The sequence below is a fragment of the Triticum aestivum genome, chromosome 4A (genome assembly GCF_018294505.1).
Source record: "Triticum aestivum cultivar Chinese Spring chromosome 4A, IWGSC CS RefSeq v2.1, whole genome shotgun sequence".
In the NCBI taxonomy this organism is placed as follows: domain Eukaryota; kingdom Viridiplantae; phylum Streptophyta; class Magnoliopsida; order Poales; family Poaceae; genus Triticum; species Triticum aestivum.
In genome coordinates, this window is record NC_057803.1 from 733,691,642 (window position 1) to 733,763,730 (window position 72,089).

The 72,089-nt window shown below is 42.8% G+C and overlaps 2 protein-coding genes across 2 annotated transcripts; both read right to left on the reverse strand.

Annotated features, from left to right (window-relative positions):
• Positions 1–10,974: 10,974 nt before the first annotated feature.
• On the reverse strand, positions 10,975–15,251 carry LOC123088430 (eyes absent homolog). Its single transcript, XM_044510641.1, has 6 exons — positions 14,968–15,251; positions 13,969–14,221; positions 13,592–13,759; positions 12,504–12,597; positions 11,731–11,886; positions 10,975–11,608 (listed from the first exon to the last, which is right to left on the reverse strand). The coding sequence occupies exons 2-6, from the start codon at positions 14,212–14,214 to the stop codon at positions 11,358–11,360; spliced, it is 915 nt and encodes a 304-aa protein (XP_044366576.1). The 5' UTR covers positions 14,215–14,221; positions 14,968–15,251; the 3' UTR covers positions 10,975–11,357.
• A 4,496-nt stretch (positions 15,252–19,747) lies between these two features.
• Positions 19,748–24,201, reverse strand: LOC123088429 (ent-kaurenoic acid oxidase 1). Its single transcript, XM_044510640.1, has 7 exons — positions 23,868–24,201; positions 21,096–21,840; positions 20,915–21,004; positions 20,675–20,753; positions 20,436–20,542; positions 20,223–20,344; positions 19,748–20,078 (listed from the first exon to the last, which is right to left on the reverse strand). Exons 1-7 carry the CDS (start codon positions 24,104–24,106, stop codon positions 19,976–19,978), a joined length of 1,485 nt encoding a protein of 494 aa, XP_044366575.1. The 5' UTR covers positions 24,107–24,201; the 3' UTR covers positions 19,748–19,975.
• Between the last annotated feature and the right edge of the window lie 47,888 nt (positions 24,202–72,089).

A 72,089-nucleotide genomic window follows, 5' to 3' on the forward strand; every position in this document is an offset into this window, starting at 1 on the left:
GGTAACTGGGACAGCAAGTACAGGTCATCTTCAATAGAGGTGTCATGCATGGTACGTGTCTGCAACCAGCTGGCAAAACTCCTGGTTTGTTCACGTGTAATCCAGTCATCAGACCGCTCCGGGTGTTTGGAGCATAGCAAATTCTTGTGTTCATCCATATACGGAGCCACCAAGGCGGAATTCTGTAGAACTGTGTAGTGTGCTTCAGTGAGAGAATGTCCGTCCATACATATTATTTGTTCCCCTCCTAGCGTGCCTTTTCCATCCAGTCTGCCCTTATGCCGCGATTCAGGAACACCAATCGGCTTAAGGTCAGGAATAAAGTCAATACAAAACTCAATGACCTCCTCATTTTGATGGCCCTTGGAGATGCTTCCTTCTGGCCTAGCACGGTTATGAACATATTTCTTTAAGACTCCCATGAACCTCTCAAAGGGGAACATATTGTGTAGAAATACAGGACCCAAAACGTTAATCTCTTCACATAGGTGAACTAGGACGTGCGTCATAATGTTGAAGAAGGATGGTGGGAACACCAACTCGAAACTGACAAGACATTGCACCAAATCATTCTGTAACCTTGGTATGATTTCTGGATCGATTACCTTCTGAGAGATTGCATCGAGAAATGCACATAGCTTCACAATGGCTAATCGAACGTTTTCTGGTAGAAGCCCCCTCAATGCAACCGGAAGCAGTTGCGTCATAATCACGTGGCAGTCATGAAACTTTAGGTTCTGGAACTTTTTCTCTGCCATGTTTATTATTCCCTTTATATTCGACGAGAAGCCATACGGTACCTTAATACTGAGCAGGCATTCAAAGAAGATTTCCTTCTCTTCTTTGGTAAGAGCGTAGCTTGCATGACCCTGATGTATGCCGTCTTCTCCGTGCATACGTTGCTGGTCCTCCCGTGCCTCAGGTGTACCTTTTGTCTTCCCATACACGCCCAAGAAGCCAAGCAGGGTCACACAAAGATTCTTCGTCACGTGCATCACGTCGATTGCGGAGCGGACCTCTAGGTCTTTCCAATATGGCAGGTCCCAAAATATAGATTTCTTCTTCCACATGGGTGCACGTCCGTCAGCGTCCTTCGGAACAGGTTGTCCACCAGGACCCTTTCCAAATATCACCTTCAAATCCTTGACCATATCATGTACATCAGCACCAGTACGGTGGTGAGGCTTCGTCCGGTGATCCGCCTCACCTTTGAAATGCTTGCCTTTCTTTCTTACGGGATGCCTGCTCGGAAGAAATCGACGATGTCCCAAGTACACATTCTTCTTACAACTATTCAAATATATACTGTCGGTATCATCCAAACAGTGCGTGCATCCGCGGTATCCCTTGTTTGTCTGTCTTGAAAGGTTACTGAGAGCAGGCCAATCATTGATGGTCACGAACAGCAACGCCTGTAGGTCAAATTCTTCCCCCATGTGATCATCCCACGCATGTACACCTGTTCTATTCCACAGTTGTAAGAGTTCTTCAACTAATGGCCTTAGGTACACATCAATGTCGTTGCCGGGTTGCCTAGGGCCTTGGATGAGCACTGGCATCATAATGAACTTCTGCTTCATGCACAACCAAGGAGGAAGGTTATACAAACATAGAGTCACAGGCCAGGTGCTGTGGTTGCTGCTCTGCTTCCCAAAAGGATTAATGACATCTGCGCTTAGACCAAACCATACGCTCCTTGCGTCATCTGCAAACTCCTTCCCGTACTTTCTTTCGATTTTTCTCCACTGCGACCCATCAGCGGGTACTCTCAACTTTCCATCTTTCTTACGGTCTTCTCTGTGCCATCGCATCGCCTTGGCATGCTCTTTGTTTTGAAACAAACGTTTCAACCGTGGTATTATAGGAGAATACCACATCACCTTGGCAGGAATCTTCTTCCTGGGGCACTCGCCCTCGACATCACCAGGGTCATCGCGGCTGATCTTATAGCGCAATGCACCACATACCGGGCAAGCGTTCAAATCCTCGTACTCACCACGGTAGAGGATGCAATCATTAGGGCATGCATGTATCTTCTGCACCTCTAACCCTAGAGGGCAGACAGCCTTCTTTGCTTCGTACATACTCTCGGGCAATTCGTTGTCCTTTGAAAGCATATCCTTTATCATTACCAGCAACTTTCCAAATCCCTTGTCAGATACACCATTCTCTGCCTTCCATTGCAGCAATTCCAGTGTGGTGCCTAGCTTTTTCTTGTCACCTACGCAATTTGGGTACAACAATTTTTTGTGATCCTCTAACATGCGCTGCAACTTCTTCTTCTCCAAATCACTTGCGCAGTTTCTCTTTGCATCGGCAATGGCCCGACCTAGATCATCAACGGGCTCATTTGATGCCTCTTCTTCAGCTTCTTCCCGCATTGCCGGCTCAGCTTCTTCCCACATTACCGACTCAGCTTCTTCCCCCATTGTTGTATCATCGTATTCAGGGAACCCATGGCCAGGATAGCTGTCGTCGTCCTCTTCTTCTTCATTGTCTTCCATCATAATCCCTCTTTATCCGTGCTTGGTCCAAACATTATAGTGGGGCATGAAACCGGACTCAAACAGGTGGACGTGAATGGTTCTTAACGTAGAGTAATTGCGACCATTCTTACAGCCAGCACATGGACAAGGCATAAAACCATCCGCCCGCTTGTTTGCCTCAGCCGCAAGCAGAAAAGTATGCACGCCCTCAACGAACTGGGGAGAGCATCGGTCATCGTACATCCATTGCCGGCTCATCTTCATTACACAACACCGAATTGACCAAATTAATACAAGTTCATACATAAAGTTCATACAACACTTAAATGCAACAAACAAATAACTCTCTAGCTAAAGCATTTAAATGCAACAACAAATACGATCAAGATCGCAACTGTGGTAACAATTGATCCAACAGCATAATGATACCAAGCCTCACTATCGATGGCATATTTTCTAATCTTTCTAATCTTCAAGCGCATTTTCTCCATCTTGATCTTGTGATCATCGACGACATCGGCAACATGCAACTCCAATTCCATCTTCTCCCCCTCAATTCTTTTCAATTTTTCTTTCAAGTACTCATTTTCTCTTTCAACTAAATTTAACCTCTCGACAATAGGGTCGGTTGGAATTTCCGGTTCACATACCTCCTAGATAGAAATATATATGTCAACTTGATGGGCATAATTTGTCATAAACACGAAATGCAACAAATAGTTTTAAAAGAGAATATACCACATCCGAATCATAACAAGGACGAGGGCCGACGGGGACGGATATCAAAACCATGGCACTATGTATAACAAACAACGCACGGATAAGATAATTATACGAGTAACTATATATCCAAATCACACAAACATCAATTTTTTATATAAAATTTCATGAACAAGAGGCTCACCACAAGGTGGTGCCGGCAACGGGACGGTGCGGGCGATCGACGGTGGTTACGACGGAGATTTAGAAGGCACTAAGTAAAACACACCTACATATGCAAACTAAGTGTTATTTTGACCTCAGATTGCATATAGATCAAATACTACCACATATGATTCCTCCCAAATTACTAAAACCCACAATTAATCACTATATAAACCAATGCAAGAGCTAATCTAGCAATGAGAGATGAAAGGACAAAGTTGCTAACCTTGGTGATCATTTGAATGGATGGGGGCCTGCAAATCTTGACAAATTTGGGCCAAATTTTGTGATGAACTCGAGAGGAAGAAGGGAAGAACAGAGGAGAGGGAGAGGGGAAAGGGGGAAGAACAGAGTGCGGGTGGACGAAGGGTTTATATAGGACGACCTTTAGTACCGGTTCGTGCCACGAACCGGTACTAAAGGTGCTGGAAGGGCCCCACTCTGACAACATCCTGCCACCACTTTCTTTAGTACCGGTTCGTGGCACGAACCGGTGCTAAAGGTTCGCCACGAACCGGTACTAAAGAGCTCCTCCCGCCTAGCCGTTGGAACCGGCACTAATGGACACATTAGTGCCGGTTCTGTTACAAACCGGGACTAATGTGTCTCACATTTGACCATTTTTCTATTAGTGCACCCAAAGTGTTCCTCCGGTAAACAGGAGTTGCATAATCTCATAGTTACAGGAACATGTATAAGTCATGAAGAAAGCAATAGCAACATACTAAACGATCAAGTGCTAGGTTAACGGAATGGGTCATGTCAATCACATCATTCTCCTAATGATGTGATCCCATTAATCAAATGACAACACATGTTTATGGTTAGGAAACATAACCATCATTGATTAATGAGCTAGTTAAGTAGAGGCATACTAGTGACTATATGTTTGTCTATGTATTCACACACGTATTATGTTTCCGGTTAATACAATTCTAGCATGAATAATAAACATTTATCATGATATAAGGAAATAAATAATAACTTTATTATTGCCTCTAGGGCATATTTCCTTCAAACATAACCCTCGGGAACCACAGGCAATTCATATTTAGGGGGAGAACCTTCATCATCACTATCTTCAATAATATCAGTTTCAAGAATTTCATTCTCTTTAACCCTAGCAAGTTGTTCATCAAGATATTCACCTAATGGCACAGTAGTATCAAGTATAGAAGTAGTTTCATCATAAATATCATGCATAGTAGAAGTGGCATCATCAATAACATGCGACATATCAGAATTAATAGCAGAAGCAGGTTTAGATGTCGCAAGTTTACTCATAACAGAAGGAGAATCTAGTGCAGAGCTAGATGGCAGTTCCTTACCTCTCCTCGTAGTTGAGGGATAAATCTTAGTTCTTTCGTCTTTCAACTTCCTCATAGTGACCAGCAGATATAAATCCCAAGTGACTCAAAGAATAGAGCTATGCTCCCCGGCAACGGCGCCAGAAAATAGTCTTGATAACCCACAAGTATAGGGGATCGCAACAGTTTTCGAGGGTAGAGTATTCAACCCAAATTTATTGATTCGACACAAGGGGAGCCAAAGAATATTCTCAAGTATTAGCAGTTCAGTTGTCAATTCAACTACACCTGGATAACTTAAATCTGCAGCAAAGTATTTAGTAGCAAAGTAGTATGGAAGTAATGGTAACAGTGGCAAAAGTAAAAGTAGCAGTTTTGTAGTAATTGTAACAGTGGCAATGGTAAAGTAAATAAGCAAAGCACAATATGTGAAAAGCTCGTAGGTATTGGATCAGTGATGGATAATTATGTCGGATGCAATTCCTCATGTAATAGTTATAACATAGGGTGACACAGAACTAGCTCCAGTTCATCAATGTAATGTAGGCATGTATTCCGAATATAGTCATATGTGCTTATGGAAAAGAACTTGCATGACATCTTTTGTCCTACCCTCCCGTGGCAGCGGGGTCCTAATGGAAACTAAGGGATATTAAGGCCTCCTTTTAATAGAGTACCGGACCAAAGCATTAACACATAGTGAATACATGAAGTCCTCAAACTACGGTCATCACCGAGAAGTATCCCGATTATTGTCACTTCAGGGTTGTCGGATCATAACACATAAAAGGTGACTATGGACTTGCAAGATAGGATCAAGAACTCACATATATTCATGAAAACATAATAGGTTCAGATCTGAAATCATGGCACTCGGGCCCTAGTGACAAGCATTAAGCATAGCAAAGTCATAGCAACACCAATCTCAGAACATTGTGGATACTAGGGACCAAACCCTAACAAAACTAATCTGATTACATGGTAAATCTCATCCAACCCATCACCGTCCAACAAGCCTACGATGGAATTACTCACGCACGGCGGTGAGCATCATGAAATTGGTGGAGGATGGTTGATGATGACGACGGCGACGAATCCCCCTCTCCGGAGCCCCGAACGGACTCCAGATCAGCCCCCCCGAGAGAGATTAGGGCTTGGCGGAGGCTCCGTATCGTAAAACGCGATGAAACTTTCTCTCTGATTTTTTCTCTGCGAAAGCAAATATATGGAGTTGGAGTTGAGGTCGGTGGACGTCCGGGGGACCACGAGGCAGGGGGCGCGCCTCCCACCCTCGTGGACAGGGTGTGGGCCCCCTGGTGCTGATTCTTTCGCCAGTATTTTTTATTAATTCTGAAAAGTTGCTCCGTGGATTTTCAGGTCATTCCGAGAACTTTTATTTCTGCACAAAAATAACACGATGGCAGTTCTGCTGAAAACAACGTCAGTCCGGGTTAGTTCCATTCAAATCATGCAAGTTAGAGTCCAAAACAAGGGCAAAAGTGTTTGGAAAAGTAGATACAACGGAGACGTATCAAATACCTAGTTCAATCTCGTTACCGGCAAGTCTCTTTACTCGTTCTGTAATGCATCATCCCGTAACTAACTCATTAGTCACATTGCTTGCAAGGCTTATAGTGATGTGCATTACCGAGAGGGCCCAGAGATACCTCTCCGACAATCGGAGTGACAAATCCTAATCTTGATCTATGCCAACTCAACAAACACCATTGGATACACCTATAGAGCACCTTTATAATCACCCAGTTATATTGTGACGTTTGGTAGCACACAAAGTGTTCCTCTGGTATTCAGGAGTTGCATAATCTCATAGTCATAGGAACATGTATAAGTCATGAAGAAAGCAATAGCAATATACTAAACGATCAAGTGTTAAGCTAACAGAATGGGTCAAGTCAATCACATCATTCCCTAATGATGTGATCTCGTTTATCAAATGACAACTCATGTCTATGGCTAGGAAACTTAACCATCTTTGATTAACGAGCTAGTCAAGTAGAGGCATACTAGTGACACTCTATTTGTCTATGTATTCACGCATGTACTAAGTTTCCGGTTAATACAATTCTAGCATGAATAATAAACATTTATCATGGTATAAGGAACTATATAAATAACAACTTTATTATTGCCTCTAGGGCATATTTCCTTCAGATTTGGTCCTAGGGGAAGGCATTGGGAAGTAATAAGTAGATGACGGGTTGATAGAGTGACAGAAGTTTAAACCCTAGTTTATGCGTTGCTTCATAAGGGGCTGATTTGGATCCACATGCTTCATGCTATGGTTAGATTTATCTTAATTCATCTTTCATAGTTGTGGATGCTTGCGAGAGGGGTTAATCATAAGTGGGAGGCTTGTCCAAGTAAGGACAGCACCCAAGCACTGGTCCACCCACATATCAAATTACCAAAGTAACGAACACGAATCATATGAGCATGATGAAAACAAGCTTGACGATAATTCCCATGTGTCCTCGGGAATGCTTTGCTTTATATAAGAGTTCATCCAGGCTTGTCTTTCGCTATAAAAAGGATTGGGCCACCTTGTTGCACCTTTGTTACACTTGTTACTTCTTACCTGTTACGAATTATCTTATCACAAAACTATCTGTTACCGATAATTTCAGTGCCTGCAAAAAATACCTTGCTGAAAACCGCTCGTCATTTCCTTCCGCTCCTCGTTGCGTTCGACACTCTTACTTATCGAAAGGACTACGATAGATCCCCTATACTTGAGGGTCATCAGCAAGGCATATGGATTTGAGGAGAATATGCAAATAATATTTGATATTCGTCTTGAAGATGATGATATTGAAAATAATATCGACATCTTGGTGGATTTGGATATGCCTCCAGTTTTTCCTAAATGTGAGTTTGTCAAACTAATTTGTTAAGTTAAGTAATTTAAATTGTTTATTTAAAAATATTAGGTGTTCATCGCTACTAAACTTGTTTATTTATAATTGTCAGCTTATTTCTTATCATCAAGAAATACTCGGAAAGTTGTAGACAGGACATACTACAGCTATGGCTCCGAGCTTAATTGTGAGGAGAAAGGTTCTCTTATCTCATTTATAGATGATGTTGAGGCCTTTAAGACCAATCACTTTATCGGCCAAAATTTGAGTGGATACGTGCCGCTAGTCCATGAGTTGCAGGATGGTAACTTCGTTGCCAAAACCATGGTATGATTTTGTTAATGATGGTAACTTCATTGCATACATTCTTCTTAAGTAAACAACATTTGCTAACTATATATGTTACTATTGTGTGTTGTTCAATAGAAGCTCCCGAGGGAGGTTGTGTCTAACATGATGCTTACCGAAGGTCATATGTATATGGTTAGCTTACGACCGTTTCCGCTGACGGCTTACCATAGTGCATACTCTATTTCTTTGAAAGATGCAAGGCTCAATATCAAAGAATGGAGCAAACAAACGAATGCGCGCACGCAACCAATTGGAGACAACATGCGTGTGAACAAGCCAGAGGTTGGCGACAGGTTGATCTTCATTCTCCATTTTGGAGATGCACCGGTTTCCCTGTTTTATGTTATTTTACCTAGGAGAGAGGACTAGGTCCTAGGTAGTAAGAACAATTAGCTAGTGTTGATTATTACTATGATGATGATGATGATTATGAGGAGTTGTTATGATGATGCATGAGTTGTTATGACTGATGATGATCATGACGAGTTATGTATTATGATGATGATGATCGTGATGAGTTATGTATTATGATGATGATGATGATGATGATGATGAGTTACTATGATTATGATGAGTCATTATATCATCGAATGAAAAAAAATGTGGATTAGATTCAAGTGGATGAATCCAATGTGACCAAGTTGTATTAGTAGGACGTCCGCACAAAGAAAAGATTACCAAAGAAGAGATTCGTGATAGGGTTAACAAAGGAATGTAAATTATGATGATTAAATGGCAGTGTGGACAAATGAATGAAAATTAAGATGATTCAATCATTACTTTACTAGTGGTGGGACAACTTAATTTACATGAAGGCGTGGACCAAAAAACCGGGGGAGTGAACGGCTCGACGAAAAAGACCGGGTGTGGAAGAAGCGACGAAAGAAAGGTGGAGTCGGACGAAGGGAGGGGCGAGCAGCGTGTTTTGCCGTGCTGTTTGCGTGAATCATCTTAATTAAGTTGTTGTTGCCTTGACATTAGTTTTGGCCTTTGTTGTGAACATGGCGCCGCCATGTTCACAACGATGCATGCAGCATGCACGTACACCGTATAAGTCAAAACAAAGGCCAAACTAATGTCAAGGCAACATTAATATTATTATTCCAAATGAAAGTAGTATTGCTGCTGCAGCATTAATATCTTGAAAAAACATATTGTGAAATCAACATTTCTCCAATCTATACGGCGATAGCAAGGCCATGCCGAGATTGATCAGCATGTGCACTTCATCCTTCTCCCTGACCAGCGCCTCTGCGCCCGGCATACGAAGAAGCGTGTCGCGGCCACAGTAGTCGCAGACGTTCAGGTCGTCGACGCAGTCGTATAGCTCGAAAGATAGCGGCCCGTCATAGTCCTCGCTTGTGTTGTCGCCCTCGTAGTCCCTCAGGAAGGTGCCGCATAAGTTCAACATGCCCACGGTGGCGCCGTACCCCAGCTCGCAGATTCTGAGATTGCGCGCCATCGGCGACGTGCTGTTCTTGGTCTTGTGCAGCATCTCCTTGACGTTGCCGCCGGCGATGACGACGCGCTCCTTGAGGATGTCGACCGGGATGAGCGCCAGGTCGCGGAGGTTCTTGGCGTCCGCGCTCCGGTTGTCGGACCGGAGGGTCGAGATGCAGAATTCCTGGGTCACGTTGTTGGACCCTTCGTCGTATACGAGGGAGTTGGCCGAGGCGTTCTTGCACGCTTCCACCATGAAGTCGTTCGGCTTGGGCTTCTTGCCACCGACGTCGCCGCTGCTCTGAGCAGCGATGGCCGGGGAAAGAAGCATGAAGACGATGGCGGAGAAGACGATGGTGATCATATGTGATGTTGCCATTGCCGCAAGGCCTGCGAGAAGCCTTGAATTGGCTGGGAGTGGTGGGGATAAATGGATAGAGACCGATGCCTAAGGCAGAAATGGATGAATGGTTGGATGGATTGAGGTGATATACATAGGTATTTATACAGTTCAGTTTGGCAGTGGATATCCAATTGATTAGTGTACACTTAATGCAGAGATATGTTGATATTTCGATGCTCACATTGTATCTTGTGATATTAATGCATAGTTGTGTGCTAATGCAACACAACTTGATAAGGATTTCGAAATGATCAATGTTCGTCTTATGCTTTTGCTTGCGCGGATGTGTTGGTGATTCATAAATGTAGCATACAGCTTGAACATAGATATCAAAATGAATATTGTTTAGGTATGCACAAATATATATGTCGGTTCTCATTTTGGATATCCTCGTATTATTGCCTTTTCTAGTCACAAATATGACGGATGCTCATTTTCATATCTTCATGTATTAATACATGTCGAACTCCCATAGATTTATTGAAGCAACACCTCTTCATCATGGATACCTATAAGATACTAATCAATGCGTCAGGGGAAACCATCACTTTTTCATCGTGATAAAAACAATTTTCTTCCAGATCTCAACTGCAAGAGGTTGTCGTTTTGTTTTAAGATCGATTTAGACACATTGTTGTTGCTTCTTCAGTGTTTGTTTGCCGGTTTCCTTTGTATAAGATCTCTTCAATATTTGTTAGTAGGCTCTAGTGTTCGTTTCATGGGAAAACAGTAACCGAGGAGTATTTGTAACATGGATCTGCCCAAGTCTGACTTAGGAAAATAGAAAAACCCAACTCCAGACCTTGATAAGTGCCATACCTGTGGCATGAAGTAATTCCGCCCTACCGTTTTCTGATGACAAGTTTAGTTACCTTCCCTGACATTTTTTTGATGACAAGTTTAGTTACCTTAGGATGGCAACTTTACTTGTGAAGCATGGCAACTTTCTGTTTGGATGGCAAGTTTCGGTTTTTCTTTGGGGGGGGAGGGAGGTGTCGGATGGCAATTTTAGTTCTAGAAAACATCAAGACGGTGTTACTTCGTGTCACACGCGTGGCACTTATCATTCGGAAAATAAAAGGTCTGACTCCAGACATGTGCCACGTAGATTTCAGAAACAGTCAGCAACAAACTGTAAAAAAAAAAAAACTGCCTGCAAACCAAAGAGGTAGTAAAGGATTCGGCAATTCAGGGGGCTAAATGGACTTTTCGCTCAACCAGATTTCCCATGTACACCATCAACTCTGAGATGCCAAAGCACAAAGATACAGACTTTCGACAACAACCAACCAACCAGTTACGACTTACAACAGCAGATGATTCCCAAGATGACAGTAAAGATGGGCCAACACTGGCAGAATTCGATTCAAACATGCCGGAACGGATCAAACTATATGGTGGGGCGCTCTTTATTTATCTCACAGGCGTCTCCGGATCCTCCAGGCAGGGAGGGCAATATGCCTCCTATATATATGGTATCTCCACTATGCGGTTCCATTGAACTATCACCTCACTGGCCTCCTCCTTTTGGCGATCGATGCCTCAAGACATCTACACCGCGGATCAGAAGTCAACCGTCTTTGCCCGATGACTGGTACACAGCATCCATGATGCCGTGGATCGTTGACAGGCTCAGGCCGGGGAACCTGTGAGGAGCATCTGGGCGGATCTCGATCTTGACGAACGGCCATTTCATTATGGAAGCTGCGCTGCGCTCCTCGGGGCCGTCTCCAACCGCGCAGAAGCGGACGTTCGGGCCGCCGTGCCGTTCCTTGATCCACTTGAAGCACTGCAGCTTCCCCGATTCCCACGAGCTGTAAACTGCTCAAGCAAGGAGACAATTTGTTGCCATTAGTATATTTCAGGTAACAGATTCACAGCCTGCAATATGCAAACACAGATGAAGCGGTCAAACAACAGTTGCGACAACATTAGAGGCGAACCATTATCAGATGATACCACGTCGTCCAGGCGATACAGCAAACATTTGGCAATGCTCGGAACCAGGGACCCTGAAGTCACTATGCAATTGATACTTGAAGATTTGACAGCAGGCTCAGGTGTTGATTTACCCAGCGCTTCTTCCAGCAACTTATGAGCTGCATAGCAGGGGAACGGTGTTGAGTATTCAAGCATACAGAACAGTATTGAGTATTCAAGCATACAAAATTGAACCAATAGTAAGCTTAGATTGTACATGTAATTCAGTTTTTTTAGAGTAGACAAACAATTTCAGTGCACAAAAAGGTTATTAAAGTTCACAAGAATGCTATCAAAGGATAACATCACTTGAACATATTTCCCCCACTTCTTAAACCAGGGGTACATACGGAAACCCAAAAAGGAAAATTCTAGATTGTAACATATTATTCATTACGTAATGTATTCTCTTGGTGGTAACATGTATAGCATGATCATAGCATAATCTAGTGCACCAAGAAACTGAAAGCACCCTCTTCTTTTCCACTTGCTGAAAGTAGAAAATTCAACAGTCTCTTGATTCGATATTACAATTATTATCTTGGATTACATAATTTGCATTAAGGAGTTTTATTAGGCACTAGCCGACTTTTGGAAATAAATACTTATAGCCCCAATGGATGGCCACAACCTATTGTGACCAATCACAAACGAAATATCAGAATTATCTCTTGATTGAATATGATACATTATCATTAGTAAAAGAATTCCCCCAAATTAGTATGAATCAGAATACCTGAAGAAAGCCAACCATCAGTATATTTGTCTGTTGAACTATACAAATCACTCCAGACTTTGAACATGCGGTGGTCCAGAATTTTTTGCAAACCCTGAAGAAGCAAAAAAGCAGCTGAGCTTAGTGGTTCAAACATGACACTAACAGAAATATTAGAATGCAGATACTAATGACTGCAGCAATCATAAGTCCAACAGTAGCAACTAAACAGAAGCTGAGGAGCTTTCCAACACCAAATGATGGCAGGAAGTATTTATTCAGTTACGATGATTTGAAAATATCCAGTACAGAACTTACAAGACCTCATATTTACTAACCATTTCTTAACTAAGTTTTTTGCTAACTGCTAAGATCTAAACCTCTGTACAAAAGTGCTTGCAATGAAACACAAACTGCTGGTGAATCACTGCAGAAGGGGCATCTTACCATTGTTCTGGTGTCTACTTAAAGTCATATACCTACTGCAGTTCAGCTGCCTGACCGTAATTTACAGAACAGACACTTTCCTGACATTCCCCATCACCATGATACAAGACCACCCCCACCCTCACACAAAGCCAAAAAAGGAAAAGGAAACTATGGTAACTATTTAAATACGGTGAGTGCTTAATGTAAAGCTCTTGCAGAAATAACCAGATGTTTAGTAGACTACTACGCGATGTGGATGCTCATAAGGAAAAGATCTTGACATCTCTAAACAAAACTGGATCTCTTGTGTTACAAGATCAGGATATGCATGTCAAAGAAGTTGTACCGACAAAAGGTTTGCATACTGAATTGGCTAACATAGCACTACCACTTTTTATACACCGTCGAAAATTAAGGCCAGGCACAAATTGGATGTCTCGTGCTACAAAAGAAGTCGTTGCTACAGAAAATAGAGACTGCTACTATATGAATTCACTCATCATGTTATATGAGTTGTTCAGTCATTTCATGAAACGGAATGAAATATTATAGTTTTTACGAGTAATACGGACACTGGATGTCAGCATACGTAGAAGGTCACTTCTAAATGCAACAACACTGCTTAATCATTTAACAAAAGTTGAAGGAAATAGAGTGAGATAAATTAATTATTGTGACACCTTTGCATACTTGTCTCCAATAGCACGATGCCTGTAGGCAAGCTTCCTTTTATTCGCATCATCAAAAGGAGAACTAAAGCAGTCGGCCTCAAAGTCATATTTTGTCAAGTCTTTTCCATCATCATACTCATGTAAAGAACTGAGATAGGGTTGATTGTAGTTCTCAATCTGCATACATGAGAGAACAAGACTATCAGTAGATAGCAATGACATATAACATGGACACACATTGTAAAATGTGCAGCCAGATGGCCTGTCCATAACATCAAAAGAAGAAACACAGTACAGTTTTGGTATTTTAGGCACAATGACGTGCATACAGAAACGCATTGCTCTAGTAAGCTGTGAGCAGACAAGATTTGAGGTGTCTGACTGACCTCCTCATAGAAGAAGTGCTCATCGCAGAGTTCAAGAATGATGTTCTCCCAGCGCTTGCCTATTTCAGTACCTTTTTCATGGTCCTTGAGGCCTTCAAAATGCCCGGCAAACGACCCATCTAGCAGGGACTTGAGCAGAATAAGTGTTTCATCCAAGTCCCACACGTACACATTGATAGGCTGATCTGCCGCGGCATCACCAGTCGGAGTTTGGCTATTAGCTGAAGCAGGGACAACCTCCTCCATTCGGCACCTGTCGACAAACACAGATCACGTCACGCTAGAATCCACGATTGCACGGACGAGCTAAAATCAAGCAACGCCGTCAGGTCGGCACGCTATCGAACAGCGCCGCTAGTTACAAAATTCCATTCTAATGTTACCATGCACGCTACCGCTAGACGGCAACACGGAAGACCGCGTCCAATCCTGAAGCTTGATGCTATCATATACTACACTAACTGCATATGCTCCCTTCCAAGACACAGCCAAATTGTTTCAAGAATAAATGTTCATTCCCCTTGTACAACCCCTGTTCTGTGTCCGGAATCATCGCCCCCTTTTCCCCGCGGTGCCGCCCTCATCAGATCAAGAAGGATCCCTCTTATCCTAGACCTACGGCAGAACACATTCAGTTGAACTGAACCCAAGTAGAGTATCCTCTGGAGACCGGAATCAGCTAGCAATTGGTGCTTCCACAGACCAATCCAAGCCGCAACGAATCGGATGGATTGGGTTCGGATGGACTGGACTGGATTGGAGTACCCATCCATCCCATCGAGATCTAATTCGGAGTAGATCGCCGAGAGCGAGCAAAGAAATCAGCAGAGCGAGACTGATCTCCCGGGATAACCCAATCCAGGCCACCAGGCTAGGGTTCGCCACCAGCGCAGCGAGATAAAAACCAATCCGGAGCCCTGGCGGATCTGAACTCCAAGCCGGCGAACTAGAGAGGGGCAGCACGGCCAAGAAATCTCCGTGCTCGGCATGGGGCAGTACCTGGCAGGAGATTCGGCGAGGACCAGGCAGGCCTAGAGGGGCGCACGAGCTCGGAGGATCCTACGACGGAGGAGGACGGCGGCGGCGGCGGTGGCGCCGGAGATGCGAAGCCGGCGGCGGCGGGAGCTGCTGGAGCTCTGATGAGTAGGAGTAGTATATGCTGTTGCTCTGCCCTGCTCTCTATGAGACAGGGACGGAGATATGGGGAAGAAGAAGGGACGTGGCTTCATCCCATCCGTTGATCATAATCAACGGTTGAGATCGAGAGGATTGAGCCCAACCTCCTCAAGGCTTTTCGTTTGGCAAGTTGTTGTTATCCTCGTGACCCTGCAAAAAGGAAATTATCATGTTTGCGGGCATGCTTTTCACTTTCTTTTCTTCATCGAAATGAACATTGAGGCAACCTTTTATTTTATTAGTTGGATCATTGTCCCTCATATTCTCTAATGTTGTGTGACCGATATTGTGGTAATTTCATAAGCATGACAATTCCCATGTTCTCACAAGCCAATCTGGATGTCGGCAGACCGAATGGGCGACCGGATCTGCCGTTTTGTCGTTGCACGTCCTGATGCAGCTCTTTAGATGCTCGTCTAGGTGTCATCTTCGCTACCTCTCTCGTGACCGCCTCGGTGCGTCTGTGTAGTTGAATGTCCCTATGGACAGGCGGATCCAATCTAGGCATTGACGCAGAACGCCAAAACTATAAGTATGGCATTACATGGCCATGGGCTCTTAGATGGCCTCGCATGGTTGGCATTGTCGCGCTACCTCTCTCGTGACCATCTCAACGCATTCGCGTGACCCCTCGTTGATGTTTCTCCTTTCTCTTCGTCGTGGCCGCATAGGTCCATGAGCCCCCTTTCGCGGAACACATAATCGAAGATGGATAGAAATGCGAAGAGGTTGGAGGTCAAGACATATGGCAATACAAGGAGGGCTCCCGCTGTTTGGACTGGAAGAGGTTGGAGGGTCGTAGAAGATACTAGCAGTTATGCCGATGAAAATGATCACGTGGCAGTGACAATCGCCTTAATTAGAGGGGCGGAGTCAAGAATCAAGTGGGAGAAGTGGATAACTTTTTGATTTCTTTTTATATGGTTGGTTCCCGAGAGAAAACTTATGTACCAAAACTTAACTGCCGAAATCTATTTCTTTTAGACGTTGGTTGGATAGTGAAGATTAGCGATGGGATTATAGAAAACTGGTTTTTAGCCAATTTCTAGGAAAACCCGTTTTATGTCAGTTTTTACTAATAACCAGTTGATAAATGGGTTTTTAGCCGATTTCTACGCATTGTCTTTCTTTAGACGTTCCGAATACTACTACTACTACCATTTTTTGTCCTAAGATAAATAAAATCAACTGAGTGAGTCACTCGCCACATGGCATGCATGGTGAGCACTCTAAATTTGGCAACAAAAATTAAATTGGTGAGTCACTTGCCTGATACAACAAATCGAACCGTTTTTTGTCTACAAATGCTTTGAGTGACATGTAAGTTTTGTACACAGGACGATAAAGCTAGAGACAAACAGGGCACGTGGCAGGCCAGATGGGCGTATAACTTTTTGCAACGCCTGGCGTCGTCACGACGCTGACGCGACGTGTCACTTGCCCTGCTCGATCAGGTGCTCGAATCGAAGCCTGCGTGTACGTATCCTGGCCACGTCAGTCGGCATAATCAGCCACGTGATTGCACGCTTCCGTGTTACCTCTGCTATAGCTTAGACTAGAAAGCCATTTGCTCAATCACTTTATTCAGTCACTAGCGGCATCACAAAACCCTTTTGAGACAACTTTCTCTTCCAAGTTGTAGTTGATTCTCGTTTTTTTAGAACATGGTATAATCGAAGTCGCTCAAATACACAAGCACACACTTAGCCATATAAACGCACGGACGCACACCTTACCACCATGAGTATCTTCGAGAGACCGAGCCGTCATAGCATATTGAGATTGACGAAGTCACCACAGGTGTCTCATAGTCGACAAGAACGTCTCCTCTCACTGAGCGTGCATCGCTAGGGAAGCGTGAAATAAATCTAACAAAATGCGAGCACCAATGTGAAGTCTAAGACTTGAACCCTGATGGACCGAAGATACCACTATCCTCCTAACCATCCAACCACTAGTTGTTCCGTTGATTCCTGCTTTTTGAGTAATATTATATATGCGCCGACTAAGTAACCAAATTGTAAGCGCAAAATTAATTTAGGTGTGTCGACAAATTGAGGCCGTGTAGGATCTTCCCTTGTTTTGTTTTGGTGAGGAATAAAAATACATGGGCCATTTACTTTTATGCCCCCTAACTGGATCCCACTACTTAGATTTACTTCTAATTTCGAAGGGCGCTTAAATTTTCCCCTCTGCCGTCAAAAATGGATATAGAACGTGAAGAGGTTGAAGTATAAGATATACGAAATATAGAAAGGCCTCTGGCTTTTTGGCCTAGAAGAGGGTGGAAAGTCATAGGAAGGTAATAGCAGTTATGCCGATGAAATTGATTAGTTGACCGCGACAATTGCCTTGGTTAGAGGGGCCAAGTCGTGAGCAAATGGGAAAAGGGGATATAAGCCATGCGTAAATTAAGTATGGGAAATGTTTGCTATCAGCCGGCTGATAACAATGCGTCCATCGCCTTCATGGCCGTCAGATCTATCTTGATCGAATGGTTTGGGGAGCAATCTGGTTTTGCAACTGAGCCGTTGTTGCAATTTTCCCTACCGCAACAACTAGTCTGTTGCAGGATCTAGATCTCACGCGAATTGGACAATGTCTACTCAAGCAGGATTAACCAGTAAATTGTGTTGAATTCTTTATAAACCTGTTTATTTAACTTGATGATCAATGTCATGTTTTTGATGCTGCAAAACTATTATCTACGAGGTTTTGGGGTTGCGTCCCATTTAGGAGAAAATTTCATGGTAATATATACATATGTACTTATTTAGTTTTGAATGCTTTTTAGTGGTTTTTTTACAATGGGGGTGTACCCCGGCCTCTCCATTTTTTTTGTCTTTATTGGTAACATTTTGCCTATACATATGTCAAATATGTCTACGATATCAACAGTAAAGGGGTCCCAAGTTATAGTTCTAGAGAGTACTCCCAACACATGCATATGACTTTGCTTTAATAATGGTGTACATGATAGTGAGTGAGGCATCAATGCTCATCGAAAAAAAAACCCTTTTATCTTGCAAATTCTCCTCTTTCTTTCGGTTTTTCTTTTCCTTTGCAAGTTGTAATTAGAAAACAAGCTGACGGCAAGGCATCAATCACCGTCGGCAGGGATATCTATTTCTTTCAATTGTTTGGATTGTCGCCTTTTTTTTGTATTTTATATAGTAATATACTTCCTCCGTCCCAAAATTCTTGTTTTAGATTTATCTAGATACGGATGTATCTAACACTAAAATGTGAATAGATACATCCATATGTAGAGAAATCTAAGACAAGAATTTTGGGATGAAGGGAGTAATTTAATTAACAGTAGAATAACCTAACTAGAGAACCGCCAACCTATGTGCCAAACCAAGCATTTGTTGACGTATCAAATCACTATCGAGATTTTTGGTTTTGTGCAGATGTCTCTTTCTGCATAACCTAGAATTCAGGCAATTCAGGGTCATAGGACAGAACATTAAACACTTTGGGTCATAAACGGCAACGAAACCTCGTGATTTTATTTATTTTGTTGGATCGACGATGAGATATAGAGTTTAGGGATTCAATTTCATCATTTTTCTTCCTTTTTCATTCCAAAAGATACATGCAGCCCATATGACTTCGCCATTGTAATATTGCAGCTTAAAGTGAGGCATAGATGCTCATTATAAACAACTTTCTTTTTCTTTTTCTGTAGCAAGCTTTCCTTTTTATTATAGAAATTTTTCGTGTAAGTTTTTTTTGCGGGGGAGTGTAAGTTGTAATTAAAAAATAGCTTATCAGGAGCACCATCTTGCTCATGGTGAGGCATAAGTGATGCTTGGATTCTCGCCTTTTCGGGTATTATATTACATGATATTATCTTTTAATTAGTCGTATAATTGCATCCGATGACCGCCAATCCATGTGGTGAGTCGACCAAAGTTTCGGCATAAAGTTAGTTTGGCGAGTCGACAAATCAAGTTGCCATCGATGTTTTTGTCTCCAAGCAGACATCCTTTTCACATAACCCAGAATTCAGAATGTTCTGAGCCCTAGGACGGAACAAAAAAACAAGAAATGACTGTGATTAGTCGATGACAATGACAACTTGCAATTTATTACATTTTTATTCTGTTCTCACGCAAGATGGATTCTCCTAAAATTGGCGATGCCATTTAGGTTGTCAATGAATGTACATGTCCTAAAGACTAAAGCCACGTCAGTCGCGTCTGCTTTGCACATCTCACTCGTCTTTTCCCAATTTGCACATATCTATTTTATTTTTGGTTTGCAAAGAATACATGCAGTACACATGACTTTGCCTTAATAATGTTGCAGCTGATGCTGAGGCATCGATGCTCATGACAAACCACTTTTAATACTTTTTTCGTTTTGCAAGCTCTGTGCCTTTTTAGATATTGTTCTCTTTCAAGTTGTAATTGGAAAGTTAACTTATCAGGAGTGCCATCCAGGTGATGGTGAGGCATCAGTGCTCTTCCTTCCATGCTGAGATTCCGGCCTTTTCAAGTATTTATACCGTACTATGTTTTAGTTAATTGAATAATAGTTGGGCTTGGTAGCGACCATTCGGCGTGCCAAGTCACCCAAGGTTTCGGTGCAAAATTAATTTGGCGCCAACACTATTGATATTTTTGTTTCGACATAAATGTCTTTTTCAGCATAACATGTCTGAGTCCTAGGACAGAGCTAAAAACAAGGAACGATGGCAACTTTGACTCATCGCGACAACGATTCCTCGCGATTTATTTATTTTATTTGGACATATGAGTTCTCCTGAATTTGGCGCTTCTCGGCGACGCCGTCTAGGGTTTTGGATTCTCTGTTTTCATCACCATCAATGGGAGGATGAGACTCTGGTGATCTTGGCCAGACAGTTGTCCACCGGCCGGGGGTGCGGCAGGTACCTCACCCGGCAGTTCGGATTTTTCCTTGTCAGCCTGCATTCAGATACAAAATCAAATTTAATTTTTTTTGGCAGTGAGATCAAAATGAATGTTAACACAGAGTCACCGTTGGTTGCAGCTGCTGCATTGCAATGTTGCAGGAACAGTTGACAGTGCAGTGGTGGACTGGCAGCTTACTTGTAGCCAAGGAGGAAATGGTGGAGGAAGACAGAGATCTCGAGCTTGGCGAGATCGTTGCCCGGGCACAGCCTCGTGCCGAGCCCGAACGGCAGGAACGTCCCGGCCCTCGGCGGCGGGCCCTGAGAATAAAGGAAAAATAAAGCAATCACTTCAAGCTGTGAGGAAATGCAGATTTCGTTCAGAAGTTCAGTGCTGAAGAATGTCACCAACCTCCCATCTTGAAGGGTCGAACTTGTTGGGGTGAGGGTACACCTGAGGGTCCATGTGCACGCTCCTGTACCAGAGTTGCACCTTCCACCCCTTGGGTATCAGATAGCCTGAAGATTTTGTTCGTGTCAGGTTACAGAGAGGTTCAGTCGACCATGAAACTCAAATACTATGATGCATTGAGGATGAACTCGGGATGTGTGTATGACGGTGGATTGATCTATCTATAGAGTAGAGCGCACCGTTGACGGAGACGTCGCGGGTCGCCTGGCGGAACGACACGAAGGAGATGTTGACGAAGCGCAGCGTCTCGTCGACCACCTGCGAGAAAGCATCATGTTTCTTTCAGAAGATGAGCACATTGTTTGCTTTTGATTTCAGGTAGCAGAGGAGCATTGTTCATCAGACATAAGTGAGTGAGTGAGTGAGTGAATGAAGGAAATTTCAGGAGTGGCAGAGTGTATGGAGAGGAATGTTGTTACCTGTGAGAGGTACTCCATCTTCCTGAAGTCCCGGAGGGTGAGCCCCTTCTGCCCCGGCGGTATGCTCCTCATGATCGCCTCCTGCTCCGCCTGGACAACAACAACAAGATGAAGAAGATTCATCAACCTCTTCATGAGGAGATCAGTCAATGGAGCTGTGAAGAGCTTGCATCCAAGGTACCTTTGCCCTGGCGAGGATTTCGGGGTTCTCCTGCAGGAACACGGTGGCCCACATGGTGATGTGGCCGGAGGACTCGTGGCCGGCGTTGAGGTACATGACGAGCACGTCGATGATCTCGTCGTCCTGCAGCCGCCGCCCGCCCTCGTCCTCCGCGGCGATCAGCCGGTCCATCATGTCCACCCCGGCGGTCTTCCTGCAGCCCCTGGCCCGCCGCTCGTCCAGCACGCGCTGCAGCGCCGCCACGAGCCTGCGGCGCGCGCGGATGGCCTTGTGGTAGGCGAAGCCGGGCAGGTCGATGGCCATGGCGCGCATGCCGTAGTTGAGCTCCGTGTAGGTGCGCTCCAGCTCGGCCGCCGTGCGCTCGTCGGCGCCGCCCATGAAGATCTGCACGATGATCCGGAACGTCATGCGCCGCAGCTCCGTGAGGAACTCGAAGTGGCCGTCGGAGCCCCGGTCCGCCCAGCCCCGGAGCGTGGTCACCACGGTCTCGTCGATGAAGCCCAGGTAGGAGGTGAGCGCGTCGAAGCCGTTGATGGGCGCCGCCGTGAGCTTGCGCAGCCGGCGGTGCTCGTCGTAGCCCATGTTGACGAAGGACTTGGGCCCGATGAGCGCGACGGTCGCCTTGGGCCACCCGGTGACGAAGGTGTCGTCGTCCATGAGCACCTGCTTGCACGCCTCCGGCGTCGTCACCAAGATCGTGGGGCTGCTGAACATGAACGCCCTGTACAGCCCGGCCCGCCGGAACCTGCCATGGAAATGCAAATTCAGCTCAATGCTATTGTCCTGCCATGGATTCCTGTCATCATCTCCATTAATTTTTATGAACACAAACATTTTTTTCTGCTCGTGTAATGAATCAAATTTTGATTTGCTTTGTTGCAAAAGATAAAATAAACAGAGAGAATCAATCTCTGAAGAATGCAATCATCAAAGTGGCTGTCTGAAGAAGAAAATGTAGGCTAAAAGAAGCTAGCACCAAATCACTAGGTTACTTATTTTATCAAATTTCCTGCACTATGGAATTGAAATACTGCCTACTAGCAGAATATACTTACTACTAGTAGTTTTTTTGTTCACTACAATGTCTGATGCCGACCAAATTTGTTCTACTATCATTAGATGACAGAGCAAAATATTAGCAAGCAGGGCATATCTACATCAGGTACAGTTTAATAAAAAGTAGCAACAGACATCTGTGCCATGGAAGGAATCTGCTGCCGATATTTTTCTGGACAGGAAAAAAGTCTCAAAAACTACTTTTCTAGTGTCAAATCATCCTTTTATTCACACTCTTTATCACAAAAAAATAAAGTATAAATATTTCTAAATAGCAGCAACATAGACATGCAGGCAGAAAGAAGCAGCTACCGATTTCCTTTTTCAGGCCTGCACTCAAGAACCGAATTACAGTTTCTATCAGAGAATATGCCACCACAATTTTTTCATATAGACCCGATTAAATTTGGCAGGCCTGCCCACTAATGACAAGAAAAAAGGAATCAGTAAGCATCTGCTACTGTTAATTAAGAAAGTGGTAACAGAGATTTGTGAAGAGACATCCGGTACAGTTAAGAAAGTTCTTCCTACGATGCGGTTGTATCACCTCGATATTTCAATCAATGAAATGCCCTTTATCGAAAAAAAAAATCTGGTACAGTTAAGAAAGTGGTGGATAATTCGCCGGACAGTTTGTGTGGGTGGGTGCCAAGCCAGCATGCATTTCATATCGGAACGGTGACCAACGGAACATGTACATCAACCCTATGAAAATGAGGCTGCAAAATGGACAGCAATTGCGGACAAAATCCTCCGTTTTGCAGTTCTGAACCATATACTGTAGTACATTGCAACATCCAAGCGAGCTGAAAGGGGGTTTTGGATGCATGCATGCCTGACGAGCATCGTCTGATGGATGAGTCAGGTTAAATCTAATCCAGATGGATGGGAGGTTGTGCTAGATTACAGAAACAGATACATCAGGATTCAGAACAAGACAACTCGGAATCCTATATACTTTTCCATCAGGGAGGATGAGAACAAGCAGATGGTATGGGTGCAAAAGAAGAGAGCATCCCACTGACTGAAGAGATGGGATGCTAGCTAGCTACTGGGCGATAGATAGATAGATGTTGTTGATGATGAGGACGGATTTTTGCCGCTACATGCCTTCCAACATGGCCTTAACAGACCAAAAGAAATCTCATATATTGACGGTAATAACGTCTTATATTATGGGTATGTTTGTATGTATGAACATGCACAAAGGGAGGAGCATCTTGTGATGTGTGCATGCCCCCAAAGCAGTTCATGTGATCCATCCATTCACCAACAGCAGATCCTCCAAAGCACACTTTTGCCCAAGACAAACAAACACATCTCCAAAGCAAGAAAGGTTGGGCTTATCTTTCCAGGACCAACCAAACTTTTTAAGTTCCCATAAATAACAAAATAAATAATAATAACTGGTTATTATTATTGTTATTATTATTATTAATTATCATTATCATTATTATTAAAGGAGGGTATCTTGTATGCTAAGACACCAATCAAAAAGTTGAAACCAGAAACAAAATGAAAAAGAAAACTAGTGTTTGATGCTCTGTCACGACACGTGGCAGCGCGGTCTACGGTGGACCGGGTCGGCGGAGGGCCAAAGCCCAGGCCCAAGGACCGGGCCCGGCCCGTGCCAAAGCGCATGCAAGGGACGTGGGGGAGAGTGAGGGAGCGTGGACATTGCTGGTGCGGATGAGAAAGGAAAGGAAAAGTGCTCACCGTCGGGCGAAGGAGTCGATGAAGGAGTCCGGCCTGCCGGACTTGAAGGCGCGGAGGAAGGCCCACATGCCGCCGACGAGCGGCCACCCCATGTCGCCCGGCGGCAGCCTGCCGCGCCGCCCGGCGCCCAGCGACGCCGTCCAGTACCACGCGTGCGCCGCCCGCACCGCGGCGTCCAGCGCCACCGCGGCCAGCGGCACCAGAACCCCCGCCAGCGCCGCCCACACCAACTCCCCCATCGCTGATCACCGCGGTGCCGCCGCCGGCGAACGAACCAACCGGTGGTGGTACAGCACGCGTGATGCCTGTGTTGTCTGAGAGCTTGCTAGCGGTCTTGTTCTGACGTTGCGAGGATTGACGCTTGGTTTATATAGGCGCACGCTGTGGGCACGTGGTTAAAATAATCCAGAGTAATTAATATCCTCTTATCTATTTCAGAGTAATTACTTTCTTTTTCACCGTTATTATGCATGGATACATACAGATATAATGTACTAGTATTTCTTGCTGCCATTAAAACCTCCCTGATTTAGTTTAAAAAAAAACCTCCCTGATTTTCTTAGCCCTGCTAAATGTTTTTTTTTCCGAAGGCCTAAGGCCATTTATAAAGGATCACATGTCCTTACAGAGACATCCATACGGAAAATAAAATTACATTCATATCCTTGGGGTGCTGAAGTCTTCTTACTCCTGCATCGATCTATCGGCGGTGCATGCGCTGCGAGCATAGCTCAATGCCGCCTTTGGGCCTCTTCCCTGGCGGAGCAAACTTTTTAAACCCAGGAGCTTGTAGAAGCAGTGCCCGAAAAGTCATCGATGCACACGAGGAGAAGTCTGTAGAAACGGCGATAAGAGCCTGTAGAAACTCTAAAGACCACAAAAGTCGGCTCAATAATCCAAACGGATCCATCGAGAACCGAAACCGACAAGATTTTGGATGACCCGTCTGAGGCACCTCCGCTGGTGATAAGCACACGAATGGAACATGGAAGGAGCGGGAGAATATTATTTCTACGCTAGAACAACGGTGCCGCCTCGCCGCCCCAGACCAAACTCGAAAACTCCCTAACCAAAACTTGAAGAAAAGCATCCATGCCACTTGACGACAGGTTCGGGCCTGATGTAGCTCGCTGTAGTCCATGATCACGACTCCCTCTTCTTCAATGACTTAGCCAGGCCAGGCCGCCGTTGGAAATCGTGACACTGGATCACCAACACCGGCATTGAGCACCATCTGTCCATCTCACAAAGACAACCACTTGAGCACACATCTCCTTCGTCATCCCACCACCAGTAGAAAACAAGGCTTTGGTCCAAGCTTGAGCATTACGAACTGGGACTAATGTGAGCATTAGTCCCGGTTCGAGCGGCTAGAGCGCCAAGCAGGCATTAGTCCAGGTTCAAATGAGACCTTTAGTCCCGGTTGGAGACACCAACCGGTACTAAAAGGTGTGATGCCCTTTAGTCCTGGTTGGTGGCTCCAACCGGGACTAAAGATTAGACCTAAGGGTTAGTAGGATTAGACCTAAACGTATGACTTCATGCTCAAATTCAACTCCTAAGGGTTAGTAGGATTGACAACTTACTATTGTCAGACTTGGAAATGAGGGGGCATAGAACTCGGAAGTGAGAGGATGGGTGACCGGCCCGGAAGTTACACGATTTGAAGTGAGTCCTCCACACTTGAGTAGTAATGAGGGGTGATTAGAGACTAAATTGTCAAATAATTCAGAAATTTGAAAATAGAAAGACAATATAAAAAATTTCATTTTAAAAAAAATTAAAAAAAATTCCTAGTCCCTGTTGTTGTTGGTGTTACCAACCGGGACTAAAGGTGGAGCTCCATACAGTGGCCATGTGGAGCCCCTTTAGTCCCGGTTTGTAAGCCAACCGGGACTAAAGGTTTTGGGTATTAGTCCCGTTTGTTTTGTCCCGGTTCCAGAACCAGGACTAAAGGCCCGTTTTCTACTAGTGCACCGCAGTCCTCCAGTGCATGCACAAGCAGGCTGCCCCAATCCCAGGACCTCCCCTTCACCGTCAGCGTCGCACGGGATTTGCTCGGAGACGTGCCCTGGCAGCAGCAAGAGGGGGAGAAGATGGGGCGGCGAAGCATTTTTTTTTCTAATTATTTTCTAAATCTTTGTTTGATTTCCAGTGGATTACTTCTAAATTAAGTTATACTCTGCGTGCGTAGGAGGGAGGACAGCAGTAGCGTCAATTAGCCACGGCTGGACATGTATAACCGTCCTTGGAGCGGAGCGTACGTTTCTTGGTCGATCGATGCGTGCAGTGCAGTGTGATCATGATGCATGGCTCCTACTGCTTTTGTTCTTTCGTAGTTGGAGCACGGCAAAGCTGGTTAATTTGGAGCCGCTGGCTGAATTTGTCTTTTGTAGCAGCAGCATGGTGGAAGACATTGATCGCTCTGATGTTATTACAGGACGGCAGGCCAAACATGCTAGCTGCCTCTCCATTTTCATATTATGATGAAGTTGCCTGTGGACTTCATCATAATTTGTCTTTTTCTACGGGTCCATGTCTCTTTTGACATACATCAGTAGAGCTACCGTCAGCGAGTGGCTAGATCAGATCAGATCAGATTTGATTTGACACACATCAACCAGGGTGCATGGGTGAAAAGTTGAGGTGTGAAAGATCATTGGTGCACCATGTGTTGTCAGGTGTAACATTTGTCCACGTGGAAAATATGCATACAAGTTCAAGTAAGCGAGGAGGGGTGCTGCAGCATGTCCCTTCTGAGTGGAGCGAGGGGAGATCCCTTGAGGATACACATGCATCCATGAGATGATCATGACTTATTTTCGTGTAATAAGCATGGTGGGCGTAAACAAAAGTACTAAGAAATATCGCACGCTGTTAAGACGGGTCATGATGCTAATTACGTGAAAAGATTTCCTCAGTTATATATGGATCATAGATGTGGTGTTTTGCAGTACAAGCTTAATTAATAAATTAATTAATGGCGTTCGCTATTGGAAACGAAATTCGTATACGTTACAGCATCTGCGACGTTCTTGGACAGCCAATGATCAGCCGAAACCAGAAGCTGGTCTGACACTAGTAAGAAACAGGGCTTTCGTTCGGGCAAGGCCAGCCCATTAATCCCTGTTCAGGTACGAACCGGGACCCATGGGGAAATTCATCACGGTTCGTGAGCCCAGGGGGCCGGCCGGGGCCTCGTGGGCATTGGTCCCGGTTCGTGTGGACCCATTTGTTCCGGTTCCAGGCACGAACCAGGATTAATGGTCCTCGCTTCTGGCCCACAACCATTGGCCCCGGTTCGTGGCTTGAACCGGGACAGAATGCTGGGATTTAGTCCCGGTTTTTACTATGAACCGAGACAAATGAGTTGCCTATATATACCCCATCGCCACAGCAGAGCACTCCACAATGCTTTGTTTTTTCTGGCCGGCAAGGGGAGGGCATTCGGGTGCTCTAGCTCACCTCCTATGCACATGAGGTGTTTGATGAAATGTCCGAGCCACACTAGTTAATCTTTCTCCTCTCAAAACTCGACCTCCGAGCTCCATTTTCCCCGAGATTTGTCTAGGTTTAGAGTCCGTCCCGTCCCGTCCCCGTCTTCACCGCCGTCGATCGCCCGCGCCGATCTCGTCGCTGGCACCACCGTGGTGAGCCTCTTGTTCTTATCTTCTTTCTGAAAGAATTTTTTTTACTTCAGATAGATACTTGTCTAATTTTCTTACTATTATTATTCCTTGTTATTATATAGTGCGATGGTTTTGGTATCCGCCCCCGTCGACCCTCGTCCTGTCTATGATTCGGATGTGGTATATATTATCTTTTGATAACTATTTGGTTCATTTATTGTTTATGACAATTATGCCGATCAACGTGACATAGGTTTTATTAATCCAGGAGGTGGTTGAACCGGAAATTACAACCGACCCTATTGTCGAGAGGTTAAATTTAGTTGAAGAAGAAAACAATTACTTGAAGGAAAAAATAAAAAAATTCTGGAGGAGAAGATGATATTGGAGTTGCATGTTGTGGATGTCGTCGATGATCACAAGATCAAGATGGATGCAATGCGGTTGAAGATTAGAAAGATTAGAAAATATGTCATTCATACCGAGGATTGGTATCATTATGCAGTTGGATCAGTTGTTACCTTGGTTGCGATTATGATCACATTTGTTGTTGCATTGAAATATTTTACATAATTTCAATGTATGGTTTAATTAGGTGCTCTGGAGAGCTATATGTTGTTCAATGAGAACTATGCATGTACTTTGTTTTAATGTTACGATGAACTTCCATTAATTTGATCACTTATCTATTCATGAGAGGGTTGAAATTGATGATGTGGCTTTGAACTTCGAAAGAGATTGTCCGTTTTGTACATGATGTGCATCCAATTTTTGCCGTTACCCTCTCTACTTTCTTGCACATGCTATGTGGGTGAAATGATGATACCATGCCAACTTTCAACCTTTTTAGAGTTCATTTCAAATGCTTCTCAATTTCATGGTTTTATAGCTCAAAATAATCAGTAAATGCATGAAAGATAACAAATGAAGTCAGAATGGGTTGAAAATTGATGATGTGGCTTTGAATGGTGCATTTTGAACACCGAAAAACTATGGAGTTCAAATAAGTTCAAAAAATGAAATCCCTTTGTAACAGACGAGTTTCCGTATGAAACCCTGATACTTCGAAAGAGAGTGTCCGTTTTGTACACGAAGTGCATCCAGTTTTTGCCGTAACCCTCTCTACTTTCTTGCACATGCTATGTGGGTGAAATGATGATACCATGCCAACTTTCAACCTTTTCAGAGTTCATTTCAAATGCTTTTCAATTTCATGGTCTTATAGCTTAAAATAATCAGTAAATGCATGCAAAATAACAAATGAAGTCAGAAAGGGTTGAAAATTGATAATGTGGCTTTGAATGATGCATTTTGAACACAGAAAAACTATGGAGTTCAAATAACTTCAAAAAAAATGAAATCCCTTTGTAACAGACGAGTTTCCGTATGAAACCCTGATACTTCGAAAGAGATTATCCGTTTTGTACACGAAGTTCATCCAGTTTTTGCCGTAATCCTCTATACTTTCTTGCACATGCTATGTGGGTGAAATGATGATACCATGCCAACTTTCAACCTTTTCAGAGTTCATTTCAAATGCTTTTCAATTTCATGGTCTTATAGCTCAAAATAATCAGTAAATGCATGAAAAATAACAAATGAAGTCAGAACCAAAATAAAATAAAATAAATAAGTAATTTGAAATAAAACAATATAAACTTTAATAAAATATATAAGTAGAAACAAAATAAAATAAACTTTAATAAAATAAATAAAATTTATGAAACTAAAATTATCAAAGTATTTTCTGTTCAAAACATTATAAGCAACCTCTAGTATTATTGAAACTAAAATTATATAAAATTGATGCAACTAAATTATCAAAGTATTTTATGTTCAAAATCATTAAAAGAAAAAAGAATTTTCATAAAGAACTTTTTTTGTTAGAAACTTTAATAGCAAAAAGAATTATCATAAACTAAAATTAATAAGTAATTATAAACAAAATAAAATAAAATAAATAAGTATTTTGTTGTAAGTAGAAACAAAACAAAATAAATAAAGCAAAAAAGAAAGAAACTGGGAAAAAATAAAAAAATTGCCACCTACTGGGCCACCACGGCCTGAATACGACAAGAAACCCATCCATGGGCCAGGATTCAGGCCCGCAGAAGGCCCAGAAGGCCCATCAGGCATAGCAGTCACAATTAGGCCCGTAAGCCTGGAATGGAGAGGAGCTCGAGAGGGGTGCGGTAGTGGGGCTTATAAACCACTGCGCGCCCCTCTCAACTAGCGAGGTGGGACTAAACTTTGGCCGCGACGCGGGCAGCACAGGGGCCTTTGGTCCCGGTCGATGGCCAGACGCCTCTCCATCACCTCCACCGTGTTGCGGGCAATGTTCAGCTTCATGCTCACCACCACCAGGAGCCACAGCAGCACTGCAGTTTGCATGCGCACGACAACTTAGAACACATGTGTAAAGCACATCGGCATATAGAAATGCAGTGCATATATGGAAAGAAGAGAATACAATGCATGGGCACAGATCCAAGGAGCTAATATTGAACCAACATAGATCTGGCGATAAACAGCAGTGACATGCATCAAACAACTGAAGCTGTTCACTATAAGATCATCTATATGAGCTAAACTACCAATTTCCTATGCTATGAGGGTTATCTGATTTCAGGACATTCATATATACACTATGGACATGTATAAAACCGAACAGAAAAGTAAAATACCACCACACAACACAGGTGTGCCCTCAAGTCCTGAACCAGTAAGTAGACTAACACTGACCACATGTATAAAGCAGAACAGCAAAGTGAATACTAACTATTCTGCAAAAATAAATAAAAAGTGAATACTAACAACTAACGCATGTGTGTCCTTAAGCCAAAAACCAGTAACCACGAAGGGGAAAAGGTAAAACAAATTCATGTGTTTTAGGGGGGGCATGATAGCGCAGGGTGTCATAATCAGATTCCTGGAAATACTGATACTGTACACAACCCCCTTTTCTGAAGATAAATGCCTAAAAATTTAAGTTGCAAGGAGTAGATCAAAGATTCTGTAAGCAACTAGAACAACAGGAAGGTACTGAGCACATACAACTGGCTCTAGTATACAGCCATGCATGAGCACTTGTTAATATTTATATTCATCATAGCAACCTATAACCACCTATGCTTACAAATCATATCATAATGCCTATATAAGATGCAAAAAAGATATGCGCATCTCATATCAGACTAAGAGACAACGCTGCATAACAGTTCTGATCTTCTGCCAAAACTGAACACAACATGTACCAAGGAAAATCAACACTTATAGATTCATATCACACTAACAGCCAACACTGCATAACAGTTCTGAACTTCTGCCAGAACTGAACACAACATATACCAAGAAAAATCAATGCTTCTGAATTAATATCAGACTAACAGCCAGTCAACACTGTTGGAAATATGCCCTAGAGGCAATAATAAAAGCATTATTATTATATTTCCTTGTTCATGATAATTGTCTTTATTCATGCTATAATTGTGTTATCCGGAAATCGTAATACATGTGTGAATAACAGACACCGACATGTCCCTAGTGAGCCTCTAGTTGACTAGCTCGTTGATCAACAGATAGTCATGGTTTCCTGACTATGGACACTGGATGTCATTGATAACGAGATCACATCATTAGGAGAATGATGTGATGGACAAGACCCAATCCTAAACATAGCACAAGATCGTATAGTTCGTTTGCTAGAGTTTTCCAATGTCAAGTATCTTTTCCTTAGACCATGAGATCGTGTAACTCCCGAATACCGTAGGAGTGCTTTGGGTATGCCAAACGTCACAACGTAACTGGGTGACTATAAAGGTAGACTACAGGTATCTCCGAAAGTGTCTGTTGGGTGACATGGATCAAGACTGGGATTTGTCACTCCGTATGACGGAGAGGTATCACTGGGCCCACTCGGTAATGCATCATCATAATGAGCTCAGAGTGACCAAGTGTCTGGTCACGGGATCATGCATTACGGTACGAGTAAAGTGACTTGCCGGTGACGAGATTGAACGAGGTATTGGGATACCGACGATCGAATCTCGGGCAAGTAACATATCGATAGACAAAGGGAATAGCGTACGGGGTTGATAGAATCCTCGACATCGTGGTTCATCCGATGAGATCATCGTGGAGCATGTGGGAGCCAACATGGGTATCCAGATCCCGCTGTTGGTTATTGACCGGAGAGTCGTCTCGGTCATGTCTGCTTGTCTCCCGAACCCGTAGGGTCTACACACTTAAGGTTCAGTTACGCTAGGGTTGTAGGGATATGTATATGCAGTAACCCGAATGTTGTTCGGAGTCCCGGATGAGATCCCGGACGTCATGAGGAGTTCCGGAATGGTCCGGAGGTAAAGATTTATATATGGGAAGTCCTGTTTTGGGCATCGGGACAAGTTTCGGGGTTATCGGTATTGTACCGGGACCACCGGAAGGGTCCCGAGGGTCCACCGGGTGGGTCCACCTGTCTCGGGGGGCCACATGGGCTGTAAGGGGGTGCGCCTTGGCCTAATGGGCCAAGGGCACCAGCCCCACATAGGCCCATGCGCCTAGGGTTTGAGGGGGAAAGAGTCCTAGGAGGGGAAGGCACCTCCTAGGTGCCTTGGGGGGGAGGGAAACCTCCCCTTGGCCGCCGGCCATAGGAGATTGGATCTCCTAGGCTGCGCACCACCCCCCCTTGGCCCTCCTATATATAGTGGGGGAGAGGAGGGACTTCATACCTGAACGCCTTGGCCTTTGGTTGCCTCCTTCTCCCTCCCCAACACCTCCTCCACCTCCATAGTGCTTAGCGAAGCTCTGCCGGAGTACTGCAGCTCCATCAACACCACGCCGTCGTGCTGCTGCTGGTGCCATCTCCCTCAACCTCTCCTCCCTCCCTTGCTGGATCAAGAAGGAGGAGACGTGGCTGTTCCGTACGTGTGTTGAACGCGGAGGTGCTGTCCGTTCGGCGCTGGTCATCGGTGATTTGGATCACGTCGAGTACGACTACATCATCACCGTTCTTTTGAATGCTTCCGCTCGCGATCTACAAAGGTATGTAGATGCATCTAATCACTCGTTGCTAGATGAACTCCTAGATGATCTTGGTGAAACGAGTAGGAAATTTTTTGTTTTCTGCAACGTTCTCCAACAGTGGCATCATGAGCTAGGTCTATGCGTAGTTCTTCTTGCGCGAGTAGAACACAATTTGTTGTGGGCGTAGATTTGTCAACTTTCTTGCCGTTACTAGTCCTTTCTTGCTTCAGCGGTATTGTGGGATGAAGCGGCCCGGACCAACCTTACACGTACGCTTACGTGAGACCGGTTCCACCGACTAACATGCACTAGTTGCATAAGGTGGCTGGCGGGTGTCTGTCTCTCCTACTTTAGTTGGAGCGGAATCGATGAACAGGGTCCTTATGAAGGGTAAATAGAAGTTGACAAATCACGTTGTGGCTTTAACGTAGGTAAGAAAACGTTCTTGCTAGAACCCTAATACAGCCACGTAAAACTTGCAACAACAATTAGAGGACGTCTAACTTGTTTTTGCAGCAAGTGGTTTGTGATATGATATGGCCAAAGTTGTGATGAATGATGAATATGTGATGTATGAGATGTTCATGCTATTGTAATAGGAATCACGACTTGCATGTCGATGAGTATGACAACCGGCAGGAGCCATAGGAGTTGTCTTTATTCTTTTATATGACCTGCGTGTCATCAAGAAACGCCATGTAAATTACTTTACTTTATTGCTAAACGCGTTAGCCATAGTAGTAGAAGTAATAGTTGGCGAGCAACTTCATGGAGACACGATGATGGAGATCATGATGATGGAGATCATGGTGTCAAGCCGGTGACAAGATGATCATGGAGCCCCAAGATGGAGATCAAAGGAGCTATGTGATATTGGCCATATCATGTCACGTTTATTATTTGATTGCATGTGATGTTTATCATGTTTTGCATCTTGTTTACTTAGAACGACGGTAGTAAATAAGATGATCCCTCACAATAAATTCAAGAAGTGTTCCCCCTAACTGTGCACCGTTGCGACAGTTCGCTGTTTCAAAACACCACGTGATGATCGGGTGTTTTATTCAGACATTCACATACAACGGTTGTAAGACAGATTTACACATGCAAACACTTAGGTTGACTTGACGAGCCTAGCATGTACAGACATGGCCTCGGAACACAAAAGACCGAAAGGTCGAGCATGAGTCGTATAGAAGATACGATCAACATGAAGATGTTCACCGATGTTGACTAGTCTGTCTCACGTGATGATCGGACACGGTCTAGTTTAACTCGGATCATGTAATACTTAGATGACTAGAGGGATGTCTAATCTAAGTGAGAGTTCACTAATAATTTGATTAGTTGAACTTAATTATCATGAACTTAGTCTAAAATCTTTGCAATATGTCTTGTAGATCAAATGGCCAACGTAGTCCTCAACTTCAACGCGTTCCTAGAGAAAACTAAGCTGAAAGACGATGGCAGCAACTATACGGACTGGGTCCGGAACCTGAGGATCATCCTCATAGCTGCCAAGAAAGATTATGTCCTACAAGCACCGCTTGGTGACGCACCCGTTCTCCCTGCAGAACAAGATGTTATGAACGCTTGGCAGGCACGTTTCGATGACTACTCCCTCGTTCAGTGCGGCATGCTTTACAGCCTAGAGCCGGGGCTCCAAAAACGTTTTGAGAGACATGGAGCATATGAGATGTTCGAAGAGCTGAAAATGGTTTTCCAAGCTCATGCCCGGGTCGAGAGATATGAAGTCTCCGACAAATTCTTTAGCTGTAAGATGGAGGAAAACAGTTCTGTCAGTGAGCACATACTCACTATGTCTGGGTTGCATAACTGCTTGACTCAGCTGGGAGTTAATCTCCCGGATGATGCGGTCATTGAAAGAATCCTCCAGTCGCTTCCACCAAGCTACAAGAGCTTTGTGATGAACTTCAATATGCAGGGGATGGAAAAGACCATTCCTGAAGTATTTGCTATGCTGAAATCAGCAGAGGTAGAAGTCAGGAAGGAACATCAAGTGTTGATGATCAATAAAACCACTAAGTTCAAGAAAGGCAAGGGTAAAAAGAACTTCAAGAAGGACGGCAAGGAGGTTGCCGCGCCCGGCAAACAAGCTGCCGGGAAGAAGCCAAAGAATGGACCCAAGCCCGAGACTGAGTGCTTTTATTGCAAGGGAAGCGGTCACTGGAAGCGGAACTGCCCTAAGTACTTAGCGGATAAGAAGGCCGGCAAAACAAAAGGTATATGTGATATACATGTAATTGATGTGTACCTTACTAGTGCCCGTAGTGGCTCCTGGGTATTTGATACCGGTGCAGTTGCTCACATTTGTAACTCAAAGCAGGGGCTGCGGAATAAGCGGAAACTGGCAAAGGACGAGGTGACGATGCGCGTCGGGAATGGTTCCAAGGTCAATGTGATCGCCGTCGGCACGCTGCCTCTGCATCTCCCTTCGGGATTAGTTTTAAACCTTAATAATTGTTATTTAGTGCCAGCTTTGAGCATGAACATTGTATCGGGATCTCGTTTAATTCGAGATGGCTACTCTTTTAAATCTGAGAATAATGGTTGTTCCATTTTTATGAGAGATATGTTTTATGGTCATGGTCCTATGGTGAATGGTTTATTCTTTATGAATCTCGAACGTGATGCTACACATATTCATAGTGTGAGTACCAAAAGAAGTAAGGTTAATAATGATAGTCCCACATACTTGTGGCACTGCCGCCTTGGTCACATAGGTGTCAAACGCATGAAGAAGCTCCATGCTGATGGACTTTTAGAGTCTCTTGATTATGAATCATTTGACACGTGCGAACCATGCCTTATGGGTAAAATGACCAAGACTCCGTTCTCAGGAACAATGGGGCGAGCAACCGACTTATTGGAAATCATACATACCGATGTGTGCGGTCCAATGAGTGTTGAGGCTCGCGGTGGCTATCGTTATGTTCTCACTCTCACTGATGATTTAAGTAGGTATGGGTATATCTACTTAATGAAACACAAGTCTGAAACCTTTGAAAAGTTCAAGGAATTTCAGAGTGAGGTTGAAAATCAACGTGACAGGAAAATCAAGTTTCTACGATCAGATCGTGGAGGAGAATACTTGAGTCACGAATTTGGCACACACTTAAGAAAATGTGGAATAGTTTCACAACTCACGCCGCCTGGAACACCTCAGCGTAATGGTGTGTCCGAACGTCGTAATCGCACTCTGTTAGATATGGTGCGATCTATGATGTCTCTTACCGATTTACCACTTTCTTTTTGGGGCTATGCTTTAGAGACTGCCGCATTCACTTTAAATAGGGCTCCGTCGAAATCCGTTGAGACGACACCGTATGAATTGTGGTTTGGGAAGAAACCTAAGCTGTCGTTTCTAAAAGTTTGGGGATGCGATGCTTATGTCAAGAAACTTCAACCTGAAAAGCTCGAACCCAAATCGGAAAAATGCGTCTTCATAGGATACCCAAAAGAAACTATTGGGTACACCTTCTACCTCAGATTCGAAGGCAAGATCTTTGTTGCCAAGAATGGGTCCTTTCTGGAGAAAGAGTTTCTCTCGAAAGAAGTAAGTGGGAGGAAAGTAGAGCTTGATGAAGTATCACCTGTTGAACCGGAAAATGGCGCAACTCAAGAAAATGTTCCTGAGGTGCCAGCACCGACTAGAGAGGAAGTTAATGATAATGATCAAGATACTTCTGATCAAGCTCCTACTGAAATTGGAAGGTCCACAAGGACACGTTCCGCACCAGAGTGGTACGTCAACCCTGTCTTGGAAATCATGTTGTTAGACAACGGTGAACCTTCGAACTATGAAGAAGCGATGGAGGGCCCGGATTCCGACACATGGCTGGAAGCCATGAAATCCGAGATAGGATCCATGTATGAAAACAAAGTATGGACTTTGACTGACTTGCCCGTTGAGCAGCGAGCCATAGAAAATAAATGGATCTTTAAGAGGAAGACAGACGCGGATGGTAATGTGACCATCTATAAAGCTCGGCTTGTCGCTAAGGGTTATCGACAAGTTCAAGGGGTTGACTACGATGAGACTTTCTCACCGGTAGCGAAGCTGAAGTCCGTCCGAATCATGTTAGCAATTGCCGCATTCTATGATTACGAAATATGGCAAATGGACGTCAAAACGGCATTCCTTAATGGTTTCCTTAAGGAAGAATTGTATATGATGCAGCCGGAAGGTTTTGTCGATCCTAAGAATGCTGACAAAGTGTGCAAGCTCCAACGCTCGATTTATGGGCTGGTGCAAGCATCTCGGAGTTGGAACATTCGCTTTGATGAGATGATCAAAGTGTTTGGATTTACACAGACTTATGGAGAAGCCTGCGTTTACAAGAAAGTGAGTGGGAGCTCTGTAGCATTTCTCATATTATATGTAGATGACATACTTTTGATGGGAAATGATATAGAACTCTTGGACAGCATCAAGGCCTACTTGAATAAAAGTTTTTCAATGAAGGACCTTGGAGAAGCTGCTTATATATTAGGCATCAAAATCTATAGAGATAGATCAAGACGCCTCATAGGTCTTTCACAAAGCACATACCTTGATAAGATATTGAAGAAGTTCAATATGGATCAATCCAAGAAGGGGTTCTTGCCTGTGTTGCAAGGTATGAAATTGAGCTCAGCTCAATGTCCGACCACGGCAGAAGATATAGAAGAGATGAGCGTCATCCCCTATGCCTCAGCCATAGGTTCTATTATGTATGCCATGCTGTGTACCAGACCTGATGTAAACCTTGCCGTAAGTTTGGTAGGAAGGTACCAAAGTAATCCCGGCAAGGAACACTGGACAGCGGTCAAGAATATCCTAAAGTACCTGAAAAGGACTAAGGAAATGTTTCTCGTTTATGGAGGTGACGAAGAGCTCGTCGTAAAGGGTTACGTCGATGCTAGCTTCGACACAGATCTGGATGACTCTAAGTCACAAACCGGATACGTGTATATTTTGAATGGTGGGGCAGTAAGCTGGTGCAGTTGCAAGCAGAGCGTCGTGGCGGGATCTACATGTGAAGCGGAGTACATGGCAGCCTCGGAGGCAGCACATGAAGCAATATGGGTGAAGGAGTTCATCACCGACCTAGGAGTCATACCCAATGCGTCGGGGCCGATCGAGCTCTTCTGTGACAACACTGGCGCTATTGCACTTGCCAAGGAGCCCAGGTTTCACAAGAAGACAAGGCACATCAAGCGTCGCTTCAACTCCATTCGTGAAAATGTTCAAGATGGAGACATAGAGATTTGTAAAGTGCATACGGACCTGAATGTAGCAGATCCGTTGACTAAACCTCTCCCTAGAGCAAAACATGATCAACACCAGAATTCCATGGGTGTTCGATTCATCACAATGTAACTAGATTATTGACTCTAGTGCAAGTGGGAGACTGTTGGAAATATGCCCTAGAGGCAATAATAAAAGCATTATTATTATATTTCCTTGTTCATGATAATTGTCTTTATTCATGCTATAATTGTGTTATCCGGAAATCGTAATACATGTGTGAATAACAGACACCGACATGTCCCTAGTGAGCCTCTAGTTGACTAGCTCGTTGATCAACAGATAGTCATGGTTTCCTGACTATGGACACTGGATGTCATTGATAACGAGATCACATCATTAGGAGAATGATGTGATGGACAAGACCCAATCCTAAACATAGCACAAGATCGTATAGTTCATTTGCTAGAGTTTTCCAATGTCAAGTGTCTTTTCCTTAGACCATGAGATCGTGTAACTCCCGGATACCGTAGGAGTGCTTTGGGTATGCCAAACGTCACAACGTAACTGGGTGACTATAAAGGTAGACTACAGGTATCTCCGAAAGTGTCTGTTGGGTGACATGGATCAAGACTGGGATTTGTCACTCCGTATGACGGAGAGGTATCACTGGGCCCACTCGGTAATGCATCATCATAACGAGCTCAGAGTGACCAAGTGTCTGGTCACGGGATCATGCATTACGGTACGAGTAAAGTGACTTGCCGGTGACGAGATTGAACGAGGTATTGGGATACCAATGATCGAATCTCGGGCAAGTAACATATCGATAGACAAAGGGAATAGCGTACGGGGTTGATAGAATCCTCGACATCGTGGTTCATCCGATGAGATCATCGTGGATCATGTGGGAGCCAACATGGGTATCCAGATCCCGCTGTTGGTTATTGACCGGAGAGTCGTCTCGGTCATGTCTGCTTGTCTCCCGAACCCGTAGGGTCTACACACTTAAGGTTCAGTTACGCTAGGGTTGTAGGGATATGTATATGCAGTAACCCGAATGTTGTTCGGAGTCCTGGATGAGATCCCGGACGTCACGAGGAGTTCCGGAATGGTCCGGAGGTAAAGATTTATATATGGGAAGTCCTGTTTCGGGCATCGGGACAAGTTTCGGGGTTATCGGTATTGTACCGGGACCACCGGAAGGGTCCCGGGGGTCCACCGGGTGGGTCCACCTGTCCCGGGGGGCCACATGGGCTGTAAGGGGGTGCGCCTTGGCCTAATGGGCCAAGGGCACTAGCCCCACATAGGCCCATGCGCCTAGGGTTTGAGGGGGAAAGAGTCCTAGGAGGGGAAGGCACCTCCTAGGTGCCTTGGGGGGGGGGGGAGGGAAACCTCCCCTTGGCCGCCGGCCATAGGAGATTGGATCTCCTAGGCTGCGAAGCACCCCCCCTTGGCCCTCCTATATATAGTGGGGGAGAGGAGGGACTTCATACCTGAACACCTTGGCCTTTGGTTGCCTCCTTCTCCCTCCCCAACACCTCCTCCACCTCCATAGTGCTTAGCGAAGCTCTGCCGGAGTACTGCAGCTCCATCAACACCATGCCGTCGTGCTGCTGCTGGTGCCATCTCCCTCAACCTCTCCTCCCTCCCTTGCTAGATCGTACGTGTGTTGAACGAGGAGGTGCTGTCCGTTCGGCGCTGGTCATCGGTGATTTGGATCACGTCGAGTACGACTACATCATCACCGTTCTTTTGAACGCTTCCGCTCGCGATCTACAAAGGTATGTAGATGCATCTAATCACTCGTTGCTAGATGAACTCCTAGATGATCTTGGTGAAACGAGTAGGAAATTTTTTGTTTTCTGCAACGTTCTCCAACAAACACCGCATAACAATCCTAAACTTCTGTCAAACTGAACAAAACATACACTAAAGGAAACAATCAGCAAACAAGATGAAAAGTGTAACAACCTGAGGTTCTGTCAACAGGATTTCCTCCGACGCAAGTGCTCACTCCTCTTCCATGCTTTTGGAGCCATCGCTTGAACTGTATCGGTGCCTCGTGCACCAACATCACGCGGGCAAGGTACGTTCTTCTCAGACCCGAGGTTATCAGAGGCTCCCTCTTGGAGCACATTGAGCCCATGGCCACTACCCACATGGATCATGCTCCTATCGGGAGTGGCATGGTGGTGGTGCTGCTGCTGGCCACAGAGCTGCTGCATGAGGGACACCTCCATGGAGCTGATGTACATGTTGTGGGTCTCGTTCGTCCATCCGGCCGACACCAGCTCCCCAACCTGATCACCCTACTGAAGAAGAAGAAGTTAGAAACCAGTTTCAGTTTTACAGGCACAAAATCACACAAATCTAGATTTACAGATGCAACCTTCAGAATTAATTATTCTATGATCAAACAAAAGCAGAGACTATATACTGGGTACTGATGCACTATTCTATGATCTGAGCTATCATTGTTTCAATAGCTTGGCAAACATTGACAGCAAAGAAACAAAAAATTTAAGTCAATATCTTTGTGAGCGTGTAGTGATTGTTCACATCCTAATGAGATACATGGCAAAGAAGCTTGAACTATACTAGCAACAGAAAGCAGTCAGCAGTATCTGAGAGTGACTGATGGTTGTTTCAACAAAAAATCAGTTTCTTGACATCTTAACACGGACCAAAGAACTGTTGTTACTTCACAATGCAGATAAATAGATCGACTCTAGCAAGCAAGTATCTGACCTCTCCTCTCGAAAGAAAGGAAGAGGGTGTCAGTTTCCTTGTCACAAATTTGATGGCTAACTGACCAGTCACTACTAGCATACGAAGCTCATCCAGTCACTACTAGCATGCATACAAAGCTCATCTAGCTAACTGACCATCAAAACACGGGAGATCACCCATACAAGCCGGAGACAAATATGTACACAAGCCGGAGGCACCGGGGGAGAGAGAGGGAGGGAGAGGGCTTACGAGGCGGGCGAGGAGCCTGAGGAGCGCGCGGATCCTGGGGTGGACGTGCGCGTTGGGCATACATGAAGACGAAGATGGCGCTGGGCACCCTCTTGGGCTTGTTGGGGTCCTGGCCGGCCTTGCCCTTCTTCCCTTGGCGGCCGGCTTCTCGGCCCCCTTGCTCCTCACCGCCAACCTACAACACCACAGATCGTCAGAAACCTAATCACTAGAACAGATCTACCACGAGTGGAAGGGAGTACCTTGAGCTCGTGTCGTCGGGCTCGGATGAATGGGCAGCTGCGTGTGGGGCGAGGTAAGAGTCACCAGAGCCGCACCATCGACGGAGGCTCCATCGCATCCGAAACCCTAGCCATGGGGACGTTGTCGGGGAAGGACGCAGGCAAAAGGAGCAGCACGACCAGCCTTGAGGTCCGGCGCGTCGACGGCCTGCCTGGCGTCGGGCGCCCTCACAGAGACGCCAGAGGAGGAGGCTGGTGAAGCAGCAACGGCTGGGATCGACTGCTAGGGTGGAGTACGACGAACCCCTCCTTACAGTGAGGTGTAGGCGACCGTCTGAGGATCCCGCAAACCCTAGGTCGCATGCCGTCGTGGTCCGGCCAGCTCGACGGAGCGGCGCGCATCGAAGTACGCGCACGCCGGCGAGCCAGCCAGCCGCGACGCCGAGGCTGCAGGGCGCTGGATCTGCCGCGGGAGGTGGAGGGAGGGAGCGGAAGATGGGGAACAATGGGCGGCGCGCGGATCTGGCGTCGTCAGGCTTGGATGAATGGGCGGCGCGAGGGAGGGAGGGACGGTGGTGGTGGCGGCGTGAGGGAAGGGGAGGTGGCGGCGGCAATCTGGAAGGGGAGGAGGAGAGCTCTCTCTCTCTCTCTCCGCATCGGGCACAGCGGGTGGGTGGGTGGGACACAATGGGTGGGTGTGGGACTGTGGGTGGGTGGGTGGGTGGATGGATGGATGGATGGATCTGTGCCATGTCATCGATCCATGGCACACATGTTTCCACCAATGATGATTAAGCTTATGCAATTGTTTTTTTTCTTTTTTTTTCTCTTACATATTTTCTCACCCATGTAAATAACCTATCCAATATTTACTGCAAAAGGGCACCATTTCATTTTCAAAAATATTATACAATATTGACTAACTCGGGGAGGCTTCGTTGCAACTCCGGCGACCCTCTACGATATTACATCACAACACTGGCGGCCTGACAATGCTTCATTGCAACTCCGTCGGTCCCGATAATGTTGGATCACAGCACCCGCGGTCTGCAGCGATGCTATGTTGCATCACTGGTGACTATTTGCAGCACCACCTTCTGTTGCAACCCCCGGCAACCTTGCGACACCATCCTCGTGTGCATGACTGGTGGCCACCACCCGGCAGCCTGCGGCGCCACGCATCACTACCCCACACCAAGAGCTTCGACACCCCTCGCATCAACAAATCGTCACCACCATCGTCGAACATCAGCCATCACAAAAATGCTCAAATGTTATGGTAGATCAATGGCTTTCAAGCCAAATGATCAATCTTATGGCCACATTCATGGCATAGTTTGTTCAAATGATCTCATATTGTGCACAAGGGTGCACTTTGTAATTCCAAACAATGTTGCCTGAGAGAGTTTTCATTTTCTTTGCACGGAAATTTCATTTTCCATTTTTTTGAGTGCCCGAAATGAGATTTTTTTGTGAAGGACCTACCATATATTTGTTACAAAAATGGACCTAATCAATTTTATAAAATACTAGGACATATATAATGCACAATTAATAAAATGGTTGGGTGTCAAATTTTTTGATCCACCTCTGGTGAAAAAGACAAATTCCCGTCGATTCAGCTGGAAGCGGGTCAAATTTGAACTGTAGCTGCCTCATAGTTTGCTCTTTATTTTTTTCCAAAAATCATTTCTAGGTACATAAGTATCTATTTAATCATATAAACACCAAAAAATTCCAAGATTCAACCACTAGCTAGGAACGGTCAAGCCCGCCGTTTTGACCGCATTTTGAAACGGGCATAAAAAATTCAAAAAAATCAAAAAATTGGAAAACCTTTGCATTGTGTCATTATATGTGACCAACTTTCCAGGAAAAATAATAAACTTGTAAAACGGTAATTATTTTAAAAAAGTGTTCTCAGAAATGAGCTATCAAGCGTGAAGATTCGTGGCTTTCAAGCCAAATGATCAATCTTATGGCCACATTCATGGCATAGTTTGTTCAAATGGTCTCATATTGTGCACAAGGGTGCATCTTGGAATTCCAAACAATGTTGCCTAAGGAAGTTTTCATTTTCTTTGCACGGAAAATTCATTTTTCATTTTCCGAGTGCCCAAAAGGAGGTTTTTTTTGTGAAGGAGCTACCAAATAATTGTTGCAAAATTGGACCTAATCAATTTTATAAAATACTAGGCCATATATAATGCACAATTGGCAAAATGGTTGGGTGAAAAAAGTTTCGATCCACCTCTGGTGAAAAAGACAAATTGCCATCGATTCAATTGGAAACGGGTCAAATTTGAACTGTAGCTGCCTCATAGTTTGCTCTTTATTTTTTCCAAAAATCATTTCTAGGTACATAAGTATCTATTTAATCATAGAAACACCAAAAAAATTCCAAGATTCAACCACTAGCTAGGAACAGTCAAGCCCGCCATTTTGACCGCATATTGAAACGGGCATAAAAAATTCAAAAAAAATCAAAAAATTGGAAAACCTTCGCATTGTGTCATTATATGTGACCAAGTTTCCAGGAAAAATAATAAACCTGTAATACGGTAACTATTTTAAAAAAGTGTTCTCAGAAATGAGCTATCAAGCGTGAATATTCATGGCTTTCAAGCCAAATGATCAACCTTATGGCCACATTCATGGCATAGTTTGTTCAAATGGTCTCATATTGTGCAGAAGGGTGCATCTTGGAATTCCAAACAATGTTGCCTAAGGAAGTTTTCATTTTCTTTGCACGGAAAATTCATTTTTCATTTTCCGAGTGCCCAAAAGGAGGGTTTTTTATGAAGGAACTACCAAATAATTGTTGCAAAATTGGGCCTAATCAATTTTATAAAATACTAGGCCATATATAATGCACAATTGACAAAATGGTTGGGTGTCAAAATTTTTGATCCACCTCTGGTGAAAAAGACAAATTCCCGTCGATTCAGCTGGAAGCGGGTCAAATTTGAACTGCAGCTGCCTCATAGTTTGCTCTTTATTTTTTCCAAAAATCATTTCTAGGTAAATAAGTATCTATTTAATCAGAAATACATGGTTTGATGGCGAGACATCGAGGTTTGGACGGTGGCCGAGGGCCCCAACTCCAGAGCGCGTAAGCTCGCATGCCCGCCGCGTGGTCACCGCGTGACCGTGGCGTTGCCATGTGTTCTGCGCGGCCTAGGCATGTCTAGTGGGTTGGGCACTCCCCAGGTAGGTGCTAGGAAGAAAATCACAATATAAGATTCTCACGAGGAGACCGATCGATGCTCAAACATGAATTAACAGCCAAGTGTTTGATTTGCGGTACGGGAAATGCACATGGCTAATGGGCGTGAGTTTTGGCTGAGGATGATCAGTTACTAAGAAGACCGTCTTCACAAATTTTCACCTCAAAAGGAGGAGCCTAGGTGGTACTTGCTTTACAAACTACCACACTGGACATAAGTACGAATGTTGAAGCTGGGTTCAAAATAATGAATGGATTGAGCTGGCATTTGGTGGAGGATGGCTATTTGGGCATAGCAAAGCACTGTAGAAAATGGATACCATTTGGACATGCCAAAGTGGTACTTCCTTCACAAAGTGCTGCTCTGATCAGAATAGGAAAATGAATATTTTTGAATTATTTTTGAACTAGGCAAGGAAGGTTTTCAAATATTTGACGAAGATATGACCCAAAGAATTTATGAGATTTTTTCGGGAATTTTGGGAATAACAGAAATATAGGTTGCTTCACAACCTAGGGCAAAAACCGCCACATGGACATGACACATAGGCAAAACTGATGAGATGGCGCCTAATCATCACAGCCCACCACAATCTACAAGGCTATGACCATCTATATTGGTCATTAACAACTAGAAATAAGGCAGCGGACTAGCACTGTTTGCTTTGTGACCTTTTCGTGTAAGGAAATTACGACCTTTCTGACCAAAATGGTCGCAATGGTTTAGGGTTTGGAGCCCCTCGAATAGCTTTTGACCAATTGGTCTAAAATTTTCATAGATCTATGACCAATTCTTCCAGGGTCACTGAAAAAAGGTCACTAGTTGACATATTTCTTGTAGTACCCGTCTTCACCGCCGTCGATCGCCCGCGCCGATCTCGTCGCTGGCACCACCGTGGTGAGCCTCTTGTTCTTATCTTCTTTCTGAAAGAATTTTTTTTTACTTCAGATAGATACTTGTCTAATTTTCTTACTATTATTATTCCTTGTTATTATATAGTGCGATGGTTTTGGTATCCGCCCCCGTCGACCCTCGTCCTGTCTATGATTCGGATGTGGTATATATTATCTTTTGATAACTATTTGGTTCATTTATTGTTTATGACAATTATGCCGATCAACGTGACATAGATTTTATTAATCCAGGAGGTGGTTGAACCGGAAATTACAACCGACCCTATTGTCGAGAGGTTAAATTTAGTTGAAGAAGAAAACAATTACTTGAAGGAAAAAATAAAAAAATTCTGGAGGAGAAGATGATATTGGAGTTGCATGTTGTGGATGTCGTCGATGATCACAAGATCAAGATGGATGCAATGCGGTTGAAGATTAGAAAGATTAGAAAATATGTCATTCATACCGAGGATTGGTATCATTATGCAGTTGGATCAGTTGTTACCTTGGTTGCGATTATGATCACATTTGTTGTTGCATTGAAATATTTTACATAATTTCAATGTATGGTTTAATTAGGTGCTCTGGAGAGCTATATGTTGTTCAATGAGAACTATGCATGTACTTTGTTTTAATGTTACGATGAACTTCCATTAATTTGATCACTTATCTATTCATGAGAGGGTTGAAATTGATGATGTGGCTTTGAACTTCGAAAGAGATTGTCCGTTTTGTACATGATGTGCATCCAATTTTTGCCGTTACCCTCTCTACTTTCTTGCACATGCTATGTGGGTGAAATGATGATACCATGCCAATTTTCAACCTTTTTAGAGTTCATTTCAAATGCTTCTCAATTTCATGGTTTTATAGCTCAAAATAATCAGTAAATGCATGAAAGATAACAAATGAAGTCAGAATGGGTTGAAAATTGATGATGTGGCTTTGAATGGTGCATTTTGAACACAGAAAAACTATGGAGTTCAAATAAGTTCAAAAAATGAAATCCCTTTGTAACAGACGAGTTTCCGTATGAAGCCCTGATACTTCGAAAGAGAGTGTCCGTTTTGTACACGAAGTGCATCCAGTTTTTACCGTAACCCGCTCTACTTTCTTGCACATGCTATGTGGGTGAAATGATGATAGCATGCCAACTTTCAACCTTTTCAGAGTTCATTTCAAATGCTTTTCAATTTCATGGTCTTATAGCTTAAAATAATCAGTAAATGCATGAAAAATAACAAATGAAGTCAGAAAGGGTTGAAAAATGATAATGTGGCTTTGAATGGTGCATTTTGAACACAGAAAAACTATGGAGTTCAAATAAGTTCAAAAAAAATGAAATCCCTTTGTAACAGACAAGTTTCCGTATGAAACCCTGATACTTCGAAAGAGATTGTCCGTTTTGTACACGAAGTTCATCCAGTTTTTGCCGTAAACCTCTATACTTTCTTGGACATGCTATGTGGGTGAAATGATGATACCATGCCAACTTTCAACCTTTTCAGAGTTCATTTCAAATGCTTTTCAATTTCATGGTCTTATAGCTCAAAATAATAAGTAAATGCATGAAAAATAACAAATGAAGTCAAAACCAAAATAAAATAAAATAAATAAGTAATTTGAAACAAAACAATATAAACTTTAATAAAATATATAAGCAGAAACAAAATAAAATAAACTTTAATAACATAAATAAAATTTATGAAACTAAAATTATCAAAGTATTTTCTGTTCAAAACATTATAAGCAACCTCTAGTATTATTGAAACTAAAATTATATAAAATTGATGCAACTAAAATTATCAAAGTATTTTCTGTTCAAAATCATTAAAAGAAAAAAGAATTTTCATAATGAACTTTTTTTAGAAACTTTAATAGCAAAAAGAATTATCATAAACTAGAATCAATAAGTAATTATAAATAAAATAAAATAAAATAAATAAGTATTTTGTTGTAAGTAGAAACAAACAAAACAAAAAAGCAAAAAAGAAAATAAACTGGGAAAAAATATTAAATTTGCCACCTACTGGGCCACCACGGCCTGAATACGACAAGAAACCCATCCATGGGCCAGAATTCAGGCCCACAGAAGGCCCAGAAGGCCCATCAGGCATAGCAGTCACAATTAGGCCCGTAAGCCTGGAATGGAGAGGAGCTCGAGAGGGGTGCGGCAGTGGGGCTTATAAACCACTGCGCGCCCCTCTCAACTAGCGAGGTGGGACTAAACTTTGGCCGCGACGCGGGCAGCACAGGGGCCTTTGGTCCCGGTTGGTGGCACCAACCAGGACTAAAGGGGTGCAATGGTACCGGTTCGTGGCATTAACCAGTACCAATTTCCTCCTTTAGTCCCGGTTGGTGCCACCAACCGGGACTAAAGGCCTCTGCTTCCCGCCCTTTGGGCTGCTGAAAAGTGACCTTTGGTCTCGGTTGGTGGCACCAATCAGTACTAAAGGGGGGCATTGGTACCGGTTGGTTCCACGAACCGGTACCAATGCCCTGGGTATATAAGTAACCACTTAGCAATTTCGACCAAGTCCATCTTCTTCTCCCCGACGTCCCCTGCTCCTCCTTGTCGCCGTCGCCGCCCGACGCCCCTGCTCCACCTTGCCATCGCTGCCGCCACCGATGCCGTCAGGCTGCTCAAGGTCGCCGTCGCCGCGGTCACCGACGCTGTCAGGCTGCTCAACGTCGCCGCTGATGCCCTCTGCCCCGACGATGGTGTCAACCCCTCTCGCCCCTGCCGGCCCCGACGCGCCGACCACCGAGCCCCGCCGCCCCTGTGAGCACCAGCCTGCTCCCGCGCCCCTGCGCCCCTGCCCTGCCCCACCGGCGCTGGTGTCGGCCCCTCCGATGTGCCCCTCTGCCCCTGCGCCGTGCTACTAGATTTTTAGATGTTTTTTAGATGTTTTTAGATGCTATTTTTAGATGTTTATACATGTTTTTTAGATCATTTTAGTTTATGTTTAGTTTAGCTTTAAGATTAGGAAAATTTCAGATGTGTAGTTATATTTATTTATATGTGTCGTTAATTTAGATGTTGTAATTTGTTTATAAAAAATGTGCACTTTTGTATAGAAACTTTATTTTTTTCATATGTACGAAAATGTAGACTGAAAACGAAAACAAACATATAAGAAAAAACAAAGGAAAAAATGAAGAAGGAAAAGAAAACCGCCCGGTCGGCCACCACCGCATTTTCATAAAGTGTTTTCACCACATTTACATGAGGGGGGACGTCGGAAAAAATAAGAAGAAGAAGAAAAAAAGAGGAGAAGAAGAAGGAATAGAGGAGTGGAAGACTCCATGCCTATGGTGGAAGGAGCTCATCTCCTTCCGAACAGGACGCCTCCGCCTCCTCCTTCTCCTCCGGCGAGTCAGGGCACTCCGCCTCCTCCTCCGCCTCCTTCTTCGGCAAGTGATAAGGGCACTCCGCCTCCTCCTCCAGCGAGTGATCAGGGCACTCAGCCACCTTCTCCAGCGCGTGGCGCCACTCCGCCTCCTTCTCCGCCTGCGCCGGCGCGCCTGAGCAGCCAGCCTCCTCCTTCTCCACCTCCTCAACAAGGGCGGAAGAGACCCGCCACTGCTCCGGCTGCTCCGGCGCGTCGTAGTCCTTCTCCTCCGCCTCATAAAAAAGAAAAGACAGCCGCAGCCGCTCCGTCTGCTCCGGCGTCTAGCAGTACAGCCAGAGGCAGGAGGCGATACAGATTCGGTCCTTCTCTGAAGACTCCAGAGAAGTTACCATACGAGAGGAGCATGGAGGAAAACGCAAAGATCGTGCGAATCAAAGTGAATAACTTCTTTTAAGGGGTGAAAGAAAAGAAACATCCACCTCCGGAGGAGAAGATAGATCCAGTGAAAGCGAAGCGTACTCTGGCTGCCCTGAAGAAACCACCAAAGTCTCCGCCGAAAGGCAACTATGAGCGCATTATTGAAAAGTCATTTATCGAAGCGGGGCGGTCGGGAAGTACTGTCAGTGATCAAAGGTTAGCAGAACAATGAGCTAGGAAAAAACTGCCTAGCTTGGCGAACAAGCAAACCAATCGCCCCCCCACTCGAGGTGTCTAGCGTAGTCGCTAATGATCCGGGGATGGTGCCCGGTTATAACGATCTTGGAGATTACCTGCCCGAAGATGTACATTATGATTTCTTGGAGGTGGACGATCACAAATATGAGTACGGGAAGCCTCTCGTCAAAGATGAAAGATCTCTAACAACGATGATGCGAAGATTCAATGATTGGTACATGAAAACCTGCAGAGAGTCTGAGGGGAGGAATATTTTGACGTTGAGAGTTAAAGAGGAGCATGACCTCATTGGAATTGAGCTGTTGAATGTTCCATTTGAGGAGTTCTTCTAGTTTTTCAATCAAAAGGCCCTCGATAAATTAACGGTCACTTGCTACTGTCTGTAAGTAGTACTACTTCTGTCATTAAGTCTCTATATATAGGTCAGCTCTTTCATTGCATGTATTTTTAATTATCCTCACTATATTATGCAGATTGAAGATCGCCGAATTGAAGAAAAGACAAATCGATGATATTGGGTTCATTAACACAAATCTCATAGATGCATATATGGTTGAATTTCAGGCCAGAGATACTGAGGCCAAGCTGCTTCAATCGTTTGTATTAAATCAAAACAAAGCTATAATACTCTTTCTTTACAACTTCAAGTGAGTGTTACTGTCATGTGCATATTCGGTTTCCCTTATTAGTCGAGGTTATAGTAATGTAATTGATGAGTTATGCATGCGTGCGCAGGTTCCACTATATTCTCCTAGAGATTAAGCTTGAGCAGGGACTAGTAACCGTCTTAGACTCGAAACGAAAAGATCCCAAGGAGTATGCGGACATGACTGAAATTCTAGAGAAGTAAGTTAAATCGATCATTATCGCACCATATCGGCAACTTTGTTCATTTCCTGATATCAAGTAATTGTTTTCTTTGTCTGGCAGGGTTTGGAAAAAAATTCACCCAAAAGTAAGTACTATAGTAGCATGTTCCGCGCATCTCCTAGTGATTCAAGCGCTAGTTTCATCAATACCATTTAGCATGCTTGCTTATCAGTTTGATTGACCTCTAATTCTTGTAAAGTGGTTGTGGCAGGAACAAGGGAATGATTATTGTGGATACTACATGTGCGAGTCCATCCGCCACACGACCTATGAGCGGGGCTACTCTGACAAACAATATGAAGTGCGTAAATAATAATATTCACAATTTTATTTTATTACCATCATTTGTGTTGAGTTTCATTTATCCATATATATGTATTGACCCCCTTCTTCAAATTAGATATTTTGGATGCGAGATGAACTCCTACCACCATATCGATTGTGAGCAATTCAAGAGGAATTGACGGCATTCTTTCTTGACCACGTGATCAATAAAGACGGAGAATACCATGTGGACCCTGAGTTCATATATAATTAGGAGATTATATTGTAAGAGATAATTATATTATATATATGTAGAACTTGTTGTTTGACCAATCTCTCAGAGAAGGAGAGGTAGTCGATATCACTTCTCTCTGTATGCATATATTCATGACGATCTTCTGTTTCCTCCATTTGCTTACTAGCTAGCGTGTCTAGTCCTCTCTATACGTATAGTACGTACCGTCGACCAAGCATGGAGATAAGAGAGGACACTTTTCTCTATTATAATTAGCTAGCTAACACAATATATGAAAGAACTAAATTAACCCCCCAAAACCCCTAACCCCCCCCCCTTTCAAAAAAACCCCAGCCCGAAATACTGACGCGTGGATGCCTATTGGTCCCGGTTGGTGTCACCAACCGGGACCAAAGGCCCCCTTGCCAGGGCTGGCCGCAGCGCCACGTGGAGGCCCATCTGTCCCGGTTCGTGTAAGAATCGGGACTAAAGGCCAAGGGCATTAGTAACAACCTTTTAGTCCCGATTCCTAAACCGGGACAGAAGGCCCTTACGAACCGGGACAAATGGCCCTTTTTCTACTAGTGTGGACCGTCACGGGCTGGCAGAGTTATGAACTCATGTGGGCGTTCCCTACTGCCAGAGTCAACCTCTACCGCGTGGTTATGACCGTCATCGACGCAGCTCTGTCCTGTAGCCTCCCGTGGGTGTCACCTACCATGTCATCAGGTCTCCCGGTCGTGCAGGGTCATAGGCCCGACAATGGTACTGAAATGATTCTATCGTGGTTGCGCCCACATTGGTGAGCTCCTTTTCCTCTTTCTCAAGCATGTTGATTTGTTTGAATTGCTGTATATATAAATGGTGCATGTGTTAATTTGTCCAAGATGTTGCTCAATATATACTCATATATGAACTGAATTTTTTGTATAAAATATTATAGAATGGTTGTATATAGGTTCATTTGTCCTAAATAGTGCGACGGATGCTTGAATAACTATATAGATGTGTTATGGTTGTGGCATCTTATATATGGTAGCATTTTAGGATTCATCCATGTATGTTTCGTTCTTATCTTTCCTGTTCCCTCTCGCCTCATGTTGAACAATGCGGAATGCAAAAAAAAACTGCATTAAAATACATCATGATTTAGAGTTTAGGCCCTAGGATTTGATTTTAATTCCAGTAAATCTAACTCTAAGTCTAAAATATAAGCTTTGTGGTTATTTGGGATATATATGATGTACTTACTTATAACATTTGTTAGATTATTATTTCATCAAGAGCACAACACCGTACACAAACAAATTGGTAGCACTGAGACTTGTATGTCTGAACTTTCTGCATACTTTTTCTTAGACAAATAAATTAGGTTGTATTTTACTAACATGGGTCCTATTTAAGTTATATTGCACAAAATCAACCGTACATGGGTCTGTCTTAGATTTGTTCTCCTAGGGGTGAACTTAGGTGATTATAGTTGTAACACTAATGATGATTGTACATGAATATTACATAATTATAACAAAAATGTAATATGTTGTTAATTTTATATCTCAACAAGGAGATCAGAGAAATTGCAATTTCATCTCGTCACTATTGTGACGTTTTGGTGCACTACACTAGACACTTTTTTCGACGAGTGTTTTGTAAAGTGTAACTAGAATTTTACAGGGTGGTGATATTATTGTTTGATGAAGCTATACAAAAGGTTCAACCCTCAAGTAAGTATAAACAACTTCACTCGAAGAACACATCACATTGAGTATGATCTAGAAAATCCAGATGACGTAGTTGGCGAGGGTCTAAGGTGTCGGATGTTCTAGGGATGATGACAGAGCTGGTAAAAATCTCCTCTCTCAAAAAAGAGGATGAATGGTCAGGAGTGGTGTCTACGATGTCCGAGTGAAGCTTATGTAGATGAAGACGAGCCAAGATTAATGTTCAGAATGTCACAAATAAATCAGGGTCTTGGAAAGACACTGTTCAGTATAACCACATCGTAGGTGGTTCATGTTTCAAATTTCGCAAATTGATCAAGAGGGACTTGGAAATTTTGGTGTCCAGTTTCTCGCATGAAATGTGTATGTGCAATGTACAAGAGAAATGTTTCCATTGAGTATTCACTTTGTTCATTGTGTATGTTAAAAAAAATCGGAATCAGATGTATATAGACACATTTTAGTGTGTTTGTTCACTCATTTTAGTCCATATGTACTCCATAATGATTTATCCAACACATCTTATAATAGATAAAGGAGGGCGTACAATGTTGATTAATTTGGAGTTTAGGTGATGTATAATTAAAATGGTGTTCATACTGTTCTTAGTTAAGTTGTGTAATGATAACTGTACTATTTTTCAAAATCTCCGAAAGGCACCAGTGATGATCGACGATCTACTAGGGAAAACCCTAGTAGTAGCGCGGGTTTTAATGCTATCAGTAGCGCGTGTGGCCGCGCTACTAATAAGACGCTACAACTAACAGATACTGGTAGCGTTGTATGCACCAGCACTACTAGTATTGACTATATCAGTAGCGCTTTTCCCACACGCGCTACTATTAAGTAGCTGTAGCATTTTTATTTCTCTGCGCTACTTTTGTATCTTTCAACATTTTCCCCTGCTTTCTATTGATCCAGAACAGTACCCGTTTCAATAAACTGCAATTTCACATATACCAGATAACAATATCATTAACCACAATACCATATAGTCATACAGTAGTCATACAATATCATTAAGCATTATAGGTACTCATATATAGTCAACATGCATCCACACACACATATATGGTTCATATAGTAGCATATATTATAAGCAGTACTAGGTAGTCATACAACATATAGCAGTCTAGTGCTACGTCTTGAGCTTGCGTTAGTTTTCCTTGAAGATGAAAGGGTGATGCAGCATAGTAGCGTAAGTATTTCCCTCAGTTTTTGAGAACCAAGGTATCAATCCAGTAGGAGGCTCCTCACAAGTCCCACGAACCTACGCAAACAAACAAAGAACTCGCAACCAACGCGATAAAGGGGTTGTCAATCCCTTCACGGCCACTTGTGAAAGTGAGATCTGATAGAGATAATATGATAAGATAAATATATTTTTGGTATTTTATAATATAGATGCAGAAAATAAAGATGTAAATAAAATTAGATTGGAAACTTATATGATAAAAGATAGACCCGGGGGCCATAGGTTTCACTAGAGGCTTCTCTCAAGATAGCATAAGTATTACGGTGGGTGAACAAATTACTGTCGAGCAATTGATAGAAAAGAGAATAATTATGAGACTATCTAGGCATGATCATGTATATAGGCATCACGTCTGCAACAAGTAGACCGACTCCTGCCTGCATCTAATACTATTAATCCACACATCGACCGCTATCCAGCATGCATCTAGAGTATTAAGTTCATAAGAACAGAGTAACACATTAAGAAAGATGACATGATGTAGAGGGATAAACTCAAGCAATATGATATAAACCCCATCTTTTTATCCTCGATGGCAACAATACAATACGTGTCTCGCAACCCTTTCTGTCACTGGGTAAGAACACCGCAAGATTGAACCCAAAGCTAAGCACTTCTCCCATGGCAAGAAAGATCAATCTAGTAGGCCAAACCAAACCGATAATTCGAAGAGACTTGCAAAGATAACTCAATCATACATAAAAGAATTTAGATAAGGTTCAAATATTATTCATAGATAAACTTGATCATAAACCCACAATTCATCGGATCTCGACAAAAACACCACAAAAAGAGATTACATCGAATAGATCTCCACAAGAGAGGGGGAGATCATTGTATTGAGATCCAAAAAGAGAGAAGAAGCCAACTAGCTAATAACTATGGACCCAAAGGTCTGTGGTAAACTACTCACAACTCATTGGAGGGGCTATGGTGTTGATGTAGAAGCCCTCCGTGGTGGATTCCCCCTCCGGCAGAACACCGGCGACGGATCCAAGATGGGATCTCGTGGATACAGAAGGTTACGGTGGTGCAAATATTTCTTTGGTGGCTCCCTGGATGTTTTCGGGGTATGTAGGCTTATATAGGAGAAAGAAGTACGTCGGTGGCCGCCCGAGGGGCCCACGAGACATGGGGGCGCGCCCTGTAGGGGTGGGCGCGCCCCCCACCCTCGTGGCTGCCTCAGCTACTTCTTGACTTGCACTCCAAGTCCTTTGGATCACGTTCATTCCAAAAATCACGCTCCCGAAGGTTTCATTCAGTTTGGACTCCATTTGATATTCCTTTTCTTCGAAATACTGAAATAGGCAAAAGAAACCCAGCAATACGGGCTGGGCCTCCGGTTAGTAGGTTAGTCCCAAAAATGATATAAATGTGTAAAATAAAGCCCATAGACATCCAAAACATGTATTATAATAGCACGGAACAATCAAAAATTATAGATACGTTGGAGACGTATCAAGCATCCCCAAGCTTAATTCCTGCTCGTCCTCGAGTAGGTAAATGATAAAAACAGAATTTTTGATGTGGAATGCTACCTAGCATAATTCTCAATGTAATTTCTCTTTATTGTGGCATGAATGTTCAGATCCAAGTGATTCAAAATAAAAGTTCATATTGACAAAAGAAATAGCAATACTTCAAGCATACTAATAAAAGCAATCATGTCTTCTCAAAATAACATGGCTAAAGAAAGTTAATCCCTACAAAATCATATAGTTAGGCTATGCTTCATTTTTGCCACACAAAGATGTTCCCAACTTCTATACCCCCGATGACAAGCCAAGCAATTGTTTCGTACTTAAATAATCTCAAACTTTTTCAACCTTCACGCAATACGTGAGCGTGAGCCATGGATATAGCACTATGGGTGGAATAGAATAATGATTTGGGATTGTGTGGAGAAGACAAAAAAGGAGAAAGTCTCACATTGATGAGGATAATCAATGGGCTATGGGAATGCCCATCAATTGATGTCAACATGAGGAGTTGGGATTGCCATGCAACTGATGCACTCGAGCTATAAATGAATGAAAGCTCAACAAAAGAAAACTAGTGGGTGTGCATCCAACTTGCTTGCTCACAAAGACCTAGGGCATTTGAGGAAGCCCATCGTAAGAATATACAAGACAAGTTCTATAATGAAAAATTCCCACTAGTATATGAAAGTGACAACCTATGAGACTCTCTACATGAAAACATGGTGCTACTTTGAAGCACAATATATGAGACTCACTACATGGAGAACAAGGTGCTACTTTGAAGCACAAGTGTGGAAAAAGAGATAGTAGCATTGCCCCTTTATTTATTTTCTTTTCTTTTTCTTTTTATTTTTCTTCTTTTTTTCTTTTTTTTTCTTTTTGGCCTTTCTTTTTTTCTTTTGGCCTTTCTCTTTTTTCTTTTCTTTTTGGGCAATGCTCTAATAACGATGGTCATCACACTTTTATTGATCACAACACATGCATTACAACTCGAAACTAGAACAAGATATGACTCTATATGAATGCCTCCGGCGGTGTACCAGGATGGTGCAATAAATTAAGAGTGACATGTATAAAAATTATGCATGGTGGCTTTGCCACAAATACGATGTAAACTACATGATCATGCAAAGGCAATATGACAAAAGTATTGTATGTCATGATGATGATAAACGGAATGGTGGAAAGTTGCATGGCAATATATCTCGGAATGGCTATGGAAATGCCATAAATAGGTAGGTATGGTGGCTGTTTTGAGGAAGATATAAGAAGGTTTATGTGTGATAGAGCGTATCATATCACGGGGTTTGGATGCACCGGTGAAGTTTGCACCAACTCTCAAGGTGAGAAAGGGCAATGCACGGTACTGCAGAGGCTAGCAATGATGGAAAGGTAAAAGTGCGTATAATCCATGGACTCAACATTAGTCAAAAGAACTCATATACTTTATTGCAAAAAAAATTAGAAGTCATCAAAAACCAAGCACTATGCGCATGCTCCTAGGGGGATAGATTGGTAGGAAAAGACCATCGCTCGTCCCTGACTGCCACTCATAAGGATGCACAAGCCAGGTTACCTTCATGCTTCAAATTTGTTACACAACTTTAACCATACGTGCATGCTACGGGACTTCCTAACTTCAACACAAGCATTCTTTAAATTCATAATCACCCAACTAGCATGACTTTAATATCACTACCTCCCTATCTCAAAACAATTATCAAGTATCAAGTTGATCATAGCATCCAATTCACTTCATATGATAGTTTTTATTATACCCAACTTGGTTGCTCATCATTCTAGGACCAATTTATAACCATAGAAAATACCATGCTGTTCTAAAAGACTCTCAAAATAATATAAGTGAAGAATGAGAGATCAACAATTTCTTCAAAATTAATCCACCGCCATGCTCTAAAAGATATAAGTGAAGCACTAGAGCAAAAACTATCTAGCTCAAAAAGATATAAGTGAAGCAAATACAACATTCTAATAAATTTCAATCAAGTAGGATTCTCCCAAAAGGTTTTTTACAGAAAGGATGATTGTGGTAAACTAAAAATCAAAGGCTAATATAATACACGACGCTCCAAGCAAAACACATATCATGTGGCGAATAAAAACATAGCTCCAAGTAAAGTTACCAATGAACGAAGACGAAAGAGGGGATGCCTTCCGGGGGCATCCCCAAGCTTAGGCTTTTGGCTATTCTTGAATATCTTGGGGTGCCTTGGGAATCCCCAAGCTCAGGCTTTTGCCACCCTTTACTCCATAGTCCATCAAATCTTTACCCAAAACTTGAAAACTTCACAACACAAAACTCAACAGGAAATCTCATAAGCTCCGTTAGTGAAAGAAAACAAAACCACCACATAAGGTACTGTAATGAACTCATTCTTTATTTATATTGGTGTTAAACCTACTGTATTCCAAGCTCTTTATGGTTCATACCCTTACATACTAGCCATAGATGCATCAAAATAAGCAAACAACACACGAAAAACAGAATCTGTCAAAAACAGAACAGTCTGTAGCAATCTGTAACTAACGCAAACTTATGGAACTTTAAAAATCCTACCAAAAATAGGAAGTCCTAAATTTTTTTTTATTGAACAGCATCGAAAAGAATCAATGCAAAATCTCGTTTCTGTGATTTGTTGATTTTTTATCGTGAGCACGAAGTTTCTGTTTTTCAGCAGAATCAAATCAACTCATGTCATAGGTTATCCTATAGGCTCTACTTGGCACAAACACTAAATAAAACATGAAAACACATATAAACAGAAAGTAGAAACAAAATTTATTACTAAACAGGAACAAAAACAATAAACACAAAGAAAATTGGGTTGCTTCCGAAGTAGCGCTATCGTTTAACGCCCCTAGCTAGGCATAAAAGCGAAGATAGATCTAAGTAGTGCCATCTTTGGCACTTGATTCATAGGTAGCTTGCATGATAGATTCATAAGGTAATTTGACTTTATATCTTCGAAAGTGCTCCATGCCTTTCTTTAAAGGAAATTGGAATCTAATGTTCCCTTCCTTCATATCAATAATCGCACCAATTGTTCTAAGGAAAGTTCTACCAAGAATAATAGGGCAAGAAAGATTGCAATCTATATCAAGAACGATAAAATCAATGGGCACCAAATTTCTGTTAGCAACAATTACAACATCATTGATTCTTTCCATTGGCTTTTTAATGGTGGAATCCACAAGGTGCAAATTTAAAGAGCAATCATCAAGATCATGGAAACCTAGAATGTCACATAATGTTTTCGGAATCGTGGAAACACTGGCACCCAAATCACACAAAGCAAAACACTCATAATGTTTAATTTTAATCTTTATAGTAGGTTCCCACTCATCATTAAGTTTTCTAGGTATAGAAACTTCCAAATTAAGCTTTTCATCAAAAGATTGCAACAAGGCATCAACAATATGTTTGGTAAAAGCTTTATTTTGACTATAAGCATGAGGAGAATTAACAACGGATTGCAACAAGGAAATACAACTTTCTAAGGAACAATTATCATAATCAAAATCCTTGAAATCCGAGATAGTGGGTTCAATACTAGTTAAAATCCTTCTTTCTACGTCTTGAGCTTGCGTTGGTTTTCCTTGAAGAGGAAAGGGTGATGCAGCACAGTAGCGTAAGTATTTCCCTCAGTTTTTGAGAACCAAGGTATCAATCCAGTAGGAGGCTCCTCACAAGTCCCACGAACCTAAACAAACAAACAAAGAACTCGCAACCAACGCGATAAAGGGGTTGTCAATCCCTTCACGACCACTTGTGAAAGTGAGATTTGATAGAGATAATATGATAAGATAAATATATTTTTGGTATTTTATAATATAGATGCAGAAAATAAAGATGCAAATAAAAGTATATTGGAAACTTATATGATAAAAGATAGGCCCGGGGGCCATAGGTTTCACTAGAGGCTTCTCTCAAGATAGCATACGTATTATGGTGGGTGAACAAATTACTGTCGAGCAATTGATAGAAAAGCGAATAATTATGAGACTATCTAGGCATGATCATGTATATAGGCATCATGTCCGCAACAAGTAGACCGACTCCTGCCTGCATCTACTACTATTACTCCACACATCGACCGCTATCCAGCATGCATCTAGAGTATTAAGTTCATAAGAACAGAGTAACGCATTAAGAAAGATGACATGATGTAGAGGGATAAACTCAAGCAATATGATATAAACCCCATCTTTTTATCCTCGATGGCAACAATACAATACGTGTCTTTCAACCCTTTCTGTCACTGGGTAAGAACACCGCAAGATTGAAACCAAAGCTAAGCACTTCTCCCATGGCAAGAAAGATCAATCTAGTAGGCCAAACCAAACCGATAATTCGAAGAGACTTGCAAAGATAACTCAATCATAAATAAACGAATTTAGAGAAGATTCAAATATTATTCATAGATAAACTTGATCATAAACCCACAATTCATCGAATCTCGACAAACACACCGCAAAAAGAGATTACATCAAATAGATCTCCACAAGAGAGGGGGAGATCATTGTATTGAGATCCAAAAAGAGAGAAGAAGCCAACTAGCTAATAACTATGGACCCGAAGGTTTGTGGTAAACTACTCACAAGTCATTGGAGGGGCTATGGTGTTGATCTAGAAGCCATCCGTGGTGGATTCCCCCTCCGGCAGAACGCCGGCGACGGATCCAAGATGGGATCTCGCGGATACAGAAGGTTATAGTGGTGGAAATATTTCTTCGGTGGCTCCCTGGATGTTTTCGGGGTATGTAGGCTTACATAGGAGGAAGAAGTATGTCGGTGGTCGCCCGAGGGGCCCACGAGACAGGGGGGCGCGCCCCCCACCCTCGTGGCTGCCCCGGCTGCTTCTTGACTTGCACTCCAAGTCCTCTGGATCAGGTTCATTTCAAAAATCACGCTCCCGAAGGTTTCATTCCGTTTGGACTCCGTTTGATATTCCTTTTATTCGAAATACTGAAATAGGCAAAAAAAACAGCAATACGGGCTGGGCCTCCGGTTAGTAGGTTAGTCCCAAAAATGATATAAATGTGTAAAATAAAGTCCATAGACCTCCAAAACAGGTAATATAATAGCATGGAACAATCAAAAATTATAGATACATTGGAGACGTATCATCTAGTAGGGGTAGTCATACAACCACACACATACGTAGTTCTAGATGACATCAACGACGACCATCATCCTCAAGCCATGGCGGTGGGTGTTCCTGATAGTAATTAGGATGGCCCACCCAACCGAGCTGAAGTGTGTGCGACCATCCGTGTCCACGCCGTATGCACTGGTGGTGACGGAGCCCCTTGCGGTAAGGCGTATTCCAGCAGAGCCTTCTTCATCATGCTCGATACCCCAACTCATAGATAGGCTATTTGGCAATTTCTAAATAAGAAAAACATATCAATTAATAAGTAGCCTCGCACATACTCTTGCAAATATATTTCTACGAAATATAGATTTCTACACTATCAAAAACAATACTACATTTCTACTAAGCTTGAATTCTACTAATAAGTATGGGTCGGACAGTAAGCATGCCATCGATCGGACAGTAAGCATGTCATTGGACTCTAGACTAATTAAGCATGTCATCGGATAGTTTCTACGCATCATATCATTGGACTCTACACTAAGCATATCATTGGACTCTACACTAAGTAAGCATGTAATCGGATTCTACATGAAGCATATCATTGGATTCGACACTATGCATATCATCAGATTCTGCATATAGGTAATTTGCATTTGTAAATATAACAATAAAGCATATAATAAAATTACTATAGTAAGTATAACATACCATAAAATGCCGATCAACCATGGTACTTGTCAGACGGGTCACGAATGGCACCCCGACAAAGTCAGCACATGGCGGAATTATGTCCCATAGGTTGCACACCTCCTCCTCACTCAACCTTATTCTTCGAGTATAGATGGCTTCATCAAGTGGGTCCTCATCATCTTCATCTGTGTTGGGATAAATGACGACCAGCTTGGATCTTTCTGCTCTGAAGGAGAAGCTGATCAACTCACTACCAGTGATACCCATGTGGGAGTTGAAACGGTCCCATCCATCACCTCCCATCGGCGACATATTTTGTCATTTCTCGAACTCCATAGTGTAGGGGCCCCCAGGAGCCTCAAAGGTCATAGTGTCTCCGGTCAGCTTGTTGAATTCCAACCTCACATTGCATGGGACGATCTATGTATACACAATGATATATACACAATGCATTAATGCCAATAACACTAAAAACAAAATAGTTGTTACAAGTTTCATATATTTTGTTACCGCCACAGGAAGAAAACTCGGCTGGAAGTAGATGCCAAACAACATGCCAGTTGCAAGGCTGCTAGCGCATCTTGACTTGCACAGTCGACATGGTGGTGGTGGTTGATACGTCTCCAACGTATCTATAATTTTTTATTACTCCATGATACTTTGTCTAATGTTTTGGACTATATTGGGCTTTATTTTCCACTTTTATACTCCCTCCATTCCTTGATATAAGGTGTATAGATTTTTGAAAAAACATCCAAAATATAAGGTGTATTGTGTTGCAACACTCGTTTGGATAATTTTTTTTAGGATTTGATTACATTTCCTTATATCATGCAAGCTCCTCTATTTTCTTATGTCAATTAGTCAGGTGTAAACTTGCCCAAAACTTGTGAAATTTTGCCTCCACGTGCGTTCTTTAATTTTCGTGCCAAAAACTATACACCCTACATTTAGGAACTGAGGGAGTATTATTTTTGGGACTAACCTATTAACCGGAGGCCCAGCCCAGAATTGTTGTTTTTTTGCCTATTTCAGTATTTCGAAGAAACAGAATATCAAACGGAGTCCAAACGGAATAAAACCTTCGGGAACGTGATTTTCTCACCGAACGTGATCCAGGAGACTTGGACCCTGCTCCAAGGAACAGCCGTGGAGGTCACGAGGGTGGAGGGCACGCCCCACTGCCTCGTGGGCCCCTCGGAGCTCCACCGACGTACTCCTTCCTCCTATATATACCTACGTACCCCCGTCAGATCAGATACGGAGCCAAAAACCTAATTCCACCACCGCAACCTTCTGTATCCGCGAGATCTCTTCTTGGGGCCTGTTCCGGAGCTCTGCCGGAGAGCGCATCTACCACGGAGGGCTTCTACATCATCACCATAGACTCTCCGATGAAGTGTGAGTAGTTTACTTCAGACCTTCGGGTCCATAGTTATTAGCTAGATGGCTTCTTCTCTCTTTTTGGATCTCAATACAATGTTCTCCCCCTCTCTTGTGGAGATCTATTCGATGTAATATTCCTTTTGCGGTGTGTTTGTTGAGATCGATGAATTGTGGGTTTATGATCCAGCTTATCTATGAACAATATTTGATTCTTCTCTGAATTCTTTTATGTATGATTGAGTTATCTTTACAAGTCTCTTCGAATTATCCGTTTGGTTTGTCCAACTAGATTGGTAGTTCTTGCAATGGGAGAAGTGTGTAGCTCTGGGTTCAATCTTGCGGTGTCCTTACTCAGTGACAGAAAGAGTTGCAAGGCACGTATTGTATTGTTGCCATCGAGGATAACAAGATGGTTTTTTTTATCATATTGCATGAATTTATCCCTCTACATCATGTCATCTTGCTTAAGGCGTTACTCTATTTTACTTAATACTCTAGATGCATGCTGGATAGCAATCGATGAGTGGAGTAATAGTAGTAGATGCAGAATCTTTTCGATCTACTTATCTTGGATGTGATGCCTATATACATGATCATACATAGATAATCTCATAATTATTCGCTTTTCTATCAATTGCTCAACAGTAATTTGTTCACCCACCGTAGAATACTTATGCTCTTGAGAGAAGCCAGTAGTGAAACCTATGGCCCCCGGGTCTATTCTCATCATATCAATCTCCATTACTTTATTTACTTGCTTTGTTTTACTTTGCCTTTTACTTTTTACTTTGCATCTATCTATCAAAAATACCAAAAATATTATCTCTATCAGATCTCACTCTCGTAAGTGACCGTGAAGGGATTGACAACCCCTAAGCGTTGGTTGCGAGTTGCTATCGTTTTGTGTAGGTACGAGGGACTTGTGTGTGATCTCCTACTGGATTGATACCTTGGTTCTCAAAAACTGAGGGAAATACTTACGCTACTTTACTGCATCATCCTCTCCTCTTCGGGGAAATCCAACGCAGTGCTCAAGAGGTAGCAAGAAGAATTTCTGGCACCGTTGCTGGGGAGTTCGCGCAAAAGTCAACCATACCAAGTACCCATCATAATCCCTATCTCTGGCATTACATTATTTGCCTCTCGTTTTCCTCTCCCCCACTTCACCCTTGCCGTTTTATTCGCCCTCTCTTTCCCAATCTCCTCCTCTCTTTCTCTTTTGCCTTTTTTTCGTTTGCCTTCCTGTTACCATGGTCGAATCAAAAAGAACTAGGGGATTTCTCCCAAGTTCTATTGCCTTGGTTAACCCCTCTATCCTTTCTAAGCTCACAGACAATAATGCTACGGAAAGACCCACCGGGATCACGAATGAGAATTTAGATGATTTTGATGATGATGACTCCGGGATCTTTCGCTATTTACTTGATGAATCCTTGAAAGATGCTTTGGATAGGTTATTAAGGATTCGGGCTAGCTATGTGCCACAATATCAAATCGATGTTTACCTAAAGAGTTTCTATGTTGGCTTGCCCGCCTCTTTTAAACAAGTTCTAGATTCTATATTTGAAGAAGGTTTTCTTGAAGGGGATGCTATAGATACCTATGAAAAAATGAAAACTATATTTGGGCACCCCTAAATGATAAAGTTGAATCAACTACTCTCTTGTGCTTTTATCAAAATGAAACTATCAAAGAAATGAAGTCTAGCTTAGATGCAAATTTCTGCAACATGCTTAATCTCACCTCATCCATTAATGGAAATGTTCTTAATCTGAATAGAAGAATGAATGAGTTAGAAAGGAAAGCCTCTCTTGCTACTTACACATCAAGTGCCAAAAATGGCACTCGTTAGATCTATCTTTGCTTTTATGCCTAGCTAGGGGCGTTAAACGATAGCGCTTGTTGGGAGGCAACCCAATTTTATTTTGTGTTCTTTGTTTTTGTTCCTGTTTAGTGTTAAATTTTGTTTCTACTTTCTGTTTAGATGTGGTTTTATGTTTTAATTAGTGTTTGTGCCAAGTAGAACCTATAGGATAAGCTATGATGATAGTTGATTTGATTCTGCTGAAAAACATAAACTTTGCGCTCACGAGAAAAAATTCAATAAATCACAGGAACATGCTTTTGCATTGATTATTTTTTCTGCTGATCAATAAAAAAATTGTCTAGTACTTCCTATTTTGGTTGGAATTTTTAGAGTTCCAGAAGTTTGCGTTAGTTACAGATTGCTACAGACTGTTCTATTTTTCGTGTGTTGTTTGCTTATTTCAATGCATCTATGGCTAATAAATTAGTTTATAAACCATAAGGAAGTTGGAATACACTAGGTTTAACACCAATATAAATAGAAAATGAGTTCATTACAGTACCTTGAAGTAGTCTTTTGTTTTCTTTCACTAACGGAGCTCACGAGATTTCTATTGAGTTTTGTGTTGTAAAGTTTTCAAGTTTTGGGTGAATTCTTTTGATGGATTATGGAACAAAGAGTGGCAAGAGCCTAAGCTTGGGGATTCCCATGGCACCCCCAAGATAATCCAAGGACACCAAAAATTCAAAGCTTGGGGATGCCCCGGAAGGCATCCCCTCTTTCGTCTACTTCCATCGGTAATTTACTTGGAGCTATATTTTTATTCACTACATGATAAGTGTTTTGCTTGGAGCGTCTTGTATTATGTGTGTCTTTGCTTTTTAGTTTACCACAATCATCCTTGCTGTACACACCTTTTGAGAGAGCCATACATGATTTAGAATTTTCTAGAATACTCTATGTGCTTCACTTATATCTTTTGAGCTTGATAGTTTTGCTCATAGTGCTTCACTTATATCTTTTGAGCGTAATAATTTTTGCTCTAGTGCTTCACTTAGATCTTTTAGAGCACGGTGGTGGATTTGTCTTAAAGAAACTATTGATCTCTCATGCTTCACTTAGATTATTTTGAGAGTCGTTAATAGCATGGTAATTTGCTTAAAGATAATATACTTGGTATTCAAGATTTGTGAAACTTTCTTTTGAGTGTGTTGAATACTAAGATAAGTTTGATGCTTGATAATTGTTTTGACATATGGAGGTGATAATATTAAAGAAATGCTAGTAGGGGTAATTATGAATTTAAAGAATGCTTGTGTTGAAGTTTGTGATTCCCGTAGCATGCACGTATGGTGAACCGCTTGTGATGAAGTCGGAGCACAATTTTATTTATTGATTGTCTTCCTTATGAGTGGCAGGCGGGGACGAGCGATGGTCTTTTCCTACCAATCTATCCCCGTAGGAGTATGCATTTTATGCTTTGGTTTTTGATGACTTCTAAATTTTTGCAATAAGTGCATGAGTTCTTTTGATTAATGTTGAGTCCATGGATTATACGCACTCTCACCCTTCCGCCATTGCTAGCCTATCTAATACCGCGCACTTTACGCCGGTATCATACACCCACCATATACCTTCCTCAAAACAGCCACCATACCTACCTATCATGGCATTTCCATAGCCATTCCGAGATATATTGCCATGCAACTCTCCACCGTTCCGTTCATATGACACACATTACTTTTGTCATATTGTTTTTTGCATGAACATGTAGTTGACATTGTATTTGTGGCAAAGCCACCATTCATAATTCTTTCATACATGTCACTCTTGATTCATTGCATATCCCGGTACACCGCCGGAGGCATTCATATAGAGTCATATTTTGTTCTAAGTATCGAGTTGTAATTGTTGAGTTGTAAGAAAAATAAAAGTGTGATGATCATCATTATTAGAGCATTGTCCTAGTGAGGAAAGGATGATGGAGACTATGATTCCCCCATAAGTCGGGATGAGACTCCGGACGAAAAAAAAGAGTGGCCAAAAAAAAGAGAAAAGGCCCAAATAAAAAAAAGAAAGGCCAAATAAAAAAATGAGAGAAAAAGAGAGAAGGGACAATGCTACTATCCTTTTTCCACACTGGTGCTTCGAAATAAGCACCATGATCTTGATGATAGAGAGTCTCATATGTTGTCACCTTCATATACTAGTGGGAATTTTTCATTATAGAACTTGGCTTGTATATTCCAATGACGGGCTTCCTCAAAAGTGCCCTAGGTCTTCGTGAGCAATCAAGTTGGATGCGCACCCACTTAGTTTTATTTCTTGGGCTTTCATATACTTATAGCTCTAGTGCATCCGTTGCATGGCAATCCCTACTCATTCACATTGATATCTATTGATGGGCATCTCCATAGCCAGTTGATACGCCTAGTTGATGTGAGACTATCTTCTCCTTTTTGTCTTCTCCACAACCACCATTTTTTTCCACCTATAGTGCTATGTCCATGGCTCACGCTCATGTATTGCGTGAAAATTGAAAAAGTTTGAGATTACTAAAGTATGAAACAATTGCTTGGCTCGTCATCGGGGTTGTGCATGATTAAATACTTTGTGTGATGAAGATAGAGCATAGCCAGACTATATGATTTTGTAGGGATAACTTTCTTTAACCATGCTATTTTGAGAACACATGATTGCTTTGATTAGTATGCTTGAAGTATTATTACTTTTATGTTAATATGAACTTTTATCTTGAATCTTTTGGATCTGAATATTCATGTCACAATTAAGAAGATTTACATTGAAATTATGCCAAAGTATCACTCCGCATCAAAAATTCTTTTTTATCATTTACCTACTCAAGGACGAGCAGGAATTAAGCTTGGGGATGCTTGATACGTATCCAACGTATCTATAATTTTTGATTACTCCATGCTACTTTGTCTACTGTTTTGGACTATATTGGGCTTTATTTTCCACTTTTATATTATTTTGGGGACTAACCTATTAACCGGAGGCCCAGCCCAGAATTGTTGTTTTTTGCCTATTTCAGTATTTCGAAGAAACAGAATATCAAACGGAGTCCAAACGGAATAAAACCTTCGGGAACATGATTTTCTCACCGAACGTGATCCAGGAGACTTAGACCCTGCTCCAAGGAACAACCGTGGAAGTCACGAGGGTGGAGGGCGCCCCCCTGGGCGCAACCCCTGCCTCGTGGGCCCCTCAGAGCTCCACCGACGTACTCCTTCCTCCTATATATACCTACGTACCCCCGTCAGATCAGATACGGAGCCAAAAACCTAAGTCCACCACCGCAACCTTCTGTATCCGCGAGATCCCCTCTTGGGGCCTGTTCCGGAGCTCCGCCGGTGAGAGCATCTACCACGGAGGGCTTCTACATCATCACCATAGCCTCTCCGATGAAGTGTGAGTAGTTTACTTCAGACCTTCGGGTCCATAGTTATTAGCTAGATGGCTTCTTCTCTATTTTTGGATCTCAGTACAATGTTCTCCCAATCTCTTGTGGAGATCTATTCGATGTAATCTTCTTTTTGCGGTGTGTTTGTTGAGACCGATGAATTGTGGGTTTATGATCCAGCTTATCTATGAACAATATTTGATTCTTCTCTAAATTCTTTTATGTATGATTGAGTTATCTTTACAAGTCTCTTTGAATTATCCGTTTGGTTTGGCGAACTAGATTGGTAGTTCTTGCAATGGGAGAAGTGTGTAGCTTTGGGTTCAATCTTGCGGTGTCCTTACTCAGTGACAGAAAGAGTTGCCAGGCACGTATTGTATTGTTGCCATCGAGGATAACAAGATGGGTTTTTTATCATATTGCATGAATTTATCCCTCTACATCATGTCATCTTGCTTAAGGCGTTACTCTGTTTTACTTAATACTCTAGATGCATGCTGGATAGCGGTCGATGAGTGGAGTAATAGTAGTAGATGCAAAATCGTTTCGATCTACTTGTCTTGGACGTGATGCCTATATACATGATCATACCTAGATAATCTCATAATTATTCGGTTTTCTATCAATTGCTCAACAGTAATTTGTTCACCCACCGTAGAATACTTATGCTCTTGAGAGAAGCCAGTAGTGAAACCTATGCCCCCCGGGTCTATTCTCATCATATCAATCTCCATTACTTTATTTACTTGCTTTGTTTTTCTTTGCCTTTTACTTTTTTACTTTGCATCTATCTATCAAAAATACCAAGAATATTATCTCTATCAGATCTCACTCTCGTAAGTGACCGTGAAGGGATTGACAACCCCTAAGCGTTGGTTGCGAGTTGCTATCGTTTTGTGTAGGTACGAGGGACTTGTGTGTGATCTCCTACTGGATTGATACCTTGGTTCTCAAAAACTGAGGGAAATACTTACGCTACTTTACTGCATCATCCTCTCCTCTTCGTGGAAATCCAACGCAGTGCTCAAGAGGTAGAACTGGTGGTGGTGGCGCCATTTTCCTAAAGCAATATTAGAAAAGGATTAACGATCCACTTTGGAGGAAAAATTCAGCATGACCTTTGCTAAAAAAGGACATATCGAGCGCCTGAAATTTCCTGGAACAGAAATTAATCAACACTCCGATAAAACATAGGCCACTCGGAGGTGTTACCTACAAACATGGTCACTTAGGCAAGCACATATCCTATTTGAGCAACACTAGATATACATGTTTATATCTACATCATATGAGCAATTCTTGAGCAACACTAAATAAACTAGTTCTACTAAAAAATCTACATCATCATCTATTCAAAATTTCCTATACCTAAAACATCTACATCATCATCCACTATTACTATTTCTTTTACTAAACCCTAAAAATATGCCCTAACACTACTAGGAAAAAGCCTACTAATGGCGCACTGGTTTTGCCTACTAATGGCGCATTACCAGTGCGCCATTAGTAGCACGCCACTAGTATTTTTTACTAATGGCGCACCAGGCAGTGCGCCATTAGTTTTGCCCACAGTGCGCCACTAGTGTCTTCTATACTAATGGAGCATCACATTGTAGTGCTCCATTAGTAACAATTTTTTTAATTTTTTTTCTTAATCTCAGGTCACTATTTCACCTATGAGATATCCAACACATATATATACAACAAGCATCCATATAACAATCATAGCCAACACACAAGTTCCATCATATATACATACATAACCAACACACAAGTTCCATCATATATACATACATAGCCAACACATAGTTCCATCGTTACATATTACAAAAGTTTCACATTGTTCATCCAACACCGTTATCCATCAATTCACAAAAGTTTCACATTGATACAAAATAAAAACACAAATGGAAAAGAAGCACTCCATCCACGCAAGCTTCCGTCAATTAAATCAAATCCGCAAAATGATAAACAAGAAGTTAGAAGAAGAAAAAGAAGAAGACTAGAAGAATACTAGAAGAAGAAGAACACTAGAATAAGAATAAGAAGAGTTTTGGAAAAGAAGAAGAATAAGAAGAAGACTATAAGCTTATTATGTAAACTTGATCATTTTGTGCTAACATAAGTTATTTTGGAGCTAACCTATAGGAAACTAAGCATATAAGCTCTAAGTTAGTATATTAGAGCCAACTTAGGTAAAATGAAGCTAACCTATAGGAAACTAAGCATATTAGAGATAACATAGGTAACTAAGTATATATATATATATCATTTTGGATAGCTAACCTATAGGAGATCTGACATACCTGACAAAGTTCAGTTCTCATGCATTGTTCTTCTCCTTCTTCTCCTTCCTCTCCCTGATGCGCCTAGAGCGTCGAGGCGGTGGAGGCATTGGAGGCAGTGGGATGTAGTCTTCTACCACAATTGGCGTGGTCATGTCGCCCTGCTGTGGGATCGTCGGCGCCACCACCGGTGCGTGGTCATTGTCAGGCACCACCACCATCGCGAGGCCACCTTCAGGCACGACCATCGCTAGGTCATCCTGAGCCACCTCCATCTCTTGCCCATGGTCAGCCACCACCATCTCTTGCCCTTGGTCAGCCACCACCAGCGCTAGGTCATCCTCAGCCTGATGCCCATCGTCATCCTGCAGCTCCTCATCCTCACTCTGCTCCTCTTCTCCCGCACTCCAGTCTGGATCATCCTTCTTGTTGTCTATGCTGCTGCCAGAGTCGCTGCTGCTTTCGCTACAGCCAGAATCGTTGCTGCTTTCGCTACAGCCATAGTCGCTGCTGCTTTGGCTGTAGCCAGTGTCGCTGCTGCTGCTCCCACTACCTGTCCAAAATGCAACAATGACCATTAACAATCGATGTGAGACAAAGCCAAATGTAGAGGAATAAGAAGAGGCAGAACGTACCGGCATCATCATCGGCAGCATAGCGCATGCGACACATAGTCTTGTTGAACACCTTCACGATGAGCATGTTGGCGTCGTCGTCGTACCTGAAGAGAAGGAAGTACCCCAGCTGCAGGTCGTAGGCACAGTAGAACTTCTCTCACCCATGAGACAAGTACATATGGCCCTTCTTGATCACCAACTGCACATCCCACTGCCTGCGAAACCCGCTGCCGGCCTGTCGCAGCTTCACATTATTTGGCAGATCTTCACCCATCAGCATGTTCATAAAACTGTCAGGCAGCCTCTGTAGTTTGGGACAATGAGTGATGTAGCAAACAACAGATATCATAATGAGATGGGTGAAGGGGAGATCTCTCGTTTTATATACCTGCGTCATGGATGATCTGAAGCCTCAAGTATGATAGTGAAGAACTCGGTAGCATCCAACTCGTACTGCGGTGTCGCAGATCGGCGGTGGCTGCTTCCCGCCATCTCTGATAAGCAGCAGAAGAGACCAATTAGTACCCTTACAACAGATCATAAAACATGCATGATAACAGGCATTAGTCGCAAGTACCCCATATGTCCTATTTTTAGCAAAGTAATGCTAAAATTCACGGAAAATTTCAGCATTACCTTTGCTAAAAATAGGACATATGGAGTACCCGAATTTGCCGGAACGGAAGTTAATCGACATTCCGGCAAACTCAAGGGCCTCTCGGGGTACCTACAACATCATCACAAGTACAACAGCAGCATCAGTGAATACAGGCATAACAGCAGCAAAACTATATATTTTTATGCAGTAAACAAACGAACACTAAGAGTAGAATGTTCTTGCAACAAACATTATTGTGTGACATCGAAAGGCATCACTCTGCTTAAAGGGAAGGATGACTTAAGTGGCAGATGTATATGATTGCACCACTTGATCTGCACTTCTCTATATTATATGATGTACTGAAGAACTTGAGCAAAAAAAGATAAATAGGAACATATTTCTCACCTTGAAGGTGTTGCTGCTGCTGCACTGTCTGAACTTCACTTCCTTTACCTCCTCGGAAACCTGAAATATGCAGATGTTAGAAAGGTTAATGAACCAACAGATGCCCTAATGGAAGTAATAACAACATGACAGCAAACAACCAACAAATTATCTTGCCCTCTACCTGCAAAATTAAGAACAGTTCAGTCAGTTTCAGAGGAAATGTGCATCTTGGAATAAGATAACAGCTGATTTTGTCATGATCCTGCTACACCTCTATCATCAAACAGATCCATATTAAGAACATGTCAGTTTGAGAGAAAATGTGCATCTTGGAATAAGATAGCAGCACATTTTGTCATGATCCCACTACACCTCCCCATCAGCATGTTGCTACTACATACATGATACATGATAGGTGTGTGCTCAAGAAAAATGGAGATAAAGACAAGTTGATAGTGCCACTTGGTCTGCCATTGTGCATGTGTTCTCTGTACTTAGATTTGTCATTGTGCATGTGTTCTCTGTACTTAGATTTGTCTTGGAGATGCACACTATGAGATTGCTTGATTTAACTACATATGAAGAAAACTAAACGTCAGGATCAGCTTGCTAAACGTAAATGTCATATCAAACAGAAGTACATTAGCATTTGTGCTGTCTTTTTTAGCCACTGTCAAATTATTTATGAAGCTTGCAACTATTGTACAATATAACACTCCATTACATTATCTATGATTTAGTTGCGGGAAATCCTTGACCTGTAGACACATGCGTTGAAACCTACATGATAATGTCAAATATTCTATATAACATAGTTAAACAGTGCT

What these genes read in the sequence shown, in the direction of transcription:
- LOC123088430 (XM_044510641.1), bottom strand. Translation starts at nt 14,214, where the DNA reads ATGGAGGAGGTTGTCCCTGCTTCAGCTAATAGCCAAACTCCGACTGGT. An exon ending in AGCACTTCTTCTATGAGGAG is followed by an intron (nt 13,760 to 13,968) that starts GTCAGTCAGACA and finishes TCATGTATGCAG; the next exon opens with ATTGAGAACTACAATCAACC. An exon ending in CGTGGTATCATCTGATAATG is followed by an intron (nt 11,609 to 11,730) that starts GTTCGCCTCTAA and finishes TTGCTTGAGCAG; the next exon opens with TTTACAGCTCGTGGGAATCG.
- LOC123088429 (XM_044510640.1), bottom strand. Translation starts at nt 24,106, where the DNA reads ATGGGGGAGTTGGTGTGGGCGGCGCTGGCGGGGGTTCTGGTGCCGCTG. An exon ending in CCGCGACGTCTCCGTCAACG is followed by an intron (nt 20,543 to 20,674) that starts GTGCGCTCTACT and finishes CAAAATCTTCAG; the next exon opens with GCTATCTGATACCCAAGGGG. An exon ending in CATTTCCTCCTTGGCTACAA is followed by an intron (nt 20,079 to 20,222) that starts GTAAGCTGCCAG and finishes ATCTGAATGCAG; the next exon opens with GCTGACAAGGAAAAATCCGA.